Source organism: Sapajus apella, unplaced genomic scaffold, assembly GCF_009761245.1.
Source record: "Sapajus apella isolate SASKATOON/1434 unplaced genomic scaffold, GSC_monkey_1.0 scaffold8, whole genome shotgun sequence".
Lineage (NCBI taxonomy): Eukaryota > Metazoa > Chordata > Mammalia > Primates > Cebidae > Sapajus > Sapajus apella.
The window spans coordinates 35344654-35416742 of NW_022436948.1; the positions used below are offsets into that span (position 1 = coordinate 35344654).

The 72089-nt window shown below is 34.8% G+C and overlaps 1 long non-coding RNA gene across 1 annotated transcript; it reads left to right on the forward strand.

Moving 5' to 3' along the window:
- The first annotated feature begins 20364 nt into the window (after positions 1-20364).
- On the forward strand, positions 20365-39320 carry LOC116550974. Its single transcript, XR_004268648.1, has 3 exons — positions 20365-20448; positions 38540-38544; positions 39310-39320. It is a non-coding gene; the product is annotated as an uncharacterized LOC116550974 (long non-coding RNA).
- The last annotated feature ends 32769 nt before the right edge of the window (positions 39321-72089 follow it).

Sequence of the window (72089 nt, forward strand, 5' to 3'; positions counted from 1 at the left end):
GTGACTGTGTTTTGGGAATAGTCATCTTGGATAGTATCTACTCAGGGTTCTCTGCATTTCTTGGATTTGTATATCAACTGCTCCTGTAAGATTAGGAAAATTATAATAGACTATATTATTAAATATATTTCCCAAGTTGTTTATTCTCTCTCCTCTCTTAGATGTGCTGATGAGTCATCAATTGTTTTTCTCTTTACATAATCTCACATTTCTCAGGTGCTTTAATTTTTAAAATTCTTTTTTTTTTTTTTAATCTGATTGAGTTGATTTGGAGAATTGATCTTTGAGCTCAGAGATTCTTTTCTCAGTTTGGTCTATTATGCTGTTAATACTTCTAATTATATTATTAAATTCTTGTAGTAAATTTTTTAACTCTGGAAGTTCAATTTGGTTCTTTCTTAAATGGCAATTTTATCTTCCAGCTCTTGGACTGTTTTATTGGATTCTTTGGATCCCTTGGATTGAATTTCAGCTTTCCTCTGAATCTCAATGAGTTTTCTTGCTATTGAAATTCTGTATTCTATGTCAGACAGTTTTGTCATTTCTAAGTGACTAAGAATCATTGCTGGTTAGCTAGTTGGCTTGTTTGGAAGTAAAGGGGCACTCTGGCCTTTTGAACTTTTACCGAAAAAAATTCTAAAAATTACTTGCTAAAATAATTGACAGCTAATAGTAATTATATTGATTGACCTTATTTTAAATATCAATCGTTAGTATCTATACAGATCATCACTAATGTATAAAATAGTCATAGGCAAAAGAAAGGTAAATAGAGTTGCTACTGTGAAAAATACACAAATTTGCTTTCTGAATGTAAAGTTTGTTAAGAAATTTCAACACCTTTAAGTGATGTGAAATATCAGTAAATAGTTTACTGTCTCAAAATTAAAGTCAAATCAAATAGAGGTATTTAAAATCCATTCTGCCATTTCAGAAAAAAATTTGCCCTTTTCTGAAATTTATAAAACAAAAACACTCAAAGCTTTATTCCACAGTAGTAGAGTAAAAACATTTGGAGAAACTTTCTAAAAGCTAATATTAGGTGCATGGTTCCTTGAGTGTATTTTATTTTGTATAAATAAGATGATTGGCAAATGCAAAAGTTTTCATTGTAACTATTATAATTTAGAAAATATAGTTATATATGATATAGCATAAAGTAGTAGTAATTAAAGGTATTTTGAAGACCCACAAAACAGTATTGTGCAACATATGTGCCTATTAAGACAAAGGAAAGCTTTGGATTAGTGATAATATAAAAATTTGAACAAGATTTTCTGAGGGACTGACAATGTCATTGACAAAAAAGAGATATTAGTAGCTTTCTGATATATTAAAAATTCCCACATTATTGTCTGTCAATATTTCAAATGTCAGTTTAGGTGATGTAAGAAACTCTATTGTTTATTCACTAACAAAGCACACATATATTAAACTGGGTACCATGCATAGACATAGTATTCAGGACAACCTAATCAAGAAGGCTTTAAATTGTTCATGCAGGAAAGGAAGAAAAAAATATTAAAAATCTTAGCTATACTAGCTAAAGGGAGGAATAAAGATGAAATAGCAATGGTAGTCTTTGTGGATGAAAAGTTTAGAAAAGGGGAACTAAACAGTATTTTTCTCAAACAAGTTTTACACTTGTAGTTTATTAACCTTAAAAATGCGTTTTGTTTTTGATATTTCAATACTTCTGTGTTCACTACACGTTTGACGCCTTAGCAGAGTGCAGATATAAACCCAATTCCAATACTTGTGTTATCTCTCTGGCTCATGTATGAAATTGAGTTTGCTTCTTACTTTTGGATTTCATATGCCTAATATGAAGCATATGAGTGATGTTCAAACTCAGTTTGATTACATATATTTGGAGACTTCCAACAATTTACTGCAGAATAGTATGATAATTAAAATTAGTTCTATGGAGAAATTATAATATAGTAATTGTAAGAGGACAAAATAAATAATGAATAAAGTATAGTATTTTGATTTTAAAGTATATATGTGTATAAACCACACATAAAACAATTAACTATATTTAAATATTAACAAAAATTGGCTCTTGTTATTTACCATTTTAAAAATTTTCAAGTATTTTATAATAATAGCACATACTTATAATGTCAAAAAAATGCATGTAACTGAAACTGAGGACTGAATTATTGTATATAAGCAAAGATAAGGGATAAAACTATTTACATAGAAGGACATATATCACCTCATTGATAAGAGAAATTAGATGATGCATGCCTAATTCAGAGTATAAAACTGTCTAGCAAAGGATTTACCACAGTGTATCTGTAAGAGACTAGGTAGTAAATACTTCAGGCTGATCGTATCCTAAGGTCTCTAGTAACTATTCAGCTCTGCTATAGAAAATAAACACCTTGTGAAAATTATTTCTAACAAGAACAGGCAACAGACTAAGTTTTAGCCTGCAGGCTATAGGTTGACAACCCTGGTCTAAGATATTTCTATGTACTGACAATTACTGGTCTGGAATCAACCAGTGAAATTTACCAGCCAGTAATTTTCTTAAAGGCAGGGTATTTGTCTTATGCCTTCTTACCACTCATGACACCTAACAGTTACCAGCACATAGGAGACAGTTGACAGAATATTTATTGAATGAATAAATGGACTGGTCAATGGAAAGTCCAGTGATGTCTGTTGTACCTTCACCATCAATCACAGCTTCGCTTGTGAGCAAGATTGACATGCAAACAACAAAGCTTCACATATAGAAAAAACGTGGGCTGGGCTTTACTAATAGAATGGCCTGGGTGTAACTATCACTACTGGATTTCAGTATACCTTGAACAAGGTTTTTAGATGCTCTGCTATAAATCTTACATTAGCCAAAGGAAATTGATAATAGTCATGTGTTGATAAGATGAATTTATTAAATATGATTTTTTTTTCTAAAAGTCATGATAAAGAGTGCTTAGAAAATGTTAGCTTTCACTTCCTTCTGTTAGGTGTCATAATTTGATACTTTTGTAGGGTCTTAAAATGATAAAATGGAAAGAGTCTTGACATTAATTTAGTTCTAACTCTTTTCTTGATAATCTCTTTTTTAAAAAAAAAAAAATTGAGCCAGGACTGCAAAGACTAAAGCAGTGCAAAAAACTTCAGTATTAGGAATTAAGAGGTGAACTCCAGTTCTGTTGTGACGATTATTAATTATGTCATGTATATATACGAAGAATATTTACCTATGTCAGCATGTTTCCTGGACTAGGGGAACTGGATCTTTTAACCTCTCTCCAATGTTAATATTTTACATCTGTATTGCCAAACTGGCTGACCTGTTTTTCTCCAGTCTTGCTTTCTTCTTGGCCACAACACACACAACTGTATATACTTACCCCCTACCCACATGCAGGCAACTTCTAAACATAGTCAAATTTATCTATCCTGAGAATTAATTTAAATTAAAAACAAATTTTAAAATTATTAAGAAAATAATTTGTGAGATTCAGAGCATGCCAAAAAAGTAAAATAAAACACAGAACCAAAATAGATCGGGTTTCAAATGAGAACAGCTTTTGTGACTGCTGTATAAGAAATCCAGTTTGGGATAAGAAAAAGCTCTGTGGTCAGTTCTTTCTTCATCACTAACACCACTTTAACATGCTTTATCAGGCAACTCCTGCTACAGCCACTTAGAGAGGGCCAACACAGGTGGAAAATGAAGCTCAATTTCAAAAGCAGTCTATTCAACCTCATTTTGTGGTTTCACCCACTCCTTTCTTCTTTTTCCCCTAAGCACAGATGCAAGTGTAAGTAGGCAGGCAAACTATAATCAGCCACTTAGATTGGCTTCTGAATCACAGTGGTGCCCAATTTGCCTGCTTAACTTTTTTTCTTCCTTGATTAACCTTGGTTCTTTCCTCCCCTAAATGTTCATAATGACAACATGACAGATCAGATCTTTTCAATGTCAGAGACTAGCCACACAACATAGTCACTCACACAAAGCAAAGTGGCAAAAGTATTACAATGCTAGCACATTTAGTTGTGCCCTATCTTATTTGGGTTAAAATTAATCACAGACATATCATAGTGCTACATTGTGAATCTATGAATTTCAATTTAAATACAGTTGGTTTACTGACGATTTTCTGATGGGGATATCTATGTGTGTGTGTGTCTGTGTGTGTGTGTGTGTGTGTGTGTGTGTGTGTGTGTCTATGTGTAGTGGTTGCCTGCGTGGTGTTTGCGTGTATAAGGGAGAGAGAGTTTGTAAGATTGAAAAATTGTGATATTTTATGGTCTTTTCATTATAAAAAGAGAAAAGAACCTTGAAGCAAAAAGCAAGCACTCATGATGAGGAATTTGACTTTCCAGGAAAACAATGAAAAATGTTCCATTTAATCTTAGTATAATAGTAGCTCTAACTCATTTTCACCTTCTTCCTCATACTTGCAAAGCTGAAATATGTTCAGTACTTTAACTTATAATATGTCAATCCTGAAAGTGGAAAAGAAAAAGTACTATGATAAATACAGCTATTGTAGAGGCTATGTGACATTTTTAACTTTAAAATATTTTTAAAGGAGATCAAGCTTTAATGTTATAGAAGGATAAATGTTAAATGATATAAGAGGAGGATAGGACCATCACAATGATTGATTAATCACGAATTTCCTTTTGTGTGTGTATGTGAAGTGTGTGCATATGTGTACGTGTGAAAGAGAGAGAAAGACGGGCTGATGGGTGGGGCAGAGAAAAAGCTTTTTCTTTTCTTAATTTTATACCAGATACACTTTGCTTTATGTCTTATAGTAACAGCATGCAAGATTGTAATTTAAATTAGATTAAAACCTGTTTTTATATTAGATATTGCAATAAATTCAACTCAAATAGTTATCTCTCTCCTTTCTGTTTTAACATAAATTTCTAAATTATTTTTCTTAAAAGTTTTCCCATTATTTACTACATTGTGTTAAGATGTCTATGACAAACATTTCAGAACTACATATTAAAGACCAAGACTAAATTGTTTTGTTCAGTATCTCTCAAACATGAAGGTGCAGACTAGGTGCTTGGGAACCTTATTGAAATGAAGATTCTAATTCAAATAATTGGAGGTGGTGCCTATGAGTCTAAGTTTCTCCCAGTGATATTGATATTTACAGTGTCATTCAGTACCATAACTCTATTAATACTGAAATTTTGTAACTGTATTGTGAGACATTTGTTTAACATTGACTTCTTATTGGCTGATTCAATGCCTGCTGACTTATGATAAATTGTAAGGATTGCAGATAGTTGAAAGTTCTTTGAGAAGAATACTAGGAAACAGCTGAAGTGTTTTTAAACTATTATAGTCTTTTGGCATGCCAGTGAATTGAACTAAAAAACTCATTTGCATCTGAGAGCCACAACTCATAAACTGTGAATGAAAAACCAACCATGAAGGAAAAGCATCGGTGTGTCCTGTTATAAATTAGTATGAAAGTCTGCATTTTGTCTAGTGATAAGCAACACTCACTACAGATACTTCAGGTTAGACCAGTTCTGGTCTGAAAGCTTAGCAGATTGTGCTCTAATGAGGAATTCTGGGGAGATGATTAGCTGTAAGGACATACATGTATAATAGCTATCATAAACCCTTTACAGAGGAAATAAAAGGTAATTTATGCAACACTGGAACATCTCTGACTATAACTCCTAAAATAATAGGTGTTATAGGTTACCACAACTCAGGATGCCAAAGGTAACAAATGTCTTAGTCCTAAAACGAGTCTTAAATAAACCAAAGCACTGGATCTAGCACATACATATTCTTGCTCTGTTTGATTTTCTGCTGTAGACATTTCCAATAACAAACTTAAATTCTTTCTTATATATCATAGTCATTTGTCGATTCTTGGGCTACTCCTGGAATAAGAAAGAAAAAAAAATGTGTTATTAAGCAAGTTGTGCATAATAACAGTCCAAGATGAAAGATGTCACCAGGTTTGGTTTCTTCTGAGGCCTGTCCTTGTCTTGCAGATGGCTGCTGTTGGGAAAAATAGCAGAGGAGAAAGAACTTACAGAGTGCCTACATAAACTGGTTATGAGTGACATATAAACAAGGAACAACAAACTGCACAAGGCTGCAGATGCCTCTGAGGAGGAGGGCCTCTCCATGCCTCACGTTCCGGTGCAGGGTTTGTGCTCAAGGACATAAAACCCCCTTTGTAGCACTATGATGTAGCCAGACTTAAAGGCTCCTTGTAAGGCCCATATTCTACCAGCTGCACATAGATAATAAGTTAAAGATAACCACATGTTCTTGGTTTGTGAAACTCCCAAACCATCACTGTTATCAATCCTTAGGATGACACACCGGTTCTGGCTCACCGATTCACTTCTGGCTCACTGATTCATCCCACCATCACTCTACTCCTACCCTATAGATCAAAGTCATTGTAATCAATAAATAGAGTGGAGGTTCAGAGCTTGAGGCCTTCACTGCCTCCACCAGAGTAATGAAGTGATGGCCCCCTGGTCCCACTTTTTCTCTTAATCTGTTTTTCTCTCATTCCCTTGTTGCCACCAAACTTGGGGTACCCATGGGTGACGTGGGGCTCAATTCCCTACATACTCTTGGCTCCTCTACACGTAGTCTTCTCTCGAATATGTCTTTGTGTGTCCAAATATCTCTTATAAGAACACTATTCAGACTGGATTGTGGTCCACCTTAACAACTTCATTTCAATTTAATCAAGTCTGTAAAGGCTCTATCTTCAAATACAGCTCCAGGACTTATCAATTAATTATATAAGGTACACATTCTAAGGTACTATGGGTTAGGGATTCAACATATGATTTTCTTTTTTTTCTTTTTTGAGATGGAGTCTTGCTCTTGTCACCCAGGTTGGAGTGCAATGGCGTGATCTTGGCTCACTACAACCTCCACCTCTCGAGTTCAAAAGATTCTCCTGCCTCAGCCTCCTGAGTAGCTGAGATTACAGGCGCCCACCATCACACCCAGCTAATTTTTGTATTTTTAGTAGAGATGAAGTTTCACCATGTTGGTCAGGCTGGTCTTGAACTCCTGACCTCAGGTTATCCACCTGCCTTGGCCTCTCAAAGTGCTAGGATTACAAGCATGAGCTACCACATCCTGCCTTTAATATGTAAACTTTGAGAGGACACAATTCAGCTCATAACAAACTCAGAATCATATATTTGTAAGCGATCTAGGACAACATCTTTTTCTTACAACTGAGAAAATGGAGACTTCTTCAGAGAAACAAATATCTTGTTCAAGGTCACCAAATCAGTTAGTGGCTGAGTCTGGAATTTATCACAGATATCCTAAATTCTGACTAGTTGGATTTTTTGTTTTAACTTAACCACGCAATTTACTCAATTTTGGTATATTTCCTATAGGTATTGTTTCTAGAGTTGTAAGTGAAAAATGAGTAGGCACAATAATAAGAGGGCCAGAATTTACAGTTAATATAGTCCAAGCCAGCTCCTCTAGTTGGACAAGCTTTATCAGAGCAAGAAAATAGTCTGAGGAAGAAAACTAGGGTGAATGGGTACAGCCAAGGTTTGAATCTAGATTGGTTATTATGGCCATTACTTCCAACTTACTGATATAAAAATATTTTCACTTTCCTAGAATTCCTGGAGTCTGATTCTTTCCATGGTAGATGAAACATTCTTAACAGAGATGACTTTTATGAGAATTTTAAACATGCACTTGTGAAGTTTGTTATCTTTTGACAGCAGTGTATAGATATCACATATAAAGTTTTTGAGAAAAAAATTTCAAAAGCCAAAAACCTTATCATCTTGAAAGGCAAAATAGTAACTATTATTAGAAAAGAATAAAATGACAGCAACTTATATATTTATAAACCCAACTAAATTAACAGTATTTTCTTTAACAAAAATCTTGTTTTTCCTTATAACTTAACTATAGCCTTCCTTTAAATTATTAATGTCTGCTTAAACTTTATTGGTTTTTAAAAGATCAATTGTGCAAACATGGAGATTAATTGAATTTTACCAGAATTTGCACAATTAATAAGCTGAGAAAGTTGCAAAAATAAAAATAAAATGCGAGATGTTATCAGTAGATGAACCAAAGCTAGATATATTTAGGCTGACTATAGCAAAGTAATGCCAACATAAGTCTCATCTGCTCATTTATAAAAATGTTTCAAAGAAAGAAAGAAAGGAGGAAGGAAGGAAGGAAGAAAATGAGAGGGAGGGAGGAAGACCAAGAAATAGAATGAGGGAGGGAGGGAGAAAGAAAGGAAGAAAAAAAGAAAAGAGAGAGAAAGAGAGAGGGAAGGAGGGAGGGAGGAATGTTGAGAGAAAGAGAAATAAAAAAGGAAGGAAGGAAGGAAGGAAGGAAGGAAGGAAGGAAGGAAGGAAGGAAGACTGAACTGATTTTTCGTAGTCCTCTTTAAATTGTGACAAAGAGTATGTTGTCAACTTTCTGAGACTATTTCCTGAATTTTATTAGTAAACTTATATTAGAAGAAGTTTGTCAAATAGTAGAGAAAATGAGTGTCTTTGCTTGTCAGATCCAAAAGCTCTAGGATATGTGTTTTCCTATTGTTGGCTGGGGCACCACAGTCTGGCCCATCTGATTACGACTAAGGGGCCAGATATGAATCAGCAAGCTGCTTCTCTTGATAAAATTCTTTTTCCATCACTTTTTTGGGAATATGAATCTGAGAGGTTGAGGTGTTGTGTTGAGCAAATATTTGTGTAATATACAAGCTAAGCACACTCTACAGCCAGGTACAAAATATTTATTAGTTTGGGTATTGTCTCTGCACATCTTCCCAAAAATAATAGTAATTATAGCTGGACTCCTATCTTTTCTATCTGCATCTTTTTACAGTGACTCTATTGGTTGCCTACCAGATTCAGAAACTCTCCTGATCTTCCTTGGTGGCGATAGACCCAATGGAATCAGGCAATGGCTGCTTAAGACCCGATGTCAACTCCATATGAAAAGACATCCTTAACCATTCTCCCAAATGCAGTTCCTGAATTCCTTCTGACTTTCCATGTCAACACCTGCTTTATTTTCTTCATTACATTTACCTTAAACTGAAATTATATTATTTTCCCTCTTTTTCTGACCTGCTTCATTAGATTGTCAGGTCTGAGTAAGTAGGGACTGGTCACTGGTCTATCCGTAGCATCTAAAAGAGTACCCGATATAAAAAGTGTGCTTAATACACATATGCTTAATAAATTAATCAAATAATTTACTAACATATACTATATGTAATGCTCAGTGATATTATGGTTATTGTTGTTTTTCTGCTTCTCAAGCAACTGGCATTTGAAGTAGGCATTGTGGGACATGTATAATTAAAATACAGTCTTCTTCAGGTTTTTCTAATCTTCCCTAACAGTTGTTTTTATAATAACTGATGATAGAAGTTTTCTACAAAGAGAACAGTGTGTTGAATCTGAGACATATTCTCTAAGGATTTAGAAAAGGAGCACTTCTTAAGCATCCCTATATAATCTTGTCACTTTCATGGAAGAATATAAGGAAGGATGTAACAGAGAGAAAAGGAGAAAAACTAAAAATAGAAGCAAAATGAAATTAGAAGATAGTTTAAAAGCATTACAAGAAACTAATAACAAAATAAAGAAAGAGAAAAATCTTTTTCAATCACACTCCAAAAGTAATTATCAGAGCTTTCCCATAAATATGCTGCAATATGTAGCTGACTGGGTATAAAGAGATGCTAATCGTTTTCATTATTTTTCTTGTGTCTATTCATGCTTTTCATATTATACAATTGAATATATAGATTACAAACTAAGCAAAATCCTATTATGTAAAAGAACACTTGGAAAAAATTTAGATTATGGTAATTTGAAGATTTAGATGTTCTAAAGAAAGCATCAGTGATATGAATTCACTAAATCAAACTAACATAGCTGCAAGAACATTATATTAATAAGAATTATTTCACACTCTTGAGGTACAAGAGTTTCAGCTTAGTATGCTAGGCTTTTAATTATTGAATGTATGGAGATCCCCCTTTTATGTAGAATTTCTAAACATTCCTGATTCAATTTACTAACAGCTAAAGAACATCCACTTCTAACTTGTCTTCTACATGTTATATTGTAGATTCAACATATCCAAATCAACAATCAATGTGCTGTGATATGGAAGGGCTGTCCTGCCTACTTAATTAGATAAATTAAATAGTGACAAATGTCCATGGAACATTTCTCCAATGTTCATTCAACATGTAAAAAGTCTCAAGTGAAATTAGGTCAGGGGTGTTGAGAGAATTTCTAGCTGTAGATCCCTTTCTTAAAAATAAATGCATTGGGAAATGTAGTAAAACTGGTAAAAGCAGACTGCTTTAGGTAAATTGTCAGTGGAGAGCTTGGATATCCATCCACTGTACTGTCTCCTACCCCATGGCCAATAAAATCTTCCGGATTTGAGTCAGAATCATTGTGACCTCCAAGATCCATTATTCTTACAGCTGTGGTCTCTAAGTTTTACAAATAAGAATACATAAGAAAGAAATTGTTTTCCCCAGTCAAATGATGGGGTTCCTTTGCCTTTTCCATGCCACATAAATTTAGTAGAGTCTTACATAAAATATAAAATAGAGATAGAGCCTTTCGAAAGGATTTCCTAAACTCAAAATTCTAACCAATTATCAAGTCTGATTCTATCAGTTCTTTCTCCTCTAACAAAACCTCCCATGTCCATTTTACTGGTAAGGCATGAGAAGGGAACCTCTTCAGGAGAAACAGCCAGATTCTTTACGCTGTCTTGGTCATGATCATATACTCCAGACATCTTGGTACCCTGGGCAAAAATTAGAAACTATAAATCCCAGATTTTATTTATATGAAAAGAGGAAGTGGTTATTTAAGTTTTATCTTTAACATTTCAAGACATCCTTTTAACATAAGTTCAGTAACTCAATTAACAGAAAATAAAATGTCATTGTTCAGAGGTTTGAACAATGAAAGGTATTCTGAACTTAAAGAGGGATTAAGTAGAGAGGTTAGAAGAATTAATATTTTCTGCCTGAGTTAATTTCCAGTTCTTCTTCAAAATTAGACACCTGTCTTATTTGCAACAAAATTCTGCTTAAGTACTTCTAGTCATCAGAGAGCATGTTATTCCAAAGTCAGACTCTTTCATTTGTGGAGTTCTAATTATCTGGCAATATTTACATAGAATTGAAATCTGTCTGCCTGTAATTATAAGCCATTATTTCTAGTTGTCCAATACGAAAAGACAAAAGACAATCTTTTATTCGTTCACTTATTCATCCATCAGTTCATTCAGTAAATACGGATTAGGTATATTCTTGAAGCTAGTCATTGTGCTGGGCAACAAGGATGCAAAGATGGAGAAAGGAAAGCTCCTGTCCTCAGAAGCTTATAGTGCCTTATGTCAGACAGACACAGACTATGTCAACAGCTTTTAAAGTACAGAATTCTAGGTACTTATCTTCCTATTTCCATATTATTATTTTTAAACAACTATTTATTTATGTGCTCACACTGGAAAACTGAAAGTAACTTTAGAACCTTTACTTTCCATTACTCTCTTATTCAGTGTCTCATCTAGCCCTATCGAGTATATCTGTATCCCTAAAATGCATCTTGGTATATTCATCTCTATCAATCTTACTACAAGCTCCATATTCTAAGCCCTCATTTTCTCTCAGTTGGACTGCTACAATAGTTTCCCACATTGTTTTCTTGTTTCTACTGTTGACATTCTACAATCCATTCTTTCTGAAGCCTGTAAACTTAAAAAAATATAAATCACTTTTAAACTGTTGGTGGGAGTGTGAATTAGTTCAACCATTGTGGAAGACAGTGTGGCAATTCCTCAAAGATATAGAAATAGAAATACAATTTGACCCAGCAATCCCATTTCTGGATATATACTCAAAGGGTTATAAATCGTTGTATTGCAAAGACACATGCACACATATGTTCCCTGAGGTGCTGTTTACAATAGCAAAGACCTGGAACCAACCCAAATGCCCATCCATGATAGACTAGACAAAGAAAATGTGGCACATGTACACCATGGAATACTATGCAGCCATAAAAAATGATGAGTTCATGTCCTTTGTAGGGACATGGATGAACCTGGAAACCATCATTCTCAGCAAACTGACACAAGAACAGAAAACCAAATACTGCATGTTCTCACTTATAGGCAGGTGTTGAACAATGAGAACACATGGACTCAGAGAGGGGAGCATCACATACTGCAGTCTGTTGGGGGGAGCTAAGGGAGGGGCAACAGAGGTTGGGAGAGGTTGAGGAGGGATAACATGTGGAGAAATGCCAGATATAGGTGATGGGGGGAGCAGAGACAGCAAACCACATTGCCATGTGTGTATCTGTGCAACAATGCTGCATGATCTGCACATGTACACAGAACCTAAATTACAGTAAAAAGAAAAAAGAAAGAAAACTGCTTTAGTCATGATCATATGCCCTGGTATGTGTTACTAACCTTCTAGAACATTTTTGCAAACAAATACCTATTTTATTAAAAATTATATAAATCTGCTTGCAGGAAAAATCTGCTGAAAATATCTTTAAATACATTTATGTTGCCCTGAGAATGAGATTCAAATCCTTACCTTGTCTACATACCACCTTGAACGCGCCGGATTTTGTCTGATCTTGGAAGCTAAGCAAGGGTCAGGCCTGGTTAGTACTTGGATGGGAGACAGCGTGGGAATACCGGGTGCTGTAGGCTTTAAAAAATAAAAATAAATAAAAATAATAAAAAAAATTTAAATAAAATAAAATAAATAATAAAAAAATTAAAAAAGAAAAACTTCCTTACCTTGATCTATAGAGGTTTTCTTGATCTAGCCACTACTTTCCCTTTGGAAATTTTAATATTTCACGTGACTGTCTCCTGGTGCTTGCCAGTATGTAGGCATTTTATTCAGAGTCATTGTTTGTACTTTATGTCCGGGTTGATTTTCCTGTTTCTACCCTTAACACACAACTTACCCACATTTGAGTAATACTTAATGTGAGACTTTCCCTCACCACCTTCGATTAAAAAAAGAAAAAAAAAAAAAAGACATCTCTCTCTATCACTGCATTTTCTAAAATATTTATACAACTTCCAAAATTTAAAAATTTTTCCATATTTCATTGTTTTTCCAGATTTTGTATTTAATCTGTTTATTAAACTCTCCACCATTAGGCTACACATTCCAAAATGGCTTGCTGTTGTATCCCTCATGGCTAGTTCATGGCTGACTTATATTAGCAAATATTGTTGAGAAGCAGAACTTACCATAATTTTGAAGTGTCTATTACCTAAAATAATATTTGATAAAGTTAAATTATCAGGTGAATACACACACGTATTCAACACACACACATATTGCTTATTTTATCTTTTTGTATAAAGTTTGTGTCTCAGTCCAGTTATCATCCTACTTACTTTTTCCAAATAATTATTTCAATATTCATCTTAAAATATGAAGGTAAAATATTAGTGCAATATAAACTACAGTGACATTTACGGAACAAATTTGATAAAACGTTTTAGAATGTAATATTCATTACTTTGATCCACTAATCCCAAGAACTTTATTTTGTCCTAAGAAAATAATTAAATCTGTAGACAAGCCCGGCGCGGTGGCTCAAGCCTGTAATCACAGCGCTTTGGGAAGCCGAGGCGGGTGGATCACGAGGTCAAGAAATCGAGACCATCCTGGTCAACATGGTGAAACCCCGTCTCTACTAAAAATACAAAAAATTAGTTGGGGATAGTGGAGCGTGCCTGTAATCCCAGCTACTTAGGAGGCTGAGGCAGGAGAATTGCCTGAACCCAGGAGGCGGAGGTTGCGGTGAGCCAAGATCACGCCATTGCACTCCAGCCTGGGTAACAAGAGCGAAACTCCGTCTCAAAAAACAAACAAACAAACAAACAAACAAAAAAACTGTAGACAAGTGTTTAAATACAAGCACTTTTCTTTGTTACAATGCTATTTAATAAAAGAGAAGTACTAGATCAAATCAAAGTATCTATCTGATAATACAAATTAAACACAGGTATAATGAGATAACCCTTAAAAATGCGTAATTAAAAAATTATTAAATCAAAAATAAGCCAACATGATCAATAGTTATCAAAAATAGCAATAGAATAAGATCCAAAAATATTTGAGATATTGAAACTATTAGGTACATAATATACAATAAATAATATTTTAATTTGTATAAAAACCTAAGAGAGTAAAGGGAAAAAAGTAATAATAAAATATTAATTAAAAAATTACTAAATGTAACTAAACAAATTTGGTAAGTAAATACAGAACTTAGAAATAAAAATTAAATAATTAAAATTAAAAATTCAAAAGAGGCTTTTATTGATAATGAAGAATTTAGATTAACATTGTCACTGAGATCAAAATATATGTTTTAAAAGGGCTTCCTAAAGCCAGTGTCTGGAGTATGATGAAAATTCAGAGACATGTCTGATATTTAGAACCACTTTTCACCGGGGAGTGGCTGCTGATGTTATAAGTGATAGTTGAGACTCTAAAGTTAATATACAGTACTTTCATCAGCCTCCTAGGCAAGAAAGGCTCAAGCTGAATACTGGTATATGCCAAGGACTCCAAGTAAGCAGTTGATAGAAATAACACTGCAGAATGAATAGACCACTCTATGGGAGACTGCAGGCCACATTTGAACCATCTCAATCTTTGAAATTGCATTCAGGTTCAGGTAATGAAGACATTGTAAGTTCCCCAGGAGCCCGTAAGAAGCAAATACAAAATTCTCTCTGAAGTGAGGCATCATCCTAGGGTTTGCATTATTTTTGTAATTTTTCAAGTACAGTGTAAAAATAATAAAAATTAAAACTAACCAGGTGCTTGATAATATAAGACAACATAAATGAGACCCGGAAGAAACGATAAGCAATTGAAATAGACACAGGGAAGCTGCTGTTATTTCATGTTGTTATTGGGAATTGCCAAATATAGATTTTGAAAAAATTAAGTTTAACATCTTCACTAAAAGATAAAACTGAGAATATTTTAAAATAAACTATGCAAAAGAAAACATGGAAAACTATACATATTCTAAAACCAAAATGTAAATAATTGAATTAGAAATTCAACAACAAATTAAAATTTAAATATAAGTCAGAAAAACATATCCAGGAAAAAACAAAAAAGAAAAAGCAAAAGAAAGTGACATAGACAATACTGTTAAATCTATACATTTGATTCTTGTTTAGAGTAGTTATGTTCTAAGTTGCTGCAGGCACTAAATTAGCAGATACAGAAGTATTTTTTCAAGGGCAAATAATGGATTAGGTTTCCGTGAGTGTCTGGTCACATGTCTCATCAATTGATCAATACATGACCTTGTTTTCTCTATGTTTCTATTTAAAGACACTTTCTTGTTATTTCTTATTTTTTGAGTCATTCTGGCCAGCTAATTTTTATAGAGACAAGGTTTTGCCATGTTACCCAGGCTGGCCTTGGACTCCTGGGCTCAAGTGATCCACCCACCTCAGTCTCCTAACACTTTATTATAAAATATATTGTTGATTAATTAACAGTGAAGTCACAGCCAACAGCACCATAGCTCATACTTGAATGAAGCTTGCATAGTACTCATATTTTCTTGGTCAAGAACATATATCACAGCCTTTTTGTGCTTAGGAACACTAGGCAGCTCTTCAGCGGTATACTTTGGGTCATTTTAAATAGAAAAATCACCGACAAAAAGCACGAAATGAATAAAATACAGCATTTAAATAGACTTTAAAAAGGGCAGGACTTGGCTGGGCACAGTGGCTCATGACTGTAACTCCAACACTTTGGGAGGCCAAAGTAGGAGGATCACTTTAGGTCAGGAGTTTGAGACCAGCCTGGCTGACATGACAAAAACCCATCTCTACTAAAAATACAAAAATTAGCTGGGTGTGGTGGTACAACTCTGTAATCCCAGCTACTTGGGCGGCTGAGGCAGGAGAATCACTTGAACCTGGAGGCTGCAGTGAGCTAAGATTCCACCACTGTATTTCAGCCTGGGTAACATAGTGAGACTCCTTCTCAAAAAAAAAAAATAGTGGGTGCAGAACTTATTTATGGCCCCAGAGTTGAAACGAAAGGACAGTGTCACCTTGTTTGACCCCATCTGAAAGAGTGTCAGTTAACTACTCAAACATTTCGTCTCTGTGCATGCCTGCAAGTGACTGCACAAGCATCATGATTATTGATTTTGAGGTTACTAACAAACTTCGGCAAGTAGGAAAATTCACAAATTCAAAATTTGCAAACAATGATAATCAACTATAACTGAAGTAGCAGAAATAAAGCAGAAAGTGGTGTAGAAACAATATTTTAATAGATAATAGGAATTGCCCAACACTGAAGAAATATATTAATCCTTAAATTTAGAGATCCCTCATGTCCCACATGGGATGAATCCACACAAAATCATGTGCAATTTTTAAGTGGGAAATTGTATCTCAGTAGAACTCAATATAAGGAGATTATGCTTCAGAATAATAAAGTGTTAATTGAAACTAATTTTGAGAAGCATCAGAATAATAAAAAATGGCAATTCTAAATATGTGTGCACTTAACAACCTTGCCTCAATTTATAAAGCAAAAATGAAAAAAGCTGTGAGAAAAAAATAGATAAAACCATGAGCAAAATGTTAAAGAACATATCTCTGTTACCATTAGAAAAACAAACATAAAGAGATATTGAATATTGAAAAAGCAGTGAGTAAACTAATCCCAGTAAACATACATATGATATGGCACCCACCCATTGCAGGATACCAAGAATCTTACAAATTGACCTTAAGAAGATAGTGTCCTCTGGCCAAAATTAAATTATGTTTCAAAAATATCATAAAATCATAACTATAAAATACCCAGATATTCAGAATAATTTACAAGACAAAGGAAAATTTTTTGAACTAATTATATTCAAGATTGTTCGAATTGTGAGATTGTAAGATTTGAGCTGTAAGATTCAGGTAAAGTATAATAAATTTTCATCCTTTAATAAACATATTAGTAAAGAAAAAAGGTTGAAAATCAAAAAAACTAAACACCCCTTACAACAAGTGGAAAAAGAAAAACAAAATAAATAAATGTAAATAGGAGGGGAAATAATAAGAGCAGAAATTAATGAAATAGAATACAGGTATAAAATAGAATATTAACAGAATGAAAATTTATGTCTTTGAAACACCAATAAAATTTATAAATGTCTTGTGAAACAAAATAAAAAAACAAATCAGGAAAGAAAACAGTCACTATAAACAATGTAAAGGAGTATCACTAAAAATTATACTCACATTAAAATGATAAGATGTTATAAACCTATGTACATAAATTTTAATTATAACTAAATGCCTATATTCTGTAAAATAATATATCCTATTAACTGTAACAGAAAATAAAATATGAAAATATGACACATTTAAATATTTTTGTAAATAAAACCTTACAAAAAAACATTAAAGAAAACCTAAGCCATGTTCATAAAAGGGGATTTAATAATGAATAGATGTCAGTTCTTCCAAAATCACCATTTAATGTCACTTAAATAAAAATTTATTTTTTTTAACTACATTGCACAAGGGGCTGCAATGTAGTTAAAACAAAATGAAAAACATATTATACTTTTTGGTGGTAAAACTATAAAAGAAAGCAAGAAAATAATTGAAGAGAATGGTTATCTTTGAGTGATGATGGAGCATATGATTTGGGAAAGGCACAGAGAGGATTCAAAGGAATTGACATTTTTCTATTTCCAGCTGGTTTGTGGTAACTATTCTTTTTAAAAATTGTCTTAAAGCTGTACATACATGTTTTATATATGTTTTGTATGTGTGATAGTTTTGTAATTAAAACCTTAATTAATTGAATAAACAACAAAATATAATTATAAAACTGTATAGTGTGTGAGATCTCATATACACATATCTATAAATATGTAGATAACTGTGATAAAACTTAATCATACATTTTTTCTTCCAAGTTTTAGTTAAGAGAAAGGGAAATATTCTCGTTAAAAAACAACAGTAACTTTTTTCTACTAACAGATGTAGACCTGGATTTTCCTCTGAGACATACATTCTGTCTGTTCTGGGACAAATGCCATTGAGTACATAATTTTAGATTATTGTAAAACAAATATCTATCCAATAGTCCCATTAAAGAACCAAAGACAACAAAGGAAATTATTGCAGAATCATTTGAATTCTTTAATCTTTTAATGTGGTTTAGTAATTGGTACTTACTTTAGATCAAATTTAGATTTTCTAAAATTCTAAATGTGCTTCTTTCTGTATTATTGTGAGTATAAGGAAAACACTGAAAGAAGTATTTTGCATTGTTAGTAGTCATCATGTAAAGTTGGGATTATGCAGGATTTTTTTTTTTTTTTTGAAACAGAGTCTCTTCCTATTCCCCAGGTTGGAGTGCAGTGGCATGATCTCGGCTCACTGCAGCCTCCGACTTCTGGGTTCAAGCAATTCTCCTGACTCAGCCTCCTGAGTAGCTGGGATTACAGGAGTGTACAACCACATCCAGCTAATTTTTGTAGTTTTAGTAGAGACGGGGTTTCGTCATGCTGGCCAGGCTGGTCAGGGGCTCCTGACCTCAAGTGATCCACCCGCCTTGCCATCCCACAGTGCTGGTATTATAGGCGTGAGTCATTGCACCCTTCTTGCAAGACTTTTAATCTTCACATTTGCATGCATTTTTCGCTTCTTACAAGAACTATATTACTGTAGGATAAAATCAACTTGAATAAATTGCAAAGCCCAGCACAAAACATCAACCTTCAGTTTTGGTCTGAACAATGTGGAGTTCAGTGGGATAATTACCTTCTGTATGTGGACTTTAGACTTGCATTATTGTGCTCAGTGTGATATTAGCTGCCATGTCATCTTTTTGGTTCACACTAATGTTGTAGTCAAGCAGAACAACCAGACACAAAGATTTTTTTCAAGTAGATTGCTGTTAAGACAGATTAATACAGAAGGTTTTGTTAACTGAAACACAGAACATTTTCCCAGTTAATGTAATTGTGTGTCCAAGTTCATATTCTTAGCTTTTCAGAACTCTTTGGGGGAACAATATAGAATTGGATGACCTTGACTTCTACCTAACTTGCTCTTCTACAATTCCTATCATTTTATTTGCATTTGCATGCCTAAATAGTCAATACCCTTGAAAAGATGCTACCCCAAAATTCCTTTCACACTTTGGTAACACATCTCCAACTCTCTCTTTTAACACTTTCTTTAAATTTACCTAAAGATCAGTTTTCATTAGTGCCTAGGCCTTTGCAACTTAGATTCTGCTCATAACATTCTTTGTTTGGCTACTGACATGAAGACATTCGGAGACATTCTAATTATAAACATGAGATTTCCTCTTAGTACATTCTGCTGAACCGTGATCTGCCGTCTCGTAGGAATAAGACTCTAGTCCAAGAGCTATAACAGCTGAAATTCAGCCCCTAGTTTGGAGCTTTGTGTAGATGAGGATTCCCACGTTAAAACAAGCACTTAACTTAGTAAAAGATAAATCCTAGGAACTTGGACATACAAGGACAGGAAAATACATGACATTTAAGAAAATGATTGAAACATGTCACAACTGCTGGGTTTTCAGATTCTGTCATAAACGCAGCATAAATGTAACATAGTTGATTTTTGGTAAACAGCACCTAGGTTCATCATTCTTACAAGACATAAAACTTAGAATCACCATACAGTTTTTTTCAACTTTCTCATGCATTTCACAATCCCACCGAGACAAAAATCTCTAAAGTTTCAATTTTCTTTTGGAGAATGCTATCTTTTTTTTGCCTTAATACTTGCTCAGCTGCCTCATTTTTGCTTTCCTGCCTCTTATCACTACTCACTGTAATTATTATCAGAATATTGTAGGAATTCTCCCTGTTGACACTCTGGACCTCCTCTAATCTATCTTCCTTGCTGTTGTCAGAATAAATTTCCTACAAAGTAGTTCTAACTGTATCTCTTCCCTTTCTTTAATACCTCAGAATACAACATTTCCCATTGCAAGGCTCAAATTTCTTAGCTTAGTACACTAAATCCTTGTGGCTGTTAAATACAGTAAGTTCCAAGTTTCTCTTCAAAGAATCAGTATGTCAGTATGTTTAGTTTCTTGGTTTTTTGTTCTCCATTATAAGTTTAAGCTCCTTGTTCTCTTGGTCTCCTTGCCCCTAGTTTCAGTAAATAAACTTCCTGCCAGCTCTAGTCATTAGCTCTCATCTGTTTTTCTGGTTACCTACACCTATTCCCCTCACTGAAACCATCCCCCTCCCAACCTGCATATTTATAGTCCTGACTCATCCTAGTCACCTGCTCTATACTGAGTCACCCCGGTCACCTGCTCTGATCTGAATCACCTTTAGTCACCTGTTCCATAACTGTTTATCCTGCTGAAACTACTCACCCTACCACACTGGCTCATGTTCCTGCTCTCTTTACAGCAGCCAATTGGAATTAGCATAGACTGTGCCATCCAACGCTAGCCAGTAGGGGAATGACACTGTAGTAGGGGCTACCTGCCTCAAGGATAAGAACCCCTTCCCCTCCCTTGCTCTGGTGTGTTCTCACCATTGCTCTATCCATGAGGCGCACCCTTCTATAGTAGTAAATTGCCTTGCTGAGAAAATTTATATTTGAGTGTTATTTCTTTTGTGGCACCATAAATTTATTTCTAACATGGCTAAGTTCTTTTTCTACCTACTTAGCTTTATTTACTCTAGTGTCTCCACACTGCACCATTCTCTACAGTCAGTGCCTTTAATGTGTAAAGATTTTCCACATTTCCATGTCCCTTTTCTTGTTAATTTATCTGCTATAATGTCTTATTCATAGCACTGCTGTAATCTTGTTTCATTTGGCTAACTCCTCTTTCTTCCAAATTTGGTTCAAACATCAATTCAAATGCCCCAAATGATTTTGCAGACCTTCTTCAGAGTTTCCATGAATGCTTGTAAACTTATCTCATAATGTTTAGCAAACTTAGTTATCTCCTACAATAAGCTACAAATGTATTAAGGAAAAAACCACATCTTGTTTGAATTTGTATCTTTAGTGACTATCAAAATGATTAGCTCTCAGTGGTCTTTGGATCAATATTTTTTAACATAATATTTGTCATCTTTATTTCCTAGAGAACACGGAGACAAGGAAATCCCACGGTTAGTCACTTCTGAAATGACAGCCATGCATGCACTCACCACACATTTTTTTTTTTTTACAGACAGCTTTTATTTTCTTCCTGTAATTTTTTGCCAGTTAAATTTCATTTAACTTGTCCTGCTAACATTCAAATTTCTCTTTATGCATCTACTCTTCCTCAACCTCATGGTGACAAGGGTGGCTATATGACATTTGTGCAAATCAGACAATCAGGACAATTTTAATCTCTTGGCTTGAATAATTAGTTCATGGATCTGTGACCCAGTCAAAGCTATGGAGAGTCAAATAAATTTGCTAGGACTGTTGGAAAGGAAACACAGGAGTTTTGTTCTCTGGGTTTACATGTTGGAAAATGTAGAATGTGAACTTCTGCTAGATCGTCTTCATACAAGGTGGTGACAAGAAGGAAGTCAGCCTGGAGGAGAGAGGAGCAAAATGATGTAGAGAAATCAGGCTGGGTGTGGTGGCTCGTGCTTATGATCCCAGCACTTTGGGAGACCAAGGCAGGAAGACTCAAGACAAACCTGGCCAACATGATGAAATCTCATCTCTACAAATAATACAAAAATTAGCCAGGCATGTTGGTGCATGCCTGTGATCCCAGCTACTTGGGAGGCTGAGGTAGGAGAATCACTTGAAACCGGAAGGTGGAGTTTGCAGTGAGCCAAGATCACACCACTGTATTCCAACCTGAGCAAAAGAGCAAGATTCTATCTCACACACACAAAAAAAGAAAGAAAGAAATCAGACATCAGATCTGGAAGCAGCATTTGAGTTTCTGAATCAAACAGCGCTGTAGCTAGACACTTTTAAAAATAATTTTTGTGAACTAATAAATGCATCTGTTTATTTATTTCTATAAGATGAATTGGGTTTTCTGCATCCAAAAGTATTTGAACTACAGTTAGTTTTTCCATGTGTGTCTTGCTATACAACCTCATATTGCTCTCCTGTAAAAAGTATAAATGATTTCTTAATATCTACAGGCTGTTCTCATACAAAAATTTGCTCATGATTGGTTTCACATTCATCAATCAAGGCTTATATTTTTTCTATGCTCTCCTTTTCTCTATGTAAGCTGTTGTGACTAACTTAGATTTTCCTATTGAGCCATTCACTTTTAGAGACTAGTTTCCTAAGTTTATACTGTTCAGGCCATTGTAATATATTATACAATACATACTTTGTATATGCACTTTCTACATTAATGACTCTTTCTACTACGTTCTAAGTTATTTAAGAGTCTTCATCAGTAAAGACTGTCAAGAATGCAGAAAAGTTTTGTTTTCATCAAAAGACTTTTTTTAATTTTTTTGAGTGATAAAGTATACAATTTCATTAGTTTTAACATATGTATATACCTATGAAACCATTTACAAATTCAAACTAGTAAATGTATCAAATACCCACAAAAGACGCTTCATGACCCTTTACAATAGAGTAATCCTTCAGTATCCACAGGGGATTTATTCCAGGATCCCCGACAGATACCAAAATCTGTGGAAGCTCAATTCTCTTGTGTAAAATGGCATAGGATTTGCATACAACCTATGCACATTCTCTAGCATACTTTAAATGATCCTGAGATTACTTATGATACTTAACACAATGTAACGCTTTGTACATAATTTTTGTAAGGTATTTTTAATTGTTGCATTAAAAATCATTTTGAATTCAGAGTTGGCAAAATCCTCAGATATAAAACAAGCAGATGGAAAGGGCTGCCCGTACATTCGTTTATCAGTGGCCCACCCACCCCGTCTATAGGCAACTGCTGATCTACATTTTGTCACTACAGATTTATTTGTACTTTCTAGAGCACTGTATACATTGAATCATACCCTAGAACTACTTTTGATCTTTCTGCTTTCATGCAACATAATTATTTTAATATTATTCATGCTGTTACATGTATCAGTAGTCTTTCCTCCTTATTGCTGAATAGTATTCCATCATATGGATACACTACAATTTGTTTGTACATTCATTGTTGGAGAATATATATTAAAAATAAAATTTCTGTGAACATTCCAATATAAGACTTCATAAAAAAATAGGCTTTCATTTCAATTGGTTGAATATCAAAATTGCAATGGCTACGTAGTGTGATAGATGCATGTACAAGTTTAAGAAGCCAGCAAAGTATCTTCCCAAATGGTTTTAGCCTTTTAAATTCCCAACAATATGAGAAAGTTCAGTTGCTCTGCACACGCACTATTTCAATGTGGTTTAAATTAACTTCAATGGTTTATTCTACAAATTCTATAGTTTTAACTCATATTTTGATAAATGATTACTTTTAAATTATATTTAGTATATAGCATAAGGTAAAGTTTTGAAATTTTTTTTCTTCTTTGGATATGGCTATTCAATTTTTGTAGTAGCAATTATTGAAAAGATTAAGATTTCCAGTGAATTGCCTTGCCAGCTTTCTTAAAAATCAATTGAATATGGATGTGGGTCTATTTGTGGATGCTATTCTGTTCTGTTGATCTATTTTTCTATCTATATGGCAATGTTGTACTATCTTGATAAATGATGGTTTTAAAGATAGTGTTCTATCTCAAATATATTGGGACTCCCATGTGCTCTTATTTTTTTCCCCATACAACATTCCAAATTAGCTTTTAGTTTTTCAAAACCTTGGGAATTTGATTTGGAAATTGACATCTTAAACAATATTGAGGCCGGGCACGCTGGCTCATGACTATAATCTCAGCACCTTGGGAATCCCAGCCAGGTGGGTGGATCACCTGAAGTTGAGTTCAAGATCAGCCTGGCCAACATGGTGAAACCCTATTTCTACTCAAAATACAAAAATTAGCTGGGCATAGTGGTGGGCACCTGTAATCCCAGCTACTTGGGAGGCTGAGGCAAAAGAATCACTTGAACCTGGGAGGCAGAAATTGTAGTGAGATGAAATTACACCAGTGCACTCCAGCCTGGGCAACATAATAAGTCTCAAAAACAACACCAGCAACAACAACAAAAAACAATACTGAGTATTCTGATCCATTAATGGCATATATGGCATATATATTTCTATTTATTTAAGTTTTGTTTATTTTTTTTTAATCGATGTTTGTAGGTTTTCAGTGTATAGGTCTTCCTTACATATTGACAAATTTAATACTAAATACAGGACATTTTTATAGTATTTTAAATAAAGTTTCAAAAACTTTAATTTTGGATTATTTGTTTCTAGTATATGGAAATACAATTGATTTTTGTATGCTGTTTATACATTCTGTAACCTTGCTAAGTTTATTTATTAGTACTAGTATCTGTTTTGAAGGTACGACAGGATTTTTTTTAAAGGTAAAATTCATGTTTTTTCCATATGAAACACGTTTGTTGTTTATTTCTAATATAGTTGCTTTTTTCCCCCACTTGCCTTATTACACTTGATAAGACCTCTAGAATAATGTTAAAAAAGACATAGTGACCCATCACTTTATTAGATCGAGATGGGTGGATCACTTGAGGTCAGGATTCAACACCAGCCTGACCAACATGGTGAAACCTTGTATCTACCAAAAACACAAAATTAGCTGGGTGTGGTGGCACATGCCTGTAATCCCAGCTATTTGGGAGGTTGAGACATGAGAATTGCTTGAACCGGGGAGGCGGAGGTTGCAGTAAGCCGAGATTGCGCCATTGCACTCCAGACTGGGCAGTAAGAGCGAAGCTAAAACAAAACACAACAAAGAAACAAAGAAGGAAAAAGGAATAGTGAGAGCAGACTAGACATCATGTCTTGTTTCTGACTTAGTGAGGAGGCTTTCAGTCTTTCATGAGTAAGTATGATTTTAGTGTCTACGTATGTCTATATACACATAGATAAACTTATCTAAATATGCACATGTATATATATATATGTATCAGTTACCCTTTCCAGAATAGGTAAATTTCCTATTGTTCCCAGTTATGAATTGCAGCATTAATTGACATTGGATTTTGTCAAATAATTTTTCTGTTTCTATTGAAATGATTGTATGGAATTTCTTTTATTATCTGTTTCTTTGGTTAATTTTATTTATTATTTTTTAAAGGTTTAACTAACTTTGCATTCTTGGAATAAATTAAATAGGTCAAGATGTATTTTCCTATTCACATATTTTAAAATTCTATTTGTGAAAATTTTGCTATGAAGCTTGGCATTTATGTTCATGAAGTATATTAATTTGTATTGCATGTGGAATGTCTTGGTGGAATGTCTTGTGAGGAAGTCAAAGAATAAAGTGACTTCCTCCTTCAGTTTTTCTGGTTGAACTTGTTACATATTGATGTTATTTCTTTCCTAAATTTTCAGTAGAATCCAATAGTGAAATTACGCCTAGTTTTCTCTCTTAGAAGTTACTTGACAAACATAAATTTTAAAAAAGTAAACATTAAAAAATTAAAATAGAAACTAGTTATTTGATTACAAATGTCATTTAAAAATAAATATAAGGTTATTTTTTTAATGAACTTTGATAGTTTATGCCTTTTAATTTGTTCTTCTCATCTAAGTGGTTAAATTTATTCTAATAATGTTGTTCATAGTATGTCATTGCTATCCTTTCTGTCCTGTAAAATTTTTAGTGGTATCACATCTCTCATTCCAGCTATGGATAACTTCTGTCTATTTTCCTGTCCATCCAGGAGAGCAATTCATCAATTTTATTAACCTTTTTAAAATGACATTTTTTAGTTTCATTGATTTGTTTTCTATTTTTAATTTCACATGTTTCTGCTTTACTTCCTTATTATTCTCTTTTATTTGGTTGTAATTTTCTCTTATTTTTCTAATTTTTTAATGTGGAAGTTGAAATTGATTGTAGATCTTTCTTCTTTTCAAACATAGACATTTATTGCCAGAAATTCTTATCTAAGAACTGTTTTTTAAATGCATTCCTCAAATTTCTACGTATTATGTTTTCTTTAGAATTTTGTACAGAACACTTTCTAATTTTGCTTTTGATATTTTTTCTTTTATCTATGTTATTTAAAAGTATGCTGATTAGTTTTTTGCTGACCATTTTAATGTCTTCCTTGAATAAACATCTGTTCAAGTGCTTTGGTTATTTTGAATTATTTGTTTTTTTGCTGTTGATTTAAATTAGTTCCTTACATGTTTTGGAGATTACTCTTTATCAGGCATATATTTTGCACACATTTTTCCCATTCCATGACTCTCTCCTTTACTGTACAGAAGCATTTTAGTTTGATGCAATCCTAGTTGTCTATTTTTGCTTTTTTATTTCCTGTGCTTCTGTTGCCATTGCATTTGGTATCATATCCAAGAAATCATCGTCAAGACCACTGTCAAAAACTTTCCTCCGATGTTTTCTTCTAGGAGTGTTACAGTTTTGATTTTTAATCCGTTTTGAGTTTATTTTTGTATATGCCTTAAGGCAGGAGTCCAGTTGCATTATTTACAGGTGGTTATCCTATTTTCGTTAGAGCATTTGTTGAAGAGGCTGTCCTTTCCCCCTTGTGTATTCTTCTGGGCACGCTTCTCAGAGATCAGTTGTTGGTACAATAATACGTGGCATAGTGATGTTTTTATCAATGACGAGCCACTTTTATGATGTGATCCGGTAATATTATAATACTGTATTTTTATCACATCTTCTCTATGTTTAGCTACACAAATACTTACTATTGTTTTACAATTGCATAGGGTATTCAGTACAGAAACATGTTATTCAGGTTTGAAGCCTAGGAACTATAGGCTATACTATATGGTCTAAATGTGTACTAGGTTATACCATCTAGGTTTGTACAATCTACGATGTTTGAAGAACAATGAAATCGCCTAATGACATATTTCTTAAAACATATCCCTATCATTAAGTGACCCTTGATGGTATATACATTGGTTTCTTTTGGGACTTTCTATTCTGTTCTATTTATCTAAATGTCTGTCTTTATGCCAGTACCATATCATTTTGACTGCTGAAACTTTATAATTTTGAAGTCAGGAAGTGTGATGACTTCAACTTTATACTTCTTAATATTTCTTTGCCTTTTAAAGGTCCTTTGTTGTGTCATATGAAATTTAGAATTGCTTTTTCTATTTCTATAAGAAAGGTAATTGGAATTTTACTGAGTGTAGCCTGAGATCTGTAGATTTTTTAATACTATGGACATTTAAACAATATTAATTTATTTAATCTGAACATGGATGACTTTCCATTTATTTGTGTCTCCTTCACTCTTTTTCATTAGCATTATTTTACTTCCTTGCTTAATTTTATGTATTTTAAAATTCAACATCAGGCACTAAATTTTGCTGTGTTTTGTGCTGGGTATTTTTGTATCTCCATAAATATGTTTGAGCTTTGTTCTAAAAAGCTGTTAAGCAATTTAAAAACCATATCACCCCTTTGCCACTTGCTTTGAAACTTGGTTAGATAGGACCAGGGCAGCCTTTTAATGGGAAAATACCATTCTGTATAATCTGCACAAGTCCCACAAAATACAAGATTTTTCTACTCAGTCTGGTAGAAACAAACAAAACCCAGTTTTGTGTAAATTCCAGAGATATCTTTATATGCCCTTTCAGGTAATTCTCAGGTACCCACTCATACATTCATCAATAGCAAGCTGAAGACTCAAAAGGGATCTTCTGCAAATCTCTAGAGCAGCCTTCCTATGCACATTTCTTCTCTCTAGCATGCTGTCTTGTAAACTGTAATCACCCAGGCCTTCATGGACATTTACTTTCATATTCTCACTTTAGGAAGACCACAAGACTCCACCTGAGTTTCTCTCAGGTAATATGGCTTGTAAATACTCTTTAGGAAGTAAGGCAAGGCAATCCTACAATCCTGTTTGTTTCTTTTTACTCCCTCAAGGATTGTTTTGGGCTGCTAGATACCCAGTCCTTGAAAAACATGATTACTTTTGTATCTAGTTTTGTTATTTGTTTCAGCTGAAGGGACAGATTTATTTTAGGTTGATCCATATTGCTAAAAGCAGAAGTAGAAAAAATATTGAAACAAGGAATAATTAAATTTATACAACCTTTGGAAGGTTTGGAGCATGAGATCAGAAAGGCCATTTCCAATATAAAGTACAAGAATTGATAGTAAGCTTCTTCCAGTGCTGCTAGCCACTTATAAAAATCATCAGGGTAGGTGATTTTTCTGGAAGACCTCACTCTTCCCAATCTGAAATCCAAGGGAATTCTCCACTAGTTATATTTGATGTTTGCTCACAACAAGGGATTCCAGAAAGACTTCTGAGAGTCAGGAAAAGCCACTGTAGATGATCTGTACTGTCTGAATGCAGGTGTCACTGTAGAAAAAATAGATTACTTTTCCCATAAAGATCACTAGAGAACCTTCCATTGATAGCTCTAACTCAAAATAATAGTGTAAAAGAATGGTGACAAATATAGGCTTGATTTTCTCCCTTGCAGGAGAAATAGAGCTCAGGGAAATGCCAGTTTGAGATTGGAAAATCCAGCATAATCTATGTTAATGAAATGTAACATAATATTTGATATGTCGTAGATACTTGACAAGTATTGAATGAAAGAATGAATGAGTTTTGGTAAGGAGTTAAATATACATTTGTTTTGTTTTTAAATTTCTTGTTTTTAATCGTTAAGGGTACACAATAGGTGTATATATTTATAGAGTACATGTGATACTTAATTTTTTTATTTTTTGAGATAGAGTATCACTCTGTCACCCAGGCTGGAGTACAGTGTTACCATCTCAGCTCACTGCAACCTCCACCTCCCGGATGCAAATGATTCTCCTGCCTCATCCTCACAAGAAGGTGGAATTATAGGTGAGCCCAACAATGACTGGCTAAATTTTGTATATTTACTAGAGACAGGGTTTCACCAAGTTGGCCAGGCTGGTCTTGAGCACCTAATCTCAAGTGATCTGCTCCCAAATTGCATTCAATTTTGTTTCAGTGTTCAATAATTACAGGAACAAAGTACTAATAGACCATTAGCTTATTCAACAATTCTTCTTTTTTTTTTTTTTTTTAGCTGTAAGTTAAATGACACCTTTATTTTTTTAAGCAGAGTGTATAAAACACACTGGAATCAAGTGTCACACTGTTTAAATAGAGAAATTGCTGAATGCATGACTAAATATCTCTAAAGAGATAGATGGAAATAAATGCTAACTCAAAAAAAGCACACTATTTGTAAATGTTTATGAGAGCTTTCTGAAATTGCTAGTTTTTCTATAACCCTGTAGTATCCTGTCTAAAGGATCTTAAACATGATATTTTACAGTTTAAAAAGGTGTTTCACGTGTAAAATATAATGCTAAATGAGAGATTCTGATATTTCAATTCTGATAGCTATAGAGCTAAAATTTAAAATGCCATAAACTATTACAAGAAGAATTTAGGTTAAGTTTTCTGGGAAAGAGTATAGTGGGTATGCATTGTTGAGCATACTTTCTCATACATAGTTAAATCATACTATGTATTATATGTGCTTGCTTTCTTCTTTTTAAACCAGAAATCAGAATTCTTAACAGAATCTCTCCAGTTAGTGACTGTTATTAACTGTGAAGAAAAAAATATTCAAACATTCCAGGCAAATGGTTAATGGAGAAACTGTCCCTGTTATCAGGCTATACTTATTAGCCATTATTATTATTTGGATTACATCAAGTGGCCAAGATAAAATATGTTCACTGAAAGTGCCTAATTTAACTAAATTGTCTTTATTAACAAGGCCCTATTAAGTGGTTTCAGCTGTAATAGCATTTGAGTTCCATTAGGTTTTGAAGTGATTTAGAAATTCAAATTATTTTTAAAAATTAGATGTCAGGGTACCGTATAATTAGTAAATACTAGGTTGAAGTTGCAAATTCATACTCAGTAGAGAAATTAAGCAGAAACATTGGGTGTTGTTGAACTACAAACATAGAGTTGAGAAAACACTTTTAAAACCACTTGTTTTTCGGGCATGTGTAATAGAAAATATTTAAGCATTTAAAAATATTATGCTTCTCTTAGTAAGATATAAATACAAAAATTTAACTCATAATTTTCATTATAAAGGAAAAAATTATAATAGATATTTTACTTGTATATCCATACACAGAACCTACTAATTACTATTAATAAATAATTTTGCCATGTAATTATTAAAATTATATCTGATATAAAAAAGAAAAAAACTACATAAATAATAAGATCGCTAATGTGCTCCTTCTAAAAAGTTCATTAATGGTAATAACATTTTAAATTAATATGAAGATGAGAGGAAAATTCAGTTTCCTAAATCAATAGAAAGAATGGAATAAGACTGGAATTTATTTTATTGTGTCTCTTGTTAATATTCCATATGTTGGGAATTTCCTGTGTTACCACTATGCAGTTAGCATTTTTTTAGCCTCTAAATATACAGTGGCAAGAAATACAGGCAGAATTTCTTCCGGAGGATGAAAATTAATATCAAATAGTTTCTTCTGGCAAATTCTATGAAAGAAAAATTGAAGAAAATAATTCTAAACCAACTTTTGCAGGAAATTGCAGAGAATAGAATAAATTGCAACTCACTCTTGTGAGGGCCCAAATTAAGCCAATACCAAAACAAGATAAAGACACTGTAAGAAAACTATAAATGCTCCTCATAAGCATAGGTGTAATAATTTTTAAATAAAAATTTAGTAAATGAAATCCAACATATATAAAATTGATTCTACATTGTAACTAAGAGGGGTTTATCCTGGGAATGCGAGGTTAGTTTACTATTAAAATAACAAAATCTGAAAAGTGGATGGTTATTTAATTAGAGGTTTTAAAAAAGTAATTAAAAAATCTATTTCTTTTTTAAAAAAGCAGCAATCTGAGCATGAAATCAAATGGTCTCAAAAAGGGCATTTTGAAAAAAAAATAATATACTCAATTGTGAAAGAATGAATCTTTTTATTTAAGATTAAGAAAAAAGTCAGGGATGTTTGCTCTCACAAATTCTATTCAATATTGTAGTACAAGAAGGTGAGACAAAAGCCATTCAGATTGAGTAAAAGGAGTAAAAGAGTCTTTTTGTCTCATAAAATATATATAGAAATCCTATGAAAACAACAAAAAATACTTAAACTAATAAGTGTTTTTGTATTATTAATAGTATAAACTGATAATTTTACAGGATAAAACACTAGTATAAAAAAAAAGCCAAGTCATTTTGGTATACCAGGAATGTATACTTGGAAATTGAAATTAAAAATTGAGTAACATTTATACGGCATCAAAAATATGTAATACTTTAACATACATACGATAAAAGTTATGCAAAATAGGCATATTAAAAACTAAACATATTTTGGGATAGAAATTAACCATTATCTAGATAAATGGAGATATATTCCATGTTCATGGATCTGAAGATTCAATATTACTTAATTGTCAATTTCTCCAAACTAATGTTTAGACTTACAGATATCTACACCAAAATTCTGGCATGTGTTTTAATAAAAATAAACAACCTGATTCTAAAATTCATATAGAAATGTAAGAAACTAGAACAGTTAACTTAATAAAAATAATCAAGTTTGAAGACTTATACTACTGGATTTCAGGATTTATTATGAGGTTTCCATAACCAAGAGTATAGTATTGGCACCAAAAGAGGCAACCAGGTAAATGAAAGTGAATAAAATGTTCAGCTATAGACCCACACATAATAATTTTTGAAAAAAGAATGAAGATAATTCATTGACAAAAAATGAAATATTTTAACAAGCGTATTGAAACAATTAGGTATTTGTGTGTAATGAAAAAGTGAACTTTCAGTCATACATTGAACCATACACCGACATGAACTAAAAATGAATCATGGACTTAAATGTGAAGCCTAAAACCAAAAGAAAATATTTTAAAAATTGGAGAAAAAAAATTGTGACCTGGTAGTACAAAGATTTCTTAACTACAACACCAAAATACAATCCATAAAGAAATTCATTGGCTGGGCGCCGTGGCTTATGCTTATAATCCCAAAACTTTGGGAGGCCGAGGCCAGTGAATCATGAGGTCAGGAGTTTGAGACCAGCCTGGCCAACATGGTGAAACACTGTCTCTACTAAAAATACAAAAAATTAGCAATTTTCAGGATTTTGCTTTGGCTATCTTATGAGGGATTCTATTCTCTTTTCCCTAAGAAAGACAACCATCTCATACTCCAACTAAATGATATGCAATCTTATGGGTGATTTTACAGGAAGATATTAAAGTTCTTACTGGAAGAGATCCCTTCCACCCTCAAATCCTTCTAACTGGCTGAAAAAGGCAGCTGAGTTTCAAAGTAAATTACACAGCAGCAATTCATGCTAAAATAACTCAATATTCATGCTTGTAGACTAGATATATGCTTTAAAATACTAATTCTACCCCTTTAAAAAGGGGGTAAAAATAAATTAACAGCAAAAAGCAAAGTTTTCCTTCAAGTAAGAAATCCCACTACAATGACTTACACTAGAGGCTGGGCAATAAATTGCATAACTTTTGAAATGCTATAGAAGAGATTGGGTCTTTGGGTTCTCAAGGCAACCATACTTAATGTAACAGTAGGAAATATTTGTTTTGAAATTATCTTGTGATTTCTTTCTGAGATTTCAGTGAAGAAGATGAATGTTCTTCTTCATTGAAAGAAGATGAGGGGCATGCCTGTGATCATCATTAGAGGCCAAGTACCAAAGCAAACAGCAACATCTGGCTGAAGCAGCCTTCTGAGATGGCAAGAGGCAAACTGCAGAAGAAAGGCGAGTAGTTTGTAATTAGACTGATGACAAGCAACATTTGGGCAGGTGCAAAAATATCTCTGACCACTGAGTTTTCACCTTAAAAGGAAGTGTGACGCAAAGTTAGGAACTATTATTTATATAGTTTTTGTCATTCAGTTCACTGGGGAGTGTTAAAAGGCACTTTATTTTATTTATAATATCTCAGTAGACGTTGATTATAAATAAATAATAGAAAATATGAAAAAATGTATATATAAAATATTTACGAGGTATATTTTAATTAGAATTGTCAATTTGGGGAGAAACTAAACTCTCTAGTAATAGGAAATTAGGAAAGTTATAATAGACTTATTTATTGGAATCCTTCTAACCATTAATAAATGGTTATGAAGCCTCTGTAGATACACAAGTAAATGCTTATTGTAAATTGTTAAGTGAAAGCGCAACGGATATAAAGTGTCATGCCATGACAAGAGCAATGGTACTAGAGAAGAAAACAATCAGGAAGTAATATACAGAAAAGGCTGGAAGGGTTATAGCAGGGTGATTCAATTATAATTATTTTAATTATTTTCTTCTAGAGTCCTAATTATATTTAACAGCTTTTAAAATTAAAAATAAAAAAGAGATAAATTTAAAAAGAAGAAAAGCAGACATATCTATCTAGCTAGACTGAACATTGAGACAAGAGGCAAACATAAAAAGCTGAGGTTGCTCAGACAAGAGTGTAAATGGAATAAGAGCTTTCTCTTCTGCCAGGCTAGCTAAATTCCATTATTTACCTAGGCGGAAAGCCAAAGCGCCATAGTCCAAGATCAAAATAGTTTGCAAGTTAGAAATTTTTATTTTTGAAAAGAGAGTTTATTCAAACAAATTTGACTTCCTATGACCAAAAACTATGCTTTCATGCTCTGCAAATCTGTCAGTGTCTACAGGAAGTGCTCATCCTGCAACAGGATGAAGTTCTCTGGGTTTTTGGCTTGATGAGAGGAGTCAGTTTATGGTCCCTGAGTTCTCCTGCAGTACATAAAGAGAGGGAAAGGGCTGTTAATACTTTTCTGTTTATTTTTTACAATTTTCTAACGTTATTTTATTGACTGTTTTCCAAATAGCCAACAGATAGGGCAGTGAAGTACATTAGCATGTTACTGTACTATGTAATGCTAATATCAGTTTTGATTTCAACACCAAGGAAAGACATATGCATCCCAACTACCTGCATTGACTCTGATGAAAATAGAAGGCATGCCTCTTTAAGAGTTTTAAGCTTCTCATTTTTTTCTGTCATCAATTTCTAGCCCTCTTCTCTATTGCTCATCATTTCTTTTGTCTTTGCTCTCTCCCTGTTAGTGTTTCTTCTCAGGAAAAGATCTGAGTTAAAATGAAGTTTCATTTGTTTTTTAAACTGTGTAAAGATGTAATTCTTCCTAGAAGTTGAGCATTTCAATAGGGAGCAAAGTTTTACCTCTCAGTAAAATTTTGATTACTGTAAATAATACAGATAGATTTGGGCTGGAGGGTGGATAGAAGTTACCGAGTGATAAGTAGCATTATGTAATCTATGCCAGGCCTTAAATCAAACTTTTTTTCTTTTGGTTTTGAACCTTTAATAAAAATAAAAAATGAATGCGAAAATAACATGAAGCTAAAAACTTAGTATGAATGTGAATCTCACTAGATGTTAAAATCTGGTAGTTTTAGTGAAAATTTTGTTCATACAATTTTACTTTTTTTTTTGAGGCAGAGTCTCACTCTGTCACCAAGCTGGAGTGCAGTGGCACAATCTTGGCTCACTGCAATCCCCACCTCCTGGGTTCAAGGGATTCCCCTGCCTCAGCCTCCCAAGAAGTTGGGACTACAGGCATGCACCACTATGCCCAGCTAATTTTTTGTATTTTAGTAGAGATGGGGCTCCACCATGTTGACGAAGGTGGTCTCAATCTGTTGACCTGGCGATCTGCCCACCCTCGTCTCCCAAAGCACTGTGATTACAGGTGTGAGCCACCGCACCCAACCCAGTTTTACATTTTTACAACTCAAATCACTTTGGTTCATATATTTGCTATAAACTATTGTCAAAAAAAACCTTCAAATTTACATTTTTAGGCTACATTATTTCTAACTGATGTAGATTTATTCCAGTTTAAGAGAAAAAAACTTATTATTTGTGCATGATCAATTCTGTTTTAAAGATTTAATCACTGCTTTCATATAATAATTTCTGTTTTTTCATCATTGGATATTATTTTCATGTAACTAATTGTTTTCATTTTCAGAAAGTTTATAAGGAATCATTCGAGAGTTGAGAATGATTCTATTTTTTAAAATAAAATTCCTCTAAACCAAATTAGCTTCAAGAACTTAAAATGTACTCCAAGACATTTCCCTCAAAACAAAGCAAAAAATTTCAAAGCAAGTATCATTACATACTTGGAGCCAAATGCAAAGACCAGCACTCACAGGGAACTTCCTCTCAGCTTCCATTCTGCTGACTGGTGACTTCTATTTAAAAGGAGTCTTTTAATCAAGCCACTTTCACAGAATTTGAAACAAACCAAATACATTTGTAAGTAAAAATTACTAAAACTCACGAAAGCGGAGTTTTTCAAAGGTCGAGAGTTTAGTAGAGGGCATTGCACAAAAGGAACTGACTAAAATGTACACCTTCTGAAGAAGGAGGAGAGAAGAGATTTGTTTTGTCATTCAGGTCACTTCTAGTTTTCTCTTCTCCACATGAATGTTGCTAGAGGGTATATGTGCAGGAAGCAAAAAAACAAAGCTAACAGAAAATGTAGTCGCTCATGAGAAATATATAAATGGAAAGCGCAAGAAAGCAATAAAATGTGATGATGTCATTGAAAATCCTGAATTCAAACCATACTTGTTCATCCTATTTTCTCTTTCTCACTCATAACCATCATCTACGTAGGTAAAATTTAGAGACCACTTACTATGTATAAGCCACCAAATTGAGGACATTCTCTAACAATTGCCAATAAAATTTTATAACAATCTGGTAAAAAAATATTCTATCATTCGCTTTTCATAGTTAAGAAATTAGAAGGTCAGAGAGTATGAGTTACAGATTGGATTTGCCAGAAAGCAGACTCTAATAGGAAGTTTAGCAGGCAGGGTGTTATTAAGGAGTGCTCCTGAGACCAACAACTACAGGAGGGAAGAAGAGGAAGCAGGGGTGGGAAGAGAGGGAAGTTGAGCAGCAGTGCAGGCCTACGGTCTTGCAAGAACCTCGCAGTGGCACACGTTTGTAATCCCAGTACTTTGGGAAACCGAGGTGAGTGGATCGTGGGGTCAAGAGATCAAGACCTCCCTGGCCAAAATGGTAAAACTCAGTCTCTACTAAAAACATGAAAATTAGCTGGGCGTGGTGATGCATGCCTGCAGTGCCAGCTACTCAGGAGGCTGAGGGACAAGAATCGCTTAAACCCAGGAGGCAGAGGTTGCAGTGATCTGAGATGACACTCCAGCCTGGCAGCAAAGCAAGGTTCTATCTCAAAACACAAACAAACAAAAAAATCCCTCTGCGAGCCCTTGGGCTATCATAGTATTTCAAAGATGTTCCATTGGAACACCAAATTGTTTCTGTGTAGCCCACTTGACTGGTTCTTAGATGTGAGCCATCTTGGGAAGAGGGTGTGACTTTAGATGAGACAGAATTTTTCAGAAGAGGCAATTGGAGTCTGGGACCTGTAGTACTCTCCATAGTTGAAACATCAAGCCTTTCACTGAAGAAAGATCTGGGTAGTGAATCACTGGGTATAATACAATAAGCAACTACTTCAGGATGTCACAAGAGGAGGCAGACACAAATATTAGCAGTCTGAGTATAAATATTGATCTAAAAACTTAGGACATATGGACATAAAGATGGGAACAAAGGAGACTACAAAGGGGAGGAAGGAAGAAACTGGGTGAAGGTTGAAAAACAATGTATTGGGTACTATGCTCACTATCTGGGCGACAGCATCATTTGTAACCAAAACCTCAGCATCACTCAATATACCAGTTAACAAACCTGTACATGTACACACTAAACCTAAAATAAAAGATGAAATTTAAAAAAAAAAATAGGCTGGGTGCAGTGGCTCACACCTGCAATCCCAGCAATTTGAAAGGCTGTGATGGGTGAATCACTTGAGGTCAGGAGTTCAAGGCCAGCCTGGCCAACCCGGTGAAACCCTGTTTCTACTAAAAATACAAAAAAATTGGCTGGGTTGGTGGAAGACGTCTGTAATTCCAGCTACTTGGGACGCTGAGGCAGGAGAATCTTTTGAACTCGGAAGGCAGAGGTTGCAGTGAGCTGAGATCATGCCACTGCACTCCAGCCTGGGAGACAAAATGAGACTCAGTCTCAAAAAAATAAAATAAAAAAATAAATCAGTAAAAAATCTGATCCCAACCATTAACATTCTATTGCCTCCTTCAGCCTTACTGGAATTGTATTCTCACACTTGCCCCTGAAAGAGTACTGGAAAGCATGATATTTTCCTATTTTTTGTTTGTTTAGCTTTCCTTACTGGCCTTACTAGCATTTGTGTTACAAATTCTTTTAAAAGTTATGTATATGCTTTTTGTGTAAGGAAATGTAATTTGGATAGCTTTCTTAAAATCATAACCCCCCTCTCTAAATTCAGCACCAGTACTGATGTTTAGAGATGGTGTTCCTAACTTCCACTCTCAGAATGAATGAAGATTTATAAAGAAATGTCTCAGCACCATCACCATTTTCTTCAGAACACATTTCTCAGCATGCAATTGCACATTTGTTTGTTAAATTATTTGGAAATGTTTTAAAATGATTTACTGAGAATGAATTTTTAAGAACTGATGCTATTTTCATACATTTTTTACCATTATAATTCATCCAAGTAGAGTAAAATGTTTGGGCCTTTTTCATATAAGGGTAAAATACAGCAGTTTTACTTTCAGCTACTATTTCTCAATCACATCTTAAAGTTGAGGTCACAATTTAAACCCTGTTTAGCAGAAGGATGATACCTTAGTTGAAGAGAAGTTGAATACTTCTTTTTCTAAAAGAAATTGAAACAGATTTTTTTTAAGCAAAATAAATTATATCCTACAACAAATAGCATTTGAAAATAATATGGAGACTTTGTGGTACCCAAAGGGAAGATTGGTAAAATAAGGATAAGTGAATTAGATTGAAAATAAAATTCAAATATTCTTTCTGGTTACACAGACACTGTATTTTTATTTAACAAGTTTTTATAAAGTTGGTTGCTTGGTATGCCATTTAAGTTTATATCTAGAACTACTCAAGGAGTATGGAATACACAAGACAGGTTTATATACCTCTAAAAACAACAATATATTCTTGCTAAAATCATAATCTTCAATGAGGGAAAAGTGGTTTCAAACTATTGATTTTTAGACATAACTATCGCAATCATTTAGATTTCAGTTAAGTGTTAGGAAACATAATAGAAAAAATTGAAATAAGAAAGTAATTACTAAAGGAGAGCTTCTGTTGGTCAATTTTTTTTTAAATAAATGCATTGTAAACTGCAGCTACAATTGACAATTTGATCTCCAGAGGAACAGATAGATACAGGAGGCTTTGTAAGGTCAATGCAGCAGGATAGGTATAAAACTGTAAATGTTGGTATCATTAAAGCAAAACCAAAAATTGAGAAAGGGCAAAATGAGGTGAATATGAAAAAGAAGGAGCTCAAACTTAACAATGTAAGAGCAAATATTAAATATGAGAAGAGGAAGAAATCAGAAGATAATATTCTTAAAAACAATAAAACATCTTGTCTGATATAATTGTAGTCATTCCTGCTCTTTTTGATTTTCATTTAAATTGCATGTTATTTCTACTTCTTCACTTTCAATCGGTGTATATCCTTACTAGTAAAGTGAGTCTTTGATAAACAATATATAGTAGGGCCTTTTAAAAAAACTCATTCAGCCACTATACGTTTTTAGATTGAAATCAATTTGCATTCATGGTAATTATAATTTGTAAGCATTTTCTATTGCCGTTTTATAATTTGTTTTCTGATTGTTTTGCAGATGTTTGGCTTCTTTCTTCCTTTCTTGTAGCTTTCCTTTGTGATGTGACATTATTTCCTAGGGATATGCTTTGAATCCTTTCTTTTTCATGATTGTATAACTGCCATAGGTCTTTGCTTTGTCATTACATGAGGCTTACATAAAACACATTATACTTAATAACAGGTTATGTTAATCAACTTGATTTAATAACTTCACATTATATACATGTAATGAATTATACTCCATAAATGTATACAATTATAATTTTTCAGTTACAAATAACATTAATTTCTAAAAAGAAAAAAATGACTTGTAAGAAGGTACCAGGTAACCATTTTACCTATAAGCATATCATTTATTCAGAAAAGTTAACTTTTTATAAGTGTAAATGTCACACAATACATTAGTCAACAACAACAAAAAACAGTATTTATTTTAATATAGAAGAGTCATTGTGGAGCATGTTTAAGTTCCCTGATCCAGAGTAGTGAACTTTCCACTTTCTAATGCTGAGTCCCTTTGTTTACCAAGAATAGATATTTTTGTCCATTGATCAGTTTAAAATGACCTAGATTAAGCTGAAAATTTACTCAAACCAACTAAGCTAACTCGCTTGGAGTTAGAGAATTGGATAAACAACAACAACAACAACAACAAAAAACCAAAAAATGTTTTTTTTGTTGTAGGTTTCTATCTGCAGACTCTTATGCTTTCTTAGATTAGAAGAATCTTATTCTTCCTTATTTCTACCCTTATTGCCTAGACTCATAATTTTCCTCATTGTGGTGAAGGAAATTTAACAAATGCTATTTTACATTCTTCAAATGTTAGACACCTGATGAGATCTGCTAAGCTATGTTCACTTTCTGAAAGTCTGTCTGACAGCCTTAAATGGTCACTTGGTTTAACAAGTCAGAGATGTAATATTTTCAGGAAAAAAAGGTTACTTTGCTGCTTATATTTAGTTTTCCATAAATTAGAATAAATACAGAATTATATGTTAAATAGTATACTGTTTTTAAAATCAATTTCTAGTGTTTATTACTTCACATTAAGGAACAGTACAAAAAAAAACAGGGAAAGACTTAGAGACAATTAAATTTTTTGTCATTTACTCTTTCCTGATGTAACTTGTACTACTGAATTAATTATATTCACTCATCCTTTCTTAAAGCTGAAAGAAAAAGAAGTGATTTCTATCTAGGTATCCATTCTTTTCCAGAAAATATTTACTGAGACATATCTGAGTCAAAGAAATGGTCCATTATGTTATCTCCTACAGCTCCCATTCTTTGATATACAATCTTAATTTAAAACAAACCAACCAAACAAAAAAACTCCCCAAGTACATTAATAGAATATGTATACTGTAATTTTTATTTTAGCTTTAGTAAGCAATTTATACTCTAGGATCAGAATAATTTTTAATACCATTTCTAATATATTTCAAAGGAAATTTTACCCATATCATACGAGTAACCCTCAGTATGTAAATCCAATAGCTCTATGTGTCACTGGATCTCTTGATCTCTTTGTGGCATTTGTTATTTCCTAATCTCTTTTATTACCTGTCGTTAGCATTGTTCGAAGTTATCTTTTCCTCATGACCTCTGTAACTTGACTCATTCTCTTTGTCTTATGCACCTAATAGAGTTGTTTCTCAGGTATCTGCCCTAAAACTTGATCTTCAGCAGCAAAATTCTCATCCATTGCAATCTCATACAACTTGTGCTGTTGATGATACTTCTCTATCCTTAGAAGTCCAACTATTACAATTCAACCATGGCCTCCTTTCTCTGAAGTTTCTAGTCAATACATAAAGGTCTTCATTGAAAATATCCATTTTGAATCTTACCAACAACTCAAATTAGCAGATGTAGCACTGAATCAATCAGCTTTCTTCCAACCTTATTTTTGTCAATGCTCTGTATTTATATTAGTATGTGATTTTCTTATGTTATTTTTCATATTGTGTTTTTAGTATTTTTACATGATATAAGAAATATGTATAAGTATACATAGCTTAACGTCTAACATCCAATTTAAAACAATATCTGCCTTATCAGCTTAAGTCGTAGCTCTCTATGTTGTACAGAACTGTGATACTGGTGGGGAGAGAAATAGGAGCACCGTTGATAAATTTAAATAGGCAACTACAGACAGTCTCTATCAGAAAATCAAGTAATAGAGCTAAAGGTGAGATGAACTAGTAAAGGACGATTGGAAACAGTGTGTGTTTGCTTTAGGGGAAGTTTTGGAGACTTTACAGAAAAGAAGAGATATTTTAACATTGGAAAAGAGATTGAACATTGAAACAAAGGAAAAAGAAATATTTGATATCTTTGTATTACCTATAATAAATTGTATAATGGATTTCATAGTAAATTATATATGCATTTTTAAGACAATAAGTATAACTAAAATGCTTTTCAAACGCATACTGGATGTTTAACTGATTGGCATTCCCTTGAAAACTTCATCAACTCAGACTAGCCTGCAGGTAGCTAAATTTTAGTGGTATTATGTACACTTGGCTCATATTTCTACAGTATTTCTAGAAAAACTTTCTTAAAGTCAGAATTTCAGTGTTTCCAGTGACTCACATTTAGTATTTAGCATTTACTGGCAAAAAGTCAGTGAATAATCGCAGACTTATCCATGTAATTGTTATATGTTCCTCAAATCTTACCTGCACCTTTTATTTCGAGATATGTTTCAGTGTCTGTATTTTACACTCTAATTTGTGAGTTTATCCAAGTTTCTTAACTTCTGTTCTCTCATAAACTCCTTCCCATTTACTTCATGTCTTATGTCTCATTAGTGACTTTTATTTGGCCACTTCTTATAGTCCAGTCGCTGTTTTCATTTATGCAGGCCCTTTGCTCTTTAATTCTGCGTTTTTTTGCAATAACAGATACACTGAACCAGCTAAAGCATACTAGAACCCTTGACTAGGAGCTGCAATGACTTGCTTGCTTCTCTTTCCCTTTTGTACTCTGGGAATTTTCCTAGTGGTTGACTTCAATCTTGATGGTGGTGAAAATATTTGAAGCATGATTACACTTCCAAGAGCTTTATAACTAGTCTAAAGATTACTAAATTGAAGTTGTGACTCACTTAACTTCAAAGCAGCACTGCAAATAGTCTCTTTAAATATCTGAGGTACATAAATAGCATGGTTAGACTAAATCATGTTTAAGAGTAAGTGGCAGTAGCTTTCCTTTCTAAGAACAAGAAACTTCAAAGGACATCAGTACATTTCGACTTAGCAAACTCTTGTTTTTGCCCTGTAGTCTAATTGTAACTTTGGAGAAGACACCCAATTCAATGTGCTATCACTCCTGATACAATAGCTTTCAAATCTTCTTAACAGTTACTCACACAAATAAATTCAAGAACACATGGGAGGGACACACACACACACACACACACATTTACACATATGCACACATTTGAGGCAAAAATGTCATAAAGCTATATTCACATATAGTGCTTACAATTACTATAATTCATGTTATTATTTATTCTACATGCAAAATATTATTATTATTGATCATAGAGGTAGCATTGGTTACTAAATTTATTTCGCATGACATAAAAGTGTTATGAACTACACTTTGAAAAACCCAGTCATGTGTAGATAACTTTGAATGAACTGGCTTTAGCAGGCTAGTAAGATGGAGAAAGTAGAGCCAGAATAGTTTTGAGCAGTATCATTAGAATGCCTTCTCTTGAGATACTACATACCTATGGGAAAGTACTCTGTACTTTGCAATTATTCAAATAATTTTTAAAATAACAAAATTTTAAGTGGAAAATATTTTACTGGAATAATCATTATTACCATTAGTGCATATATACATTTGGAAAACATTTGACACCTTGCAGTTTTAAGGATTTGCAAACTATCTGTTTTTCACATTTCCTGGTAGTATTTGAGTTTTTCAAGTACTTTTAAAGCTGTGAAAACAATAATATTTGATGAGAAAAATGTAATTTTTATCTATTTAAGCTCTTCAAAACTTTTTTTAAAAAAATCTTACATCAGAATGAAAACTATAATGCCTGGTATTAAAACATCAGTTGTGGAATTCTAAGCTTATATTAATAAAGACCAATATTCAGAAGAAAATAATAGATTTACTCAACCACTTAGAATATCATAATTCATGATCTATTGTTAGATTTTATCTCCAACATCTGATAGAAAAAGTGTACGGAGGATGTTAGAGTCACAGCTTGATTGATATACTTAAGATGCTTAAAGTGCCTTAAAAATATTTTGATAGTTTATGTACTAGAATCTAGATACAAGTGGCTAATTAGCTTCCACAAACGCCACCTCTGATTGACAGAGACTGTCACCAATTAAGGAGGCATGAGTTGAGGTTCAGGGTGGTGCTCAAGATAGTAGTCCTGACATTCATGAATGTGGAAAATGCAGGGAAGATCTAAGAGGCAGGTAAGTACTTGCATTACCTGTAAAGAAAAACACTTTTGTTGTGTTTTGTGTTAACACTCGGATACATCAAAATAGTCAGACCATCAAAACAGCCATGCCATGGTGGCTGTGCCAAAACAAAGCAAAACAAACTGAATGCTTAGCCAGTATCCGAGACAGGCTTTGAACGTGAAAAACTCACGTTGAGACTTCAAACAATTTAAAACAGATTATTTTATGAAATCTATTGGCCAGTAAAGTATGCTTTTTGAGCATGACCTTTCATTCATTCATTTAATGAGTATCCACTGAATATTTTCTATGTGTCAGTGTGTTAGGTGCTAAGAACTCAATAACAGGCTATGTAGGATGTCTGCCTTCTGGGTTTTTTTTTTTTTTCTTCTACTGTTCTGATTTTTACTTTCTTTTCAAGTTTTTAGTTCTTTTCCTATGAAAGGGTCACTTTCATAGGCCTCATTCATTTTCTGTGGCAAGCAATTTTCTTTTCATCGATTTTCACTAATTGCTGACTCCTATATACTTTTTGCTCGCTGTTTCCTTTAATCTTAGTCAATGCCTAGAATGTGCTTAGAATTCTACCAATGAGAATATCAACTCACAATTCTGAGAAAGTTGGCACATCCAGTCCATTTGATCCCAGGACACATAACTGCGTTTCTATTGCTGCGTTACAAACAATCATTAATTGGTCATTTCAATAATATTAACTTATTTTTCTTTACAAATCTACAATTCTGACAGGAGAAAGCTTGTTTCTGTATGATGTAGCATAGAATGACTCAAATAAACTCAGTGACTTGAGGATTTATTTCTAAGTATGTGTACCAATGTGACTGTCAAGATGATAGTGGTTGTCAGTTTGGAGCTCAGCTAGGGCTATTAGTTGCAAGCTTTCGTTTCCCTCTATGTGAACCCCTCCGTGGACCTTCATGAATTTAGATTCCCAAGATTGCAGCTACGTTCCAATAGTGAATGTGTTATGAAAACTAGGCAGAATCAGCAATGCTTTTTATGACTGAATATTAGCAATCCCAGAATATCACTTCTGCCAAACTCCATTGGTAAAGCAAGTCATCAACTCAATAGGAAATAGACCTCACCTATTGATGAGAGAAAGTGAAAATAATTGTTTTTCGTCTTTAGCTTAACACACATAACAAATATGTCTGATGCCTCATTCCTAGTCTGGTCTTAGATATGGTTCTGAATCTATAGTTGGTCTTTCTCCTTTCTCTTTTGCATACTGTTTTTTTTTTTTTCTTTTTCTTCCTACCTCTGCAGTATGTTAACACATCTTGTATTTATGTTCCCCAAACCCTCTGTTTAGTTCTTCTCTACCTTGTATGTGTCTCATACAAGGTAGAAAAAAAAAAACAAAATGTATCCTGAGGGATGGATGAGGTTTTCACGGTACAGCAGGATTGACAGTGATATTTTCACCGTTTTGTTCAATATGTGTTTCTGCATATTGTGGTTTACCTGTGCCCAAGTCAGTGACTTTTAAGTTTATATTGTCTAGTTTTAATGAAATTATCATCATAAAATATTGATGGCATTTATAATGATTGCTCTAGAAAAGCAGCAGGTTTAATCTTTAGAGTTAAACCAGAAATTAACAAAAAGAATATTTCGTCTAGCACAGTCTATCAACTCTGCCTATATGTTGTTAATATATATTCTAAAAAGACAGTGTCACAGAAAATCAGACAACAATTGCAAATATCTAATACTCATTTAATACAATTTGCAACCATAAACATTGTTCTAAGCATATTCCTTGTTTTGGGATTTTTAGCATAGCTTTGTATTTTAAAATACTATCTAGCTTATCTATATGTAATCATTTTTAATTTTAAAATTTGTGTATATTTTGTAATACATATAACATAGTGTTTAATGAAAACTTATTTGTATTAACATAATATTTTATATAAATTAATGTATTTATATGTAGTGTATACGTAAACGTTTTCTACTGAGATAGTGGAAAATTTAAATGTTTTCATAAGTGGCCTCTAATTCTTTGGAGTAGTTTTTATGTATTTTAGTGATCTGGTTCTATTCAACCAACATATCCTAGAGCCACTACTTCACAGGACTAACTGTTGGCTCTCAATAAGCTGAATTTTTTTCCCTTATATGTTGATATTTTTTCAGCTGTATTTTTAAATCTCCTATACATTTGCCTGCATCACAAAATTTCAATAATTAGAAAACTCCACCTTTTTAAATAATAATTTTACTTTAAGTTCCAGGATACAAATGCAGCATGTGTAGGTTTGTTACATAGGTATATGTTTGCCATGGTGGTTTCCTGCACCTATCAACCCATCATTAAGGTTTTAAGCCCTGCGTGCATTACATTAGCTATTTCTCCTAATGCTCTTCCTCTCCTGACCGCCTCCCCACTACTGGCCTTAGTGTGTGAGATTTCCCTGTGTCCATGTGTTTTCTTTGCTCATCTCCCACTTATGAGCGAGAACATGTGATGTTTAGCTTTCTGTTCCTGTGTTGGTTTGCTGAGGATGAAGGCTTCCAGCTTCCTCAATGTCCTTGCAAAGGACATGAACTCATTCCTTTATATGGCCACATAACATTTCATGGTGTATATGTGCCACATTTTTTTTTATTCCGTCTATCTTGATGGACATTTGGGTTGGTTCTGTGTCTTTGCTATTGTAAATCGTGCTGCAATAAACATACATGTGTATGTGTCTTTATAGTAGAATTATTTATATTCTTTTGGTATATATCCAATGATGAGATTTCTGGGTCAAATGATATTTCTGGTTCTAGATCCTTGAGGAGTCACCACACTGTCTTCCACAACGTTTGAACTAATTTACATTACCACCAATGGTGTAACAGTGTTACTATTTCTCCATAGTCTTGCCAACATCTATTGTTTCTCAAATTCTTTTTTTTTCTTTTTTTTGAGATGGAGTCTCACTCTGTAGCCCAGGCTGTAGTGCAGTGGCGCCATCTCGGCTCACTGCAACCTCTGCCTCCCAGTCCCAGTTCAAGCAATTCTCCTACCTGAGCCTCCCAGGTAGCTGGGATTACAGGCACGAGCCACCATGCCCAGCTAATTTTTGTACTTTTTTTAGTAGAGACAGGATTTCAACATGTTGGCCAGTCTGGTCTTGAACTACGGACCTCGTGATCTGCCCACCTCGGCATCCCAAAGTGCTGGGATTACAGGCTTGAGACACCGTGCCCTGTTTGTTTCTCAACTTTTAATAATCACTATTCTGGCTGGTGTGAGATGGTATATTGATGAGGTTTTAATTTGTATTTCTCTAATCATCAGTGATGTTGAGCTTTTTTATATGTTTATTAGCCACATAAATGTCTTCTTTTGAGAAGTGTCTGTTTATATCCTTTGCCCAGTTTTTGATGTGTTCTTTTTTTTTTTTTTTTTCTCGTAAATTTGTTTATGTTTCTTGTAGATTCTGGATATTAGGCCTTTGTCAGATGGGTAGGTTTGCAGTTTTTTTTCTCTCATTCTGTAAGCTGCCCATTCACTTTTGTGACAGTTTATTTTGCTGTGCAAAAGCTCTTTAGTTTAATTGAAAAGCCCACCTTCTATTTATCCTAGTTACATTATTACACTTTAATCTCCTCCCCTTCTTCTCCTCCCCCTCCTCCTCCTCCTCCTCCTCCTCCTCCTCCTCCTCCTCCTCCTCCTTCTTCTTCTTCTTCTTCTTCTTCTTCTTCTTCTTCTTCTTCTTCTTCTCCTTCCTCTTCTTCTTCTTCTTCTTCTTCTTCTTCTTCTTTTAGATGAAGTTTCACTCTTGTTGCCCAGGCTGGAATGCACTGATGCGATTTTGGCTCATGGCAACCTCCACCTCCAGGGTTCAAGTGATTCTTCTGCTAGCTTCCTGAGAAGCTGGGATTACAGGTGGCTGCCACCATGCCCAGCTCATTTTTTGTATTTTTAGTAGAGATGGGCTTTCACCATGTTGGCCAAGATTGGTCTCGAACTCCCAACCTCAGGTAATCCGCCTGCCTCTGCCTCACAAATTGCTGGGATTACAGGCATGAGCCACTGTGCCCAGGCTTTAATCTCTTCTTAGTTTCTTCAGCACAAAGTATGTGTTATAGAGTCCTTGGTCTTATATTATTGTTAATGTCCCCTAATCTCTTCATCTAGGTTGTAAACTCTCTGAGGTTAAAAAATACTTTTAAAATATAAAAACTGATGAAAAGGAGAACAAGGAAGAAGCTAAGGAAAAGAAAATGCACTCAGAACTTAAGGAGGGATATAAAACAGGATATAAAACTGTTCTTATAGTTTGACGATTCCTTTCAAATTTAGGATACAAAAATGTAACTTGAAAATTAGTTTTTTTTTTTTTTTTGGATGTTGTATACATCTAAATCCCACTTCAGAATCAATGTAGGCAAACATTTGTCTTATTTAGATTATATGCCAAAAATCTATTCCCTATGTTTAGCTGTATTAAGTTATTCTTGCAAATTCATCCTGACATTAGTTGCCCAAATAAATAAGGGAAAATCTCTCACAGCATAATCTTTATTTCCCTCTCAAACAACTTCATTGAAAGTCAAGTTTACTATAACACAATGTGATGAAAATAACTTTAGACTTTCAGACTTTTTCCTGTAGTGTTTTGGCAATTATTGTTATCAACATTCATGAGAACAGAAATGAATTTCCTTGTGTCTTAGAGTGCTTCACTTCTTTTATTCATTTTGCAGTCATGCTCTCTTTGGTTCACTTTCTTTCTTTTAGAAAATTCATTCTGGAATATTGAAACTAAAAAGCTTCCAGAAGTCCTAAAATTCCAAGGTAGACAATAGTGTAATTATTTGATCATTATTGAGAACATACTATAGATGCCTTGTCTAACTAAGCACTTTACATGGACTATCTTTTCCTCCTTCATTCCTAAACCTGAAACAGTGCCTGAGACATAATCTTGCATGCAAGTACTTTATTTCAAAGGCTATAGATGGGATAAAAGATAAGGGCCAAGTGAAAGTAAAATGGGGAAGAAAGGAAAGCCAATAGGGGTAGATAGTGCCCTGTTTACTATAGTGGAGAATTGAAGTTCAATTCCATTAGAAACGTTTTGAGGAACGCTGTAGAATGCACCTCAGAACGGTCTGCCTAAAAGGCCAAGAAACTGAAACATATTATTGGTTGTGAACTCTCTTGGGTATCCAACCTGTGCTTCTGTGCTCATGTTAAGAGACTTCTTGCTTTGGAGACAAACTTAAGACTCTAAGAAAAAGATTCCTAAGGTAGCCAAGCGGGGGAGCAGTGCTGTGCAAGGAGCTGTCCATCACTATGGTGCTGAAATCAAATTAGCCAAAAGGATACTTCATAACCTATAGTTTAAAGCTGACAAAACTCTCTTTTAAAGAAGAGAATTACTCGATGTGACACAGGTAGGAATTGGTGAATTCATTATTCAAAACAACTTAATTTTGCTTCAAAACCAGAAATCTAATAATATAGACCATGAAATATAGAGGTACTGGTAGGGAAGGACATTCAACCAATTACAGCAAATAACAGCTCTCTAAAGTGTTCTAAAGGTGCTTGTATAGTACAAAGCACTGTACATAGTATAATATAAAGGTTTTTGTATAACATAATAATTCAGAGGACAAACAGTGGCACCAGACTGGTGGCTTCAAATCCCATTTCATCTACTTTCTCGCTGGGTTTCACTTGGCTGTGATTCCTTTTTTTTTTTCCCCTTTGTTTTCGTTTTTACAGTTATTGTAAAAAGAGCTTTACAGTAATTCCAAATTCATAGCGATGTTGTGATAATTAAATGAGATTATATAGGTAAAAATACTTCAACCTGAACCTGGAGCATCAGAGGTTATAAAATGTTAGCTATTTTTAATATTATTACTATTTTATTTCTTTCCAAATTGCACCACCACTTTCAACTGAGAAAGCAGTAATGTAGATACCTCATAGCTACATTATGTGTTTCTCAGTCCCAAGGAATGTATCTTATTAATTCTTTTTTTAAACCATTGGCTAGCAGAGGGTTTATGTCATATGGTACTATATACACAGAAACCAACATACAAACTAACAGACTTTATCAGATATTTTCTAAGATGTGCTGTTAATAACTGTTGTCAGATAGAGTCATACTGGTATAGATACTTACACTTTAACCAAAGACTCTAAGTGACTTGAAGTTTGTGAAAACAATACAAGTTTAAAAAATCATGCCATGTTCTGAAATCAGTTTTGTGTGGTTTATAACATAATATAGCTACCCTGTTAATTTAAGCATAACTATAACAAATTACAGGTTCAGTGCAGTGGGATACTGTTACAACTTTGCCATACTCATTTTACTAGTGCCATTTTCCAATATGTTCTTTGGAATTACTTAAATTAGTATGTCTGAAACAGTAACATTCTCATACAGTACATAATGTCTGTCTCTGGAAGTCTACAAGTTTCTTCAAGCTGTTTTTATGTGTTCTATATTATAGTCACATTTTTCTATATCAGGATCCTAATTACTATATCAGAGAACATTTTTAGTCTTTTCTAATATACTTGTTTCAAGTTTAAGTTAAATATTGAGTGTTCATAATCACTATTTTTAAAGAGAATTCTCTTCCTTACATGGTATCCTTTAAACTGCTAATTTCTTGCTTTGTTTTTATATCCTGGAAAGAATCATTGAAGCTGCAGCAGTGTTCAGCTGTTTTGATCTGTGGATCATATTCCGAAATAGGGTGCCCTGTTATATACCAGTGTGTACTTCCACAGGATAGTGTGGAATAGAGGAATGTTATTAGTCTATTTCATTTTATTTTTTAATTTTTTGGTAATAAATGGAACTTCCTGATTGGAATCTGAAAACAAAACAAAACCACAGACAAAGCCATGAACAATATACACTTCTTGGGTGTCTTGACTAAATAACTTCATTGGCAGACTATCTTAAGACAGTTATTTAATCCCTCCACTCCTCATATAGAGTAGGCTGCATTTGCCCTGAGAAACTACTTCATACATACCTTTTGAATAAATTACTATTAATGTGAGGACATTTTCATGGGCAGTGTAACCTTACTACTGAAGGATATCACATATAACAAAACACAGTAGAATTAAGAATAAATTAAATAAAATATGCCAAATATACATAGAACTAAAACATTTATGTAAGACAATATATATTTAAATTAATTTTCACACTTTCTTTTTTTATTTTTTGAGGCAGTGTCACACTCTGTCACCCAGGCTGAAGTGCAGTGGTGTGATCTCAACTCACTGCAACCTCTGCCTCCTGTGCTCAAGCAAATTCCCCACCTCAGCCTCCCAAGTAGCATGAGTTTGTAGATAACATTGTATTGGTTAAGCAGTTCTGCTAATTTTGGAAGTGCTCTATCATGTGTTTGATTGCCACATATCTTTAGGTCAGTTTATGATTCCCTTATTTGTGACAATTGGACTTTTCTCTGTATCATCTCTGATCTTCCAAAAAGCTCTCTTGGACTTGTTCATTTGGCAGTTGCTGGATTCCCACTGAAAGTATGCAAGATCTTTGAAGTTTGTGCTTGGAATTCCACAAGAAAACATTATATTGGGCAAAACAAGTCACAGTTAGCCCATATTCAAGAAACAAATATACTCTGCCTGTTGATGAAAGGGTTCAAAAATTAGATTGGAAATGACGGAGATAAAACGAAAGTAAAGTACTAGGGTAGTTTACCAGTCTATTACTATAGCTTTAAGAAGTTGTGCTGAAATATGTATCTTAAAAATTTAAGCTTTGTCTTTCTTCCATGAATAAAACCAGTATTAAGTTATTTTAACTGCTTAACGTTACATCTGATTTTGCATGAGCTTATTGCAAAGTTATTTGACATTTTAAAATTGTTCTAGGATTATATTGATCTCTACTATCTAGGAAGAAAATACTACTGGCTTATTCATTTTTCCCCCATTTATTTATTTTATTGCATTTTAGGTTTTGGGGTACATGTGAAGAACATGAAAGATTGTTGCATAGGTACACACGTGGCACTGTCATTTACTGCCTTCCTCCCCATCACCTACATCTGGCATCTCTCCCCTTGCTATCTCACCCCAGCTCCCCACCCCCACTGTCGCTCCCCTATTTCTCCCCAACTGATCCCAGTGTGTAGTGTTCCCCTCCCTGTGTCCATGTGTTCTCATTGTTCAACACCCACCTATGAGTGAGAACATGCGGTGTTTGATCTTCTGCTCTTCTGTCAGTTTGCTGAGAATGATGGTTTCCAGGTTCATCCATGTCCCTACAAAGGACACAAACTCATCATTTTTGATGGCTGCATAATATTCTACGGTGTACATATGCCACATTTTCCCTGTCCAGTCTATCATCGATGGGCATTTGGGCTGGTTCCAGGTATTTACCATTGTAAACAGTGCTGCAATGAACATTCGTGTGCACATGTCCTTATAGTAGAATGATTTATAATCCTTTGGATATATACCCAGTAATGGGATTGCTGGGTCAAATGGAATTTCTATTTCTAGGTCCTTGAGGAATCGCCACGCTGTCTTCCACAATGGTTGAACTAATTTACACTCCCACCAACAGTGTAAAAGTGTTCCTATTTCTCCACATCCTCTCCAGCATCTGTTGTCTCCAGTTTTTTTAATGATTGCCATTCTAACTGGCGTGAGATGGTATCTCAATGTTGTTTTGATTTGCATTTCTCTGATGACCAGTGATGATGAGCATTTTTTCACATGTTTGTTGGCCTCATGTATGTCTTCTTTTGTAAAGTATCTGTTCATACCCTTTGCCCACTTTTGAATGGGCTTATTAGTTTTTTTCTTGTAAATCTGTTTTAGTTCTTTGTAAATTCTGCATATCAGCCCTTTGTCAGATGAGTAAACTGCAAAAATTTTTCCCCATTCTGTTGGTTGCCGATTCACTCTAATGACTGTTTCTTTTGCTGTGCAGAAGCTGTGGAGTTTGCTTAGGTCCCATTTGTCTATTTTGGCTTTTGTTGTCAATGCTTTTTGTGTTTTGGTCATGAAGTCCTTGCCTACACCTATGTCCTGAATGGTTTTGCCTAGATTTTCTTCTAGGGTTTTTATGGTGTTAGGTCTTATGTTTAAGCCTTTAATCCATCTGGAGTTAATTTTAGTGTAAGGTGTCAGGAAGGGGTCCAGTTTCTGCTTTCTGCACATGGCTAGCCAGTTTTGCCAACACCATTTATTAAACAGGGAATCCTTACCCCATTGCTTGTTTTTGTCTGGTTTGTCAAAGATCAGATGGTTGTAGATACGTTGCATTGCGTCCAAGACTTCTGTTCTGTTCCATTGGTCTATATCTCTCTTTTGGTACCATTACCATGCTGTTCTGATTACTGTAGCCTTGTATTATAATTTGAAGTCTGGTAGTGTGATGCCTCCCACTTTGTTCTTTTTGCTTAGAATTGACTTGGCTGTGCGGGCTCTCTTTTGGTTCCATATGAAGTTTAAGGTGGTTTTTTCCAGTTCTGTGAAGAAAGCCATTGGTGGCTTGATGGGGATAGCATTGAATCTGTAAATTTCTTTGGGCAGTATGGCCATTTTCACGATATTGATTCGTCCAAACCATGAACATGGAATGTTTCTCCATCTGTTTGTGTCCTCTCTTATTTCGTTGAGCAGTGGCTTGTAGTTCTCCTTGAAGAGGAGAATACAACATTGCGTGTTAGTTGTATTCCTAGGTATTTTATTCTCTTTATGGCAATTGTGAATGGAATTTTTTTCTTAATTTGGCTCTCTTTAAGTCTGTTACTGGTGTATAGGAATGCATGTGATTTTTGCACATTGATTTTGTATCCTGAGACTTTGCTGAAATTGCTTATCCGTTTCAGGAGATTTGGGGCTGAGACGATGGGGTCTTCTAGATATACAATCATGCCGTCTGCAAATAGAGATAATTTGACTTCCTCCTTTCCTATTTGAATGCCTTTTATTTCTTTTTCTTGCCTGATTGCTCTGGCTAGAACTTCTAGTACAATATTGAATAGGAGTGGTGAGAGAGGGCATCCTTGTCTGGTGCCACATTTCAAGGGGAATGCTTCCAGTTTTTGCCCGTTCAGTATGATATTTGTTGTTGGTTTGTCGTAAATAGCTTTTATTATTTTGAGATATGTTCCATCAATACCTAGATTATTGAGAGTTTTTAGCATAAAGGGCTGTTGAATTTTGTCAAAGGCCTTCTCTGCATCAATTGAGATAATCATGTGGTTTTTGTCTTTGGTTTTGTTTATATGGTGAATTACGTTTATAGACTTGCGTATGTTGAACCAGCCTTGCATCCCCGGGATGAAGCCTACTTGATCATGGTGGATAAGCTTTTTGATGTGCTGTTGCAATCGGCTTGTCAGTATTTTATTGAAGATTTTTGTATCTAGGTTCATCATGGATATTGGCCTGTAGTTTTCTTTTCTTGTTGAGTCTCTGCCAGGTTTTGGAATCAGGATGATATTGGTCTCATAAAATGATTTGGGAAGAATTCCTTCTTTTTGTATTGTTTGGAATAGTTTCAGAAGGAATGCTACCAGCTCCTCTTTGTATGTCTGGTAGAATTCGGCTGTGAACCCATCTGGACCTGGGCTTTTTTTGGGTGGTAAGCTCTTAATTGCTGCCTCAACTTCAGACCTTGTTATGGGTCTGTTCAGGGTTTTGGCTTCTTCCTGGTTTAGGCTTGGGAGGAGGCAAGTGTCCAGGAATTTATCCATTTCTTCCAGGTTTACTAGTTTATGTGCATAGAGTTGTTTGTAATAATCTCTGATGATGGTTTGAATTTCTGTGGAATCTGTGGTGATATCCCCTTGATCGTTTTTTATTGCATCAATTTGGTTATTCTCTCTTTTCTTTTTTATTAATCTGGCTAGTGGTCTGTCTATTTTGTTGATCTTTTCAAAAAAACAGCTCCTGGATTTATTGATTTTTTGAAGGGTTTTTTGTGTCTCTATCTCCTTCAGTTCTGCTCTGATCTTAGCTATTTCTTGTCTCCTGCTAGACTTTGAGTTTTTTTTTATCTTGCTCCTCCAGCTCTTTCAGTTTTGACGATAGGGTGTCAATTTTTGATCTCTCCTTGCTTCTCATGTGGGCACTTATTGTATATATTTTCCTCTAGAGACTGCTTTAAATGTGTCCCAGAGATTCTGGTATGTTGTGTCTTCATTCTCGTTGGTTTCATAGAACATCTTTATTTCTGTCTTCATTTCATTGTTTATCCAGTCAACATTCAAGAGCAAGTTATTCAGTTTCCATGAAGCTGTGCGGTTCTGGGTTAGTTTTCGAATTGTGAGTTCTAACTTGATTGCACTGTGGTCTGAGAGACTGTTTGTTATGATTTCCGTTCTTTTGCATTTGCTGAGGAGTGATTTACTGCCAATTATGTGGTCAAATTTAGAGTAGGTATGTGGTGCTGAGAAGAATGTACATTCTGTGGATTTGGGGTGGAGAGTTCTGTAAATGACTATTAGGTTTTCTTGGTCCAGGTCTGAGTCTAAGTCCTGGATATCCTTGTTAATTTTCTGTCTGGTTGATCTGTCTAATATTGACAATGGGGTGTTAAAGTCTCACACGATAATTGTGTGGGAGTCTAAGTCTCTTTGTAAGTCATTAAGAACTTGCCTTATGTATCTGGGTGCTCCTGTATTGGGTGCCTATATATTTAGGAACATTAGCTCTTCTTGTTGCATTGATCCTTTTACCATTATGTAATGTTGTTCTTTGTCTCTTTTGATCTTTGTTGCTTTAAAGTCTAATTTATCAGAGATGAGAATTGCAACTCCTGCTTTTTTTTTGCTCTCCATTTGCTTGGTAAATCTTCCTCCATCCCTTTATTTTGAGCCTTTGTGTATCCTTGCATGTGAGACGGGTTTCCTGAATACAGCACACCGATGACTTTTGGCTTTTTATCCAATTTGCCAGCCTGTGTCTTTTGATTGGGGCATTTAGTCCACTTACATTTAGGGTTAATATTGTTATGTGTGAATTTGATACTGCCATTTTGGTGCTAACTGGCTGTTTTGCCCATTGGTTGATTCAGATTCTTCATTGTGTTGATTCTCTTTACCATTTGGCATGTTTTTGGAGTGGCTGGTACTAGTTGTTCCTTTACATGTGCAGAGCCTCTTTCAGGAGCTCTTGTAGAGCTGGCCTGGTGGTGACGAAATCTCTGAGTACTTGCATGTTCACAAAGGATTTTATTTTTCCTTCACTTATGAAGCTTAGTTTGGCTGGATAGGAGATTCTGGGTTGAAAGTTCTTTTCTTTAAGGATGTTGAATATTGGCCCCCACTCTCTTCTGGCTTGTAGGGTTTCTGCTGAGAGATCTGCTGTGAGTCTGATGGGCTTCCCTTTGTGAGTAACCCGACCTTTCTCTCTGGCTGCCCTTAGTATTTTCTCCTTCATTTCAACCCTGGTGAATCTGACAATTATGTGCCTTGGGCTTGCTCTTCTTGACGAATCCCTTTGTGGTGTTCTCTGTATCTCCTGGACTTGAATGTTTGCCTGCCTTGCTAGGTTGGGGAAGTTTTCCTGGATAATATCCTGTAGAGTGTTTTCCAGCTTGGATTCATTCTCTTCGTCGCATTCAGGTACGCCTATCAAACGTAGATTAGGTCTTTTCACATAGTCCTACATTTCTTGGAGACTTTGTTCATTCCTTTTTACCCTTTTCTCTCTATTCTTGCCTTCCCATTTTATTTCATTGAGTGGATCTTCAACCTCTGATATCCTTTCTTCTGCTTGGTCAATTCAGCTGTTGATACTTGTGCATGCTTTGCGAAGTTCTCATGTTGTGTTTTTCAGCTCCATCTATTTATTTATATTCCTTTCTATTTTGTCCATTCTTGTTAGCATTTCATCAAATCTTTTTTCAAGGTTCTTAGTTTCTTTGCATTGGGTTAGAACATGTTCTTTAAGTTCACAGAAGTTCTTACTACCCACCTTCTGAAGTCTGATTCTGTCATTTCATCACACTCGTTCTCCATCCAACCTTGTTCCCTTGCTGGTGAGGAGTTGTGATCCCTTGTAGAAGGAGAGGTGTTCTGGTTTCGGGTGTTGTCATCCTTTTTGCGCTGGTTTCTTCCCATCTTTAAGGATTTATCCACCTGTCTACTTTGTAGTTGCTGGCTTTCAGATTGGGTCCCTGAGTGGATGTTCTGTTTGTTGATGATGAGGTTATTTCTGTTTCTTGGTTTTCCTTCTGACAGTCTGGCCCCTCTGCTGTAGGTCTGCTGAGGTCCACTCCAGGCCTTGCTTGCCTGGGGATCACCTGCAGCAGCTGCTGAGCAGTAAGGGTTGTTACCAGTTTTCTTCCTCTGCTATCTTTGTCCCAGAAGGATACCCGCCAAGTGTCAATCTGATCTCTCCTTTATGAGGTGACTCTTTGGATATACAGGGATCTGGGAGCTGCTTGAGGAGACGGTCTCTTCTTTATAGGAGCTCAAATGCTGAGCTGTGAGCTCCGTTGTTCATTCAGAGCTGCTGGGCAGGTACGTTTAGGTCTGCTGCAGCAGAACTCATAAACCGCCTTTTGTTCCCAGGTGCTCTGTCCCAGGGATTTAGGGCTTTATGTATGAGTTTCCATTATGCTGTTACCTTCTTTTTTTTTTTCCTTGAGACCTGTCCTGCCCAGCAAGGAGGCAGCCTAGTCACTGTCTGCCTGCAGAGGCTTTGCTGGGCTGCCGTGGGCTCCGCCCCGCTGCCGAGTGAACTTCCCTGCAGTCCTGTTTATATGGGTGTACTCAGAACTGCCTCGGCAAAGGTGGCCCGCCTCTGTTAGGGCGGAGTCTCCCTGTAGTGGCGGGTTGCCTTGGCAACAGCTGGCTGCCTCAGCAATGGCGGGTTGCCTTGGCAACGGCGGGCTGCCTCAGCATTGGCTGACTACCTCCATAGTGGCGGGCTGCCTCAGCAATGGCGGGTTGCTTTGGTAATGGTGGGCTGCCTCAGCATCGGCTGACTACCTCCATAGTGGCAGGTTGCCTCGGTAATGGAGGACACCCCTCCCCCACAGAGCTGAACCATCCTGGGTTCAGCTGCGCTTGCTGTGAAACTCTCAATCCAGAGAGTTTCTGATTGCTGTTCTTTTCTGGGGGTGGGAGCAGCCGAGCCTGATTGCCTGGCTCCCTGCCTCAGAGCCTTTTTTTTTTTTTTTTAAGTTGGTGTTCCAGTCGCCTGTTGAAGAGGCGCCGGGGTCTGTGTTTCTTCCCATGCGGTGACTCACTGGCCCTTTTTTTTCCCCTGGAATCTACTGTCCTGGTTCCCTGCTCTGTCCCCTTTTTAATCAAACGAATGGGCCATTTCCTGTGGCTCCAATCTCCAGCCAAAAGGGCACCCAGACTGGTGTATTTTGTATGGAGAATCGCTGCTCCAGGGTGCCGACAAAGCAGCCACACAGGGCAAAGCAGTGGCACCGACCGGCACAGCCACACTGGCCGAAACACCACGCTGGCGACCCGTGGAGCTCCTCCACCTGGGAATTGCCTAGTCTGTGGGCAATAAAAATGAGGCATCCACTCACCCTCTGCACTTTCACTGGGAGCTGCAATCCTGAGCTGTTCCTAAACAGCCATCTTGGATCATCTGGCTTATTCTTTAGCCCTATTGTTTTCAAATTGGAAAAATAATGCCTTGAAAATACATGAAGATCTTGCCCTGAATGAGTGGGCAAAGGTAGCTTTGAGGGGACAGTTTTCCAGATAATCAGTCATGGTGGGAACTTCTGCATTTATACATGTTTTCAATTAGAATTCATTCAGCCTTTGCTGTGTTCCATTGTAGGTGCTCTCCTCAAATTTTACCTCTTTTTTTTTTCCCACAGATATCCTGGAGCTAATATTTTCTGCAATTTATAGATGAAGATACTGAATCAGAGAGGTTAACTGATTTATCTGAGGTCATGCCACTAGAAAAAATTTTAAAGCCTTAACACAGTCTTTAAATCCATTATTTCATTTTTCGCTATACCACAGACTTATCTCAAAGTGGTATTGAGTAGTATTTGAATTGAGTGAAACTATTGGTGATATGACAATTTGGGAGATGCTTAAAAAATCCAGATGAATTATGATGAAGATTTCAGCCAAGGAAGTAACCATGAAAAAAGAAAAAAATTATGTTTGGGTATAAATTTTGGTGAATGGTGAATGTCTTTTAATCTATATTGTGCAACCTGGAATTGAAAAGTTAATTGAAGCAATACTTGAGAAATTGATTACTACCTATATGCAAAAATAATCTAGTGAAAGGAAGCTTTAAAACTGAGGTTACTAAAAAAATTATATGTGCTTTCTACAACCATGGATGAATTATATTTTATTTTATCGAACAATTATTTTATGTATGCTGCAAAATGGCTGTTACTATTTTCATCCTATATATGAAGAAGAGATATATTTCAGTATTTTTGAAACTTTTTAGTATAAAAGAACATGTACAGGTGCAAAGATATTATTTGACTTAGTAAGCCAGAAAATATTCATGTATAACAATATTTTATATATTTTGATAATATGAGAATGGTTTTCATAATTATTGCAAATGCTTATTCTGAAATAAAATATTTTCTTCCTCAGATCTACTATAAAACAAAAATATTTTAAGTGCGTATAACAGTACTAGCTGAAAATGATTCAAATCAGACACATGCTGTGATATAAGCCAAACATTTTCTTTTTAATTTAAAATTGTTTTCTCATAGAATAAGTAATATTTTACCCTTGAAGGATTTTCTTTCTTTCATTGTGGAAAGACCAGATGAGTCTCACAGGTCATTCACAGTTATGAAAGAAACAACAAAAAAAAATCTTCTCAGAGGTAAGATATCCTTTATTTTTCACTAAAAAACAAATTATTTGCTTGGATGGAAACCTTTTGTATAGCAGTGTAATTGCTGATATCTGTGGGGTGTCTTGGAAAATGAGATGCTCTGTCTCAAGGAGTTATAACTTATCCTTGTGCATAAAATCTTAATAAATAAACGGGAGCAGACCTTGAAGTCTCTTGCAGAGAGGAGATACATGAAACACAGCTGAGAAATCAGGACAAAAATCTCAAATGATAACAAGTGAACACAGTAAAATGATTTAACAGTGGGATTAGGTTGTTCATTTTTTTCTGTTTTGTACAATTTAAAGAAATTTTCTACCTTTTGGTAAAGAATTTTGTTTTCTCTTATCTCAAAAATATCAAAGATTATGTATATAAAGCAAACACTTAAGATTAAAAATTTAACTACTTTAACTGTCTTATTTTTGTGTATTTAGTTAAAAACTGTGCAAAATAATCTATGTCACCACAAGTATTTATTAAGTACCTACGCTGAAGCAAACATTGCTTTGACACTTTGGGTAGGGCAATGAACAAAATAACCAGAATGTGTTTCATCTTGGAGATAGAAATCATAGAATAGAAATAATATAAACAAATAAATATATAATAGGTAAGTTTGTAATAAGTCCTTCGATGAAATATAGGAATGTCTGGGGAAGATCTTTCTGAAAATGTAATATTTGAACAGATATTTTTAGGAAAGGATAGAATAAGCCAAATATGTATCAGAAAGAAGAATTTCCAAGGTCAGAGAAAAAAATGCAAATGCTCTAAGACCAAAAGTATTTAACGAGTTCATGGAACATCAGGGAAGTGAATGAGGCTGTATTAAATGTATAACAGAAGATATAGGCCTATACAATAGAATAGTCCCTAGGTATTTGAATTAGTTTAGTTTCAAATATCAGTTCATATACTCCTGATATTATGATTTAATTTTTAACTAACGCACCTGTTGGTGCTCATGAAATTTGTTTAATTAAACTCAAACTTCAGCAATTTGAGGAACTTGAGGTACAATAAAGGCTTAAGGTTTTCCTTCTCTTACCTTCTATCCTATTCATTTCCCAATAGTAGAACAGGATTGAAGATTAAAAACATCCCAAAGAATGAAAACAAGAGGGAAGAAGCATGAATATTTCTACAAACTCAGTTCAATGCCATGTCTGTGTCTCAAACATCAAGAATGGTGGGCAGAAATAGCTCAAGTGGGACCAGATTAAATAATAAAATAAACGGGTCTTAAATTTTTATCTTACTGAGAAAGTAGTATGATATCACAGGACTTGAGTAAAGGAGAACTTAAACACATAGCTTGAGGGACTAGGGAAAATCTTGAAACAGGCTGTGTGATTGATAGAGACCACTCCCACTGGATTGTCTTTGCACTTAAAGATAAGCAGTGTTGAAAAAAGTAAGAGGAGGGAAATTAGAAATTGGGAGGAGCCATGCAAGAAGTCTGGTTAGATGCAATGGGGAAACACCTCTTTCAGCAAAAGGAACCAAAATACTGAGTAAACCATCACACTTCGAACAGATATTTTGAGAGAAAACACTGAAAGTTGATTGGCAATGAAGACACTGTAGTTAAAGAAGGAAGAAGCTAGGGGTTCTGCTCATTGTCCTCAGGTGCCAGGACTGGCCCTTGTCCCTAACTGAACCTAAGGAAAGGGTAAGTGAAGGAACCTTGGAGCGTTACTCTCCCATTGCAGACCTCTGGGATCTTAGCTACAGGAGCTTCCACAACCCCATTAGACCTTTGAACTGGCAGGAGGAGCCTTCCAGAGATCAAACAGAGGAACAATTCAAATCCACATGGATCCCAGATTTCTCTGCACAGCACTGCTGTAACAAAATGCCATGATAGGTGTCTATTTCCCAGGGCTCTCCATCTTGCCCTGAGTGGCTGCAGCTCCTGTGATCAGCTGGGTACATAGAGAGCAGGGTTATCATTGTTGCAGGACCAGGGAACATCTGATTCACATACCCACTTGCCTGCCAGCCCCCTCCCAAGACCATGTGTCTGGCCACTCCTGCAGATGAGTGCCAACAGTATGCCTCCAATGCCCTACCTGATTGCGTTGCTGGTGACCTGGGAGCATTTCAGCACCCACAGCACAGCCTGTGCTTGACCTCAAGGGGCCAGAAGACACATCTGTCCCTGATTCCAATTCCCCAGGATTCAACCACACTACCCAGGGGTGTTAAGCTGAGCTCTGTGGCTAAAGCCAAGTAAGGAAGGAGCCACCAGTTTCAGAACACAGACAAAGAGTATGCTAAACGTTTGTGTGCTGGCATGGGAGCTAGGTGCCCTCCCTTCACCAGACCGGGAAGGGAAGGGTATGCATAGATAGCCAGCTGAAGCTTCTTCCCAAAAATGTCCCACAGCTTGAAACATCTGGAATGGCAGAGTGATCTGGGTATAGAAGGCTGGGGAAAAGCCTGGCTCATTGGGACATCTCCTTAGGAGGACACTGGAGTAAGACCCATTGGGTTGGAGAAAGTGAGCCCACAGCCATCTGCCAAGCTGAACATACAAGACCGTGGACACCATACTGGTTGCACACCTGTGGTGATACTGCCCTGTCCAAGCACCCTCCACCCTTGACCCATTGCATCACCAGACCACCCACAGACATACTCCACAACTTTCTCCGACTCTGGCAATCCCACAAAGTTGTGGGTACACTGGTGGCTTAACTGATGGCTTGGACCACCCCAAAGTGGAAGGTCACAGCCTGCCAAAGTCTCCCTTGGGGCAAAGAAAATGAAGGTAAGGCACCAGTAGTTGAAGACGACATCCTCAAGTCCCAGGAAAAACAAGGAAAGTGTCATCTCTTGTCCACTGTCTATTCTCCCCAGAGCACTGTTGCATATAAACTGAATTAGAAAAAGAGTCAACAACTGAGTAGTAAGTAGCTGGTGGCTCTTACAATTAAGTACCTCCTACTGTACTACAGCCTAATTTAAACTACCAAGCCAAAATGGATTGCCTCAAGGCACTATGCCTGTGAATGTGAAAACTCACTACAAGAACCTATTTACAACCAAGGAGCCTGCACAGATCCTTGGCCCTTTGAAAGCACCTAGAAATGAAGCCAATCGACTACATATAACATACCTCACAAACTCTCAGGGAAAAGAAAAATAAAAACAAAAAGTCCCATCCAAATATCGGCAAATTTTAAAATGAAAATATATGCCTTTTCCCTTGGATTAGAAAGAACAGAACAAGAACTCTGGCAATCCAAAAAGTCAGGATGTTTCATTATATCCAAAGGAATGCCCTAGCTTCATAGCAATGCACTATAACCAGATTGAAATGACAGATGGAATTCAGAATCTGAATGACAGGAAAGCTCAACGAGATGCAAGAAAAAGTTAAAATCCAATCCAAAGAAGCCAGAAAAAAAAAATGATCCAAGATTTGAAAGATGACACAACTATTTCAAGAAAGAAGCAAACTGAACTTCTGGAACTTAAAAATGTACTACAAAATTTTCAAATTACAGTAAAAGCTTTAACAACAGAGGAAAAACAATTCAGAGCTCAAAGACTTTTCCTTTGACTCAAGTCATTCAGAAACAGTAAAGAAAAGTGAATTTAAAAAATAAACAAAGCCTCCAATAAATATGGGATTATGTATAGTGACCAAGCCTGGAAATCACTGCAATTCCTGAGAAAGAAGAAGAGAGAGTTAACAACCTGGAAAACATATTTGAGAACATAATCAATGAAAATTTCCCCAATCTCACAGGAGATATCAACAAGCATATACACAAAATTAAAATAATTCCCGAGAGACATTATACAAGATTACCATCTCCAAAGGCACATATTCATCAGACTTTCCAAGGTCAATATTAAAGAATAAAATTTTAAGAAAGCTAGAGAAAATGATTGTATCACCCGAAAAGAGAATTCCAGGAGGCTAACAGCTAATTTCTCAGCAGAAATCTTATAATCCAGAAGAGATTGGATACTTATTTTTTTAAACATTTGTTAAGAAAAAAAAATTCAAACAAGAATTTTATATCCCACCAAACTAAGCTTCAAAAGCAATGGAGAAATAAAATCTTTCCAAAGCAAGCAATCACCAAAAGAATTCATTACCCGTAAACCAGCTTTATAAAGATGTTTAAGGGAGTTCTAAATATGGAAATGAAAGAATGATAGCTGCAATCACAAAAGTACACATTAATCACACTGCCCACAGACTGTACACAATCAAGACTACAAAGCAACCAGCTTTTTTTTGTACCACAAAAAATCCTCATATCTCTATATTAATCTTGAATGAAAATAGTCTAAATGCCCTACTTAGAAAACAGAATAACAAAGTGGATTTTAAAAAGACCCAGCTTTCTGTTGTCTTCAAGAGACCCATCTCATATGTGACAATAGCCATAAGCTCAAAGTAAAGAGATGGGGAAAAATCTATCAATCATTCAAATGAAAAATGAAAAAAGAGAAGTGGTTGCTATTCTTGTACCAGACAAGGCAGACATTAAACCAGTGCCAGTAAAAAAGGACAAAGTAGGTCATTATATAATCATAAAGAGTTCAATTCAACAAGAAAACTTAACTTGTCTAAACTTATGTCCACTTAACATTGGAGTCCCTGGATTACAAAAAAGTGCTTCTAGACCTAGTAGAAGACTTAGACAGCCATACCATAATAGCAGGGGTCTTCAACACCCCATTGACAGTGTTAGATAGATCACTGAGAGAGGAAACTAACAAGGAAATTCTGGACTTAAATTTGACACTTGAACAATTGAACCTCATAGACATCTACAGAATACTCCACTTAACAACCACAGAATATAAAATCTCATCTGCACAGGGAAGGTACTCTAAGATTGACCACATTTTTGACTATCAAGTATCTCAATAAATTTAAAAAAATCATGCCAAGTATATTCCCAGATGATAATGGAATACAAATAAAAATAAATAACAAGAGTGACTCTCAGAAATACACAGTTACATGAAAGCTAAACATCTTGTTCCTGAATGACTTTTGGTTAAACAATAAAATCAGGGCAGAAATCAAAAAAATTTTTGAAACAAATAAAAAGACAGGTACAACATACCAAAGTCTCCAAAATCCAGCACAAGCCTTTCTAAGAGGAAAACTTATAGCTCTAAATGCCTATCACAACAAGTTTGATCTCAAATTACCAATGTAACAGTACATCTAAAGGAACTAGAAAAACAAAAAACAAACTAACCCCAAAGCTACCAGAAGAAAATAAATAACTAAAATTAGAGTATAGTAAATGATATTGAGATCTAAAAGCCATATAAAGGATCAACAAAATGAAAAATTGGTTCTTTGAAAGGCTAAACAAGATGGATAGACTGCTATCTAGATTAACAAGAAAACAAAAATCTTAGTCTCCTGCTAGATCTAGAAGCACATTACACTAAAATAGATCCCACAGAAATAAAAAAGTTCCTAAGAGACTGTTTTAAACACCTTTATGCACAAAAACTCAAAACTTTTGAGGAATTATTGCATCAGGATTTCTTCCTGATTCAATATTGGGAGGTTGTGTGCTTTGAGGAGTTTCTGAATCTCATATTTTGCCCAGTACTAATATAGGTTATGTCCTGTAACTTGTTCTGTATTTACTCTCCTTGAGTAACCCCAATAACAAAGTTGATAATGATGATCGTGATGCTAGAATCCTGAGTATCAGAGCCATATTCCCAACTGACTGCTTGACAGTTCTACCTGAGTGTTATTGGCTGGATTTTGTCCCTTCACCCCACACACTTCAATCATATGTTGAAGTCCTAACTTTGGTACTTCAGACTGTGACTAGACATAAAGGCCTTTAAATAGATAATTAAGGTCATATGAGATCACTAAGGTGTCCCCTAACCAGATTCATGTCCTTATAAGAAGAGATTAGGATACAAACAAAGACCATGTGAAGACACAGGGAGAAGATAGTCATCTACAAGCCAAGAAGAGAGACCTTCAGAAGGAATGAACACTGCCCACACCTGACCTCAGACTTTTAGACTCAAGAGTTGTGAGAAAATAAATTTCTGTTTTGTAAGGCAAGCAATTTGTAGTACTTTGGTATGAAAGTCCTAGCAAATTGATACACTAAGCATTCCATCAACTCATCAAACATAACATCTCTAAAATGGAATTTGTCATCTTTCTTATAAAATCTAATCTTCTTTCTGAATCACCTATCCCAGCCAATGCTGACTTTATTTACCTAGTCCTCAAATCACAAACAATATCTTCATTCTTGACTAATAATCTCTAATAACTAATCTTTCTCCCTACAGTTTGATAACAATAGGTTCTCTTTAAATCACAAAGAAAGCCCTCCAATCCATCCTTGCTATCATCAGCCCAGTTGTAGTCATTATATATAGTCACTTACGTGAGTTAGTGCTTGAGCTTTCTAAACGATCATACTGCCCCTGTTTTGTGCCCTCCAACACAATGTCTCTGAAATGCACATCTGCTCACCATTATTTGCCTACTCTTTCTTGGCTCCCATTGCTTTAAGGATAAAACTTAAAATGTTTATCATTGGCTTTAAAAGCTCTTTGTGAATTTTCTTGTATTAATTGCTCTAGTATGGTTTCTCACCACTGCACACCTAGAAAACTTTGATATTGAAGCTGAACTTATCTTTTTCATTTTCTTTGTCATGTTGCTGTTCTGTCTCTCATCTCTAGACCTCTGCACTTGTTATTCTGTTTGAGAAATGTTTCTCTTCCCTTTCTTTATTTATAACCATTTATAACCTTTATTTATTTATAACCATTTTCTGAGCTAACATCTCCCAGGTATTAGTTTTGGCAACATTTTATCTGAAGATTTTTATAATTCTAAAATCTGGGTTAGGTTCTCATTCTATATGCACCCAAGCTTTGCTGGAGTCATATTCAGACACTCTTCAAATTATATTGTTTTTCATATTTATGTGCCTGGATTTCTTACTAGGTTGTAATATTCATGAGAGCAGGAATATATTCCTATTTACTGGTAAAGTGCATATACATTGTGGGTATTCTATAAATACTGTTAGATGTATAAATGAATGATTAAAGATATAAAGCACAATGTTGATTGAAATCACACTGGCCTAATCTAATTAAGGAATTTATAATATTCTGCCCTATGCTTTTCTCTTTTAACTAAATATTTTCAATGAACATGTATTGCATTCCTTAAAAATAGACTAACCCAAATATAGCATTTCTGCGAGCTTTATGTTTTTAAGGTGTATACTGAGATGAAGTAGACTACGGTATTTGTTTTTATATATATGTAAACTAATTATATATTTAAAACACCATTTGCTATTTTTACTTTCAGTCTAATATAAACATATTTATGACTATTCTTACTTTCAATTGGAAGGGAGAAGTTTTGTATGTGTCAAGAAAACAGCATAATGTAGTGTTAATAATTTAATGTTTGAATGTTATGTAAAATTAAAGCAAAATTTAAATATACTTATTCTTCAAATGCCATCATGGATATATGTATCATCAATTTCCTACAATAAAATGATTGTATTCCCCTTTTTTATTCTGCAATCTCCCATTTAATAAAGATATGTCATTGAAAAATTAGCTGCCCTAAAATTTTGTTCTTCTCAAGCTACTACTAGCTTTTCTTAGAATTTTACAATGGTAAAATTTATCTTAATTTTGAACCACCTAGAGTTGTCTATCAATAAGTTTAATGTTTCCCAATGAAGGCTTCATAACTGAATAAACTGTCAATAAAATATTACTAACAAGTATATCATATTCAAATAACAGAATAACTTTATATAGCATTATTGCCCATATGTTCATCACAGTTTTGCCCTGATTAGTGTAATGCTTGGGAGAACTGACATTGACCGTGCTCTACCTTAGATCACCTCTCTGAAAATCAGCTTCTTAATCTATATAACAAAGGTGATAAAATAAACATAATAATTTTCTACTTTATTATATTTCTTGTGAGAATTAAATGATCTATTTAAAACGATGTACACATAGTACATATAAAATTTTAAGTAAATGTCATTTCAACGTTATTAAAAATACCCTGACAACTATTCCCTCCCAACCAAAATATGAATGTTTTGTTGTTTTCTGTTGTGTGGAATAATTTGCATTGTGCAATGTCATGGCAGTCCCTTCTCTGCCAAGTCTATAGAGATGTAAAATTTCTCTAATATTTGACTTGAATTTCTAAGATTTTAGAAGGAGTGACCACCTATCACCATTGTCTTCTTATAAAGAATCTTGTATTGACCATATTTTTCAGTTTTTAGTTATTGCTGCTTTAATCATTTTGTTTAGAAAATATCCAAAATCTTCTTGTCAGGATGTTGATTATGGAGGTTACTAGCCACAACATTAACTCTTTCAGTTCACAAAGGTGCTATCTGGGAAAGTACCCTTATCCAGGGCTAACCAGTATTCTAAATTGAGAACATTAATGTATCTTCAAAAATGCCTTACATTATTTCTGGGAACAATTTATGAAAATAAATTTCGCACTAAATGACAATGAGGGGTGAGTACTCTTACACATGTAAAGTAACTCACTTTCTCAACACTGGTGGAATTATTTTGTCCCTAGTAAGAGTTGAAAGCCATTATTAGAATTTATTTCAACATTTACTGAATGCCAGCAGTGCTCCAGACATCCAATGTGACATAATTTTACATCAATACCCGTAATTATGTAGGTTAAACTAGTTTTGTTACATATATGCCAATACCCAAATTTTAAGCATGGATAACTTCATCTTACTTATTTATTTCAAAGTCAAAGTCATAGAGGACAGCATGCACATACAATAAAAAACTTTAAAAAGTTCAGTTGTTTCCTAGATGTATATGACAAGCTTCAAAAACTTGAAAAAGAAGATGCTGACAAAGCAGAAAATATGGATATACTTCTTTTCAAACAATAACAATAACAAATGAAAGTAGGAACTAAAATTCAACCAGAAATAAACCCTTGATTGTTCTCTTGTCAGCCTGTCACCTACATGAAACAGCTGTTAAAGCAAAGACAGACAGAGCAGCTGTTGATACTAAAAGTACTAATGTTAAAGCTTTCCACAAACACTTATTTTCATTAATATCAAACTGTGCTGACACATTTTATCAACCCTGTGACACTGCCCATCTCAAGATCTTCACAAGGCCCTCTCCAATGTCACAATTGGGTCTAGGTTAGTATTCATACAATTTTCCTAGCGTATTGGAATTCAAGTTATCCTCTTCCCATTTTATATATCCTAAGAGTGACAAACATTTACAAAATCTCTAAAATAGACTGTTCTTACTGAGACAAAATTAAAATCATTTCACTTTCTCCATATGTAGAATCAATAGATAAAAGTGTTCTTGTTTGTATTTTCCAATGTCTTTAAAAACAGCGAATTTTGCAACTGCTTCCCAAAGAAAGAAACCCTGTAAAAATAAATATCCAAAAACAACAACCAAAAATAAATAAATAAACCCTGAACATCCAACATGAGGTATTGAAGAGGAATTGAGACCGCAATTTGTGGAACTTCTTAAGTTACCATACCTCAAATTCATCCATTCACTTATTATTTATTTATTTATTTATTTTTGTTTTAGATAGGGTCTCACTCTGTCATCTAGGCTGAAGTGCAGTGCCGCGATCTCAGCTCACTGCAACCTCCACATCCTGGGTCAAGTGATTCTCCTGCCTCAGCCTCCCAAGTAGCTGGGACTACAGGCATGAGCCTGGCTAATTTGTATTTTTAGTAGAGAAGGAGTTTCACCACATTGGCTGGGCTGGTCTGGAACTTCTGATCTCAGGTTATCCACCTGCGTCAGCCTCCCTAAGTGCTGGGGTTACAGTTGTGAGCCACCTCACCAAGGCCATATTCCAATTTCTTTGCATATTCAGGTCCCATGGCTTGGAATGCCCCTCCAACACGTCTCAGCTTGGTGATTTCTAATCATTCTCATGCATTCTTCAGATGAAATATCCTGTTGTCTACTGAGATAGAATTAAATAATCCCTTATCTATTATTACTAACTTTATATTGCTTCTTTATAGTACCTGTAATGTGGAGGTCACTATATTGTGAACCTCTGATAGCATGAACTTTGCTTTCTCCATTTGGTAATTCTAGTACCTAGCTCAGAGCCTGTTGAATATCAGCGCAATTCATATTTGATGAAGGAATAAATGAGATAAAAAATCACCTCAATAGAAATTAGCTAAAGAAATTATGATTTTTTGTAACTTAAACTGTATAGACTAATATAGTGAAGAGTTTCCTTGGAAAGGAGCAATTACAGAGAAATGCTGTTTCAGAACACATACAAGTCAAACTGGCATTCTATTTTAAAGAACTGGTGCTTCCTTATTTTTCGTATGTAAAATGGGGATGATTCCTTCTTCTTGAAGCCATGGGATTTGCTACCAAAAAAGCAAAACTCATCTTAATCCTGCTATCAAAGCATAGTGTTTAGGACATTGATGAAAGGACTCCTGGACAATTAGTTTTGCATCTCTTTGTTTTATTTTTTATTGAGGATGGAGACGGAGTTTCGCTCTTGTTACCCAGGCTGGATTGCAATGGCGCGATCTCGACTCACCGCAATCTCCGCCTCCTGGGTTCAGGCAATTCTCCTGCCTCTGCCTCCTGAGTAGCTGGGATTACAGGCACGTGCCACCATGCCCAGCTAATTTTTTGTAGTTTACTAGTAGAGACGGGGTTTCACCATGTTAACCAGGATGGTCTCGATCTCTTCACCTCGTGATCCACCCGCCTCGGCCTCCCAAAGTGCTGGGATTACAGGTTTGAGCCACCGCGCCCGGCCCTGCATATCTCATTTTTAACAGGGATTTATAAAAGTTGGATTATGTTCAGAAGAAAGAGATCAGGATAGATAGAACATGGAATTATATGATAATAAAAACTTTTATGTCACTTATAGTGCTTAATATTGAGAAACGATATCTCAGAGAAGAAAAAAACTAAAGTAAGGACGAGTGGGGTAGAAAATACTGAGAGAATTTCAGCTGAACACTGACAACAACGGTTATGCGAACAATTAGAAAAATCTAAAGGTGAAATGGTCTATTTCAGAATACAGTGAATTATTTGTCAGTGAAGATATTCAAGCACTTGGTACAGGGAAATAAAACATTAAATGAGCTGTAAGACGAGCATGATTCTAAGGACTCTTCCTTTATCTAAATTCCTTAGTGCTAATACCCTAGTTAACTGAGTTAGTGTAAGACTTTAGGGCTTCAATTCTACAGCATATTTTAGCTTTTTAAATTTGTATTTGAATGCTTTAAGAGACATTATGGAGGCTTCTTTTTATAAAATCATTTCAGCTGTCGAAATCTCAGGTTTGTACAAAATTTCCTAGTATTAGAAGTGAAAATGTAATTGCTATCGATTTTAACTTAGTGATTTTAGTAATGTGAAGTTTATTACTTTTATAGTAATGCACACCTCTATCCAATATTTCATGCATTTTCTCCATAAATAACAACCTTGTTTGACACTTTCCAACATTGAAATGTCTACTTCATTGTACTAGAGATCTTTAACATGGCAAGAAATAGAAATAAAAGTGCATCTGGATTGGAAAGGTAGTATTAAAACCATCTTCATTCTCTGATGACATGATTGAATTTGTAAAAGTCTAATTCAATCTATTAAAAACTCTTATACATAATGTGAGATTAGCAAGTTTCCAAAATATTGCAGCATATATAATGGCACTAAAATATAGAACTCTTGGACACATCAGACTTTTTAATCTAAGACTTTTATCCTGAAAAATTACAAAACATAGCTGAGAGAAATTTAAATGATAGAAAGTACAGGAGAGAAAATTGTGCTCACAGATAAGAATACTCAACATTGTTAAAATGCCAACTGTCCTATACTGATCCATAGATGAAATCCCAGTTAAAATCCCAGCAGAATTTCCTTTAGAAGCTGACAATCTAATTCTAAAATTCATATGAAAATGCAAAGGATCTAGAATAGCCAAAACAGTTACGAGAAAACTCAAAATTGGCAGATAAACCGCTATCTGTTTTGCTTAATAGCTTGTACGTATGCCAATGTTTGCTATTGATATCTAAAGACAACTAATGAAAATATGGTGAAATATTCCTTTTTCATGAATAATTTATTTTTTAAAAGTTTGAAAATGAAATATAAACTGTTTATTGTATTTTCCAACTTTTAAAGTGTTTTTCCCATTTTATTTTTTTTATTGTTTTTTTTTGAGACGGAGTTTTTGCTCTTGTTACCCAGGCTGGAGTGCAATGGCGCGATCTCAGCTCACCGCAACCTCCACCTCCTGGGTTCAGGCAATTCTTCTGCCTCAGCCTCCTGAGTAGCTGGGATTACAGGCACGCGCCACCATGCCCAGCTAATTTTTTGTATTTTTAGTAGAGACGGGGTTTCACCATGTTGACCAGGATGGTCTCGATCTCTTGACCTCGTGATCCACCCACCTCGGCCACCCAAAGTGCTGGGATTACAGGCATGAGCCATCGCGCCCGGCCGTCCCATTTTATAACATTTCTGTGTTGTTACATATTTTTTAAAATGTCATTATTAATATTTCTTAGTAAAGAATAATGGGTATTCTGTATTAATTATTCCTCCATTCAGCTTATCTTGTTTTAATTACTATTGTAAATAGGTCTATACTTGAAGTTTTCCCTGTATTTAAGATTATTTTCAAAGCATGTATTTCCAGTTATAATTTTAATTACTAGATCAAAGCAC